The sequence below is a fragment of the Oncorhynchus masou genome, unplaced genomic scaffold (assembly GCF_036934945.1).
Source record: "Oncorhynchus masou masou isolate Uvic2021 unplaced genomic scaffold, UVic_Omas_1.1 unplaced_scaffold_1360, whole genome shotgun sequence".
Lineage (NCBI taxonomy): Eukaryota > Metazoa > Chordata > Actinopteri > Salmoniformes > Salmonidae > Oncorhynchus > Oncorhynchus masou.
Genome location: NW_027003499.1, coordinates 97,928 through 165,898, shown reverse-complemented (window position 1 = coordinate 165,898; position 67,971 = coordinate 97,928). Strand labels below are relative to the sequence as shown.

General features: G+C 41.8%; 1 protein-coding gene and 1 long non-coding RNA gene across 3 annotated transcripts; both read left to right on the top strand.

Annotated features, from left to right (window-relative positions):
- Window positions 1-7,503: 7,503 nt before the first annotated feature.
- Window positions 7,504-47,474, top strand: LOC135530518 (butyrophilin subfamily 2 member A1-like). 2 transcript variants are annotated; one of them, XM_064958826.1, is made up of 14 exons: window positions 7,504-7,645; window positions 7,790-7,858; window positions 9,688-10,038; window positions 10,183-10,464; window positions 20,779-20,892; window positions 21,479-21,499; window positions 22,072-22,092; window positions 32,999-33,019; window positions 33,710-33,730; window positions 36,760-36,780; window positions 37,626-37,652; window positions 43,540-43,566; window positions 45,376-45,949; window positions 46,120-47,474. In XM_064958826.1, the coding sequence occupies exons 2-13, from the start codon at window positions 7,792-7,794 to the stop codon at window positions 45,903-45,905; spliced, it is 1,503 nt and encodes a 500-aa protein (XP_064814898.1). In that variant the 5' UTR covers window positions 7,504-7,645; window positions 7,790-7,791; the 3' UTR covers window positions 45,906-45,949; window positions 46,120-47,474. The 2 variants fall into 2 exon arrangements, with proteins under 2 accessions (XP_064814898.1, XP_064814897.1); XM_064958825.1 differs by having other exon boundaries at window positions 7,505-7,645; window positions 45,376-47,474.
- Window positions 47,475-56,011: 8,537 nt separating this feature from the next.
- LOC135530514 (uncharacterized) lies at window positions 56,012-60,140 on the top strand. The gene is made up of 3 exons (XR_010453861.1): window positions 56,012-56,151; window positions 59,546-59,630; window positions 59,871-60,140. It is a non-coding gene; the product is annotated as an uncharacterized LOC135530514 (long non-coding RNA).
- The last annotated feature ends 7,831 nt before the right edge of the window (window positions 60,141-67,971 follow it).

Sequence of the window (67,971 nt, the reverse complement as noted above, 5' to 3'; positions counted from 1 at the left end):
TAACTACACTGCTAATTCCCCTGTCTGGTAACTACACTGATAATTTCCGGTTCGGTAACCACACCGGATACTCCCCTGGTCTGGTAACTACACTGATAATTCCCTCTGTCTGGTAACTACACTGATAATTCACTCTGTGTCTGGTAACTACACTGCTAATTCCCCTGTCTGGTAACTACATGCTAATTACCTCTGTGTCTGGTAACTACACTGATACCCTCCCTGTCTGGTAACTACACTGCTAATTCCCTCTGTGTCTGGTAACTACACTGATAATTCCCCTCTGTCTGGTAACTACACTGATAATTCACTCTGTGTCTGGTAACTACACTGCTAATTCCCTCTGTCTGGTAACTACACTGCTAATTACCTCTGTGTCTGGTAACTACACTGCTAATTCCCTGTCTGGTAACTACACCTAATTCCCTCTGTCTGGTAACTACACTGCTAATTCCCTCTGTCTGGTAACTACACTGCTAATTCCTCTGTCTGGTAACTACACTGCTAATTCCCTCTGTCTGGTAACTACACTGCTAATAATACACTGATAATTCACTCTGTGTCTGGTAACTACACTGCTCATTCCCTCTTTGTCTGGTAACTACACTGCTAATTCCCCCTGTCTGGTAACTACACTGCTAATTCCCTCTGTCTGGTAGCTACACTGCTAATTCCTTCTGTGTCTGGTAACTACACTGCTAGTTCTCTGTCTGGTAACTACACTGATAATTCCCCTCTGTGTCTGGTAACTACACTGCTAATTCCCTCTGTCTGGTAACTACACTGCTAATTACCTCTGTCTGGTAACTACACTGCTAATTCCCTCTGTCTGGTAACTACACTGATAATTCCCTCTGTCTGGTAACTACACTGCTAATTCCCTCTGTCTGGTAACTACACTGCTAATTCCCTCTGTGTCTGGTAACTACACTGCTAATTCCCTCTGTCTGGTAACTACACTGCTAATTCCCTCTGTCTGGTAACTACACTGCTAATTCCCTCTGTCTGGTAACTACACTGCTAATTCCCTCTGTCTGGTAACTACACTGCTAATTCCCCCTGTGTCTGGTAACTACACTGCTAATTCCCCCTGTGTCTGGTAACTACACTGCTAATTCCCTCTGTGTCTGGTAACTACACTGCTAATTCCCTCTGTCTGGTAACTACACTGCTAATTCCCTCTGTCTGGTAACTACACTGCTAATTCCCTCTGTCTGGTAACTACACTGCTAATTCCCCCTGTGTCTGGTAACTACACTGCTAATTCCCTCTGTCTGGTAACTACACTGCTAATTCCCTCTGTCTGGTAACTACACTGCTAATTCCCTCTGTCTGGTAACTACACTGCTAATTCCTTCTGTCTGGTAACTACACTGATAATTCCCTCTGTCTGGTAACTACACTGCTAATTCCCTCTGTCTGGTAACTACACTGCTAATTCCCTCTGTGTCTGGTAACTACACTGCTAATTCCCTCTGTGTCTGGTAACTACACTGCTAATTCCCCCTGTGTCTGGTAACTACACTGCTAATTCCCTCTGTGTCTGGTAACTACACTGCTAATTCCCTCTGTGTCATGACCTACAGTCTGTCTTTAGTGGTGGGTAATGACCTACAGTTGCATATTTTTAATACTGAATGTAATCAGGTCTTCAACCAAAACCTAATGTTAGATAAATGGATCCTGAGTTTACAAATGTATATGAAAAAAATATAGTCTACTTATTTTATTTATTTAGCAGTTATGCAACACACAATTCCCGTGTGAAAATGTAATTTCCCCCTTTCACTCAATAACTGGTTGTGGCACCATTAGCTGCGTTGACTGCAACCAAATGCTTCCTGTAGTTGTTAATCAGTCTCTCACATCGCTGTGGAGGAATTTTGGCCCACTCCTGCGTACAGAACTGGTTTAACTCATGACAAATGTGGGTTTTGAGGGATGAACTGCTTGTTTGAAATCCTGCCACAACAAGCAGAACAATACCGTACTATATACAGGGTCAGTTTAATACCATACTATATACAGGGTCAGTTCAGTACCATACTATATACAGGGTCAGTTCAATACCATATTATATACAGGGTCAGTTCCAGTACAATACTATATACAGGGTCAGTACAATACCATACTATATACAGGGTCAGTTCAATACCATACTATATACAGGGTCAGTTCAATACCATACTATATACAGGGTCAGTTCAATACCATACTATATACAGGATCAGTTCAATACCATACTATATACAGGGTCAGTTCAATACCATACTATATACAGGGTCAGTTCAATAATATTATATTCAATACCATACTATATACAGGGTCAGTTCAGTACCATACTATATACAGGGTTCATACCATACATATACAATAGTTCCATACTATATACAGGGTCAGTTACCAATACCATACTATATACAGGGTCAGTTCAATACCATACTATATACAGGTACTATATAGGTCAGTTCAAGTACCATACTATATACAGGGTCAGTTCAATACCATACTATATACAGGGTCAGTTCAATACCATAATATATACAGGGTCAGTTCAATACCATACTATATACAGGGTCAGTTCAGTACCATACTATATACAGGGTCAGTTCAATTCTATATAGGGTCAGTTCAGTACCATACTATATACAGGGTCAGTTCAATACCATACTATATACAGGGTCAGTCAATCATACTATATACAGGGTCAGTTCAATACCATACTATATACAGGGTCAGTTCAATACCATACTATATACAGGGTCAGTTCAATACCATACTATATACAGGGTCAGTTCAGTACCATAATATATACAGGGTCCAATACTATATACAGGGTCAGTTCAATACCGTACTATATACAGGGTCAGTTCAATACCATACTATATACAGGGTCAGTACAATACCATACTATATACAGGGTCAGTTCAATACTATACTATATACAGGGTCAGTTCAATACCCAGGGTCAGTTCAATACTATATACAGGGTCAGTTCAATACCATACTATATACAGGGTCAGTTCAATACCATACTATATACAGGGTCAGTTCAATACTATATACAGGGTCAGTTCAATACCATACTATATACAGGGTCAGTTCAATACCATACTATATACAGGTTCAATACCATACTATATACAGGTTCAATACCATACTATATACAGGGTCAGTTCAATACCATACTATATACAGGGTCAGTTCAATACCATACTATATACAGGGTCAGTTCAATATTATATACAGGGTCAGTTCAATACCATATTATATACAGGGTCAGTTCAATACCATATTATATACAGGGTCAGTTAAATACCATACTATATATACAGGGTCAGTTCAGTACCATACTATATACAGGGTCAGTTAAATACCATACTATATATACAGGGTCAGTTCAGTACCATACTATATACAGGGTCAGTTCAATACCATATTATATACAGGATCAGTTCAATACCATATTATATACAGGGTCAGTTCAATACCATACTATATACAGGGTCAGTTCAATACCATACTATATATACAGGGTCAGTTCAATACCATATTATATACAGGGTCAGTTCAATACCATACTATATACAGGGTCAGTTCAATACCATACTATATACAGGGTCAGTTCAATACCATACTATATACAGGGTCAGTTCAATACCATACTATATATACAGGGTCAGTTCAATACCATACTATATACAGGGTCAGTTCAATACCTATATACAGGGTCAGTTCAATACCTATATACAGGGTCAGTTCACCATACTATATACAGGGTCAGTTCAATACCATACTATATACAGGTTCAGTACCATACTATATACAGGGTCAGTTCAATACTATATACCATACTATATACAGGGTCAGTTCAATACCATACTATATACAGGGTCAGTTCAATACCATACTATATACAGGGTCAGTTCAATATTAATACCATACCATATTATATCAGGGTCAGTTCAATACCATACTATATACAGGGTCAGTTCAGGGTCAGTTCTGTACCATACTATATACAGGGTCAGTTCAATACCATACTATATACAGGGTCAGTTCAATACCATACTATATACAGGGTCAGTTCAATACCATACTATATACAGGGTCAGTTCAGCACCATACTATATACAGGGTCAGTTCAGCACCATACTATATACAGGGTCAGTTTAGTTCCATACTATATACAGGGTCAGTTCAATACCATACTATATACAGGGTCAGTTCAATACCATACTATATACAGGGTCAGTTCAGCACCATACTATATACAGGGTCAGTTCAGCACCATACTATATACAGGGTCAGTTTAGTTCCATACTATATACAGGGTCAGTTCAATACCATACTATATACAGGGTCAGTTCAATACCATACTATATACAGGGTCAGTTCAGCACCATACTATATAGGGTCAGTTTAGTTCCATACAGGGTCAGTTCAATACTATATACAGGGTCAGTTCAATACCATACTATATACAGGGTCAGTTCAATACCATACTATATACAGGGTCAGTTCAATACTATATACAGGGTCAGTTCAATACCATTCTATATACAGGGTCAGTTCAATACTATATACGGGGTCAGTTCAATACCATATTATATACAGGGTCAGTTCAATACCATACTATATACAGGGTCAGTTCAGCACCATACAATATACAGGGTCAGTTCAGTACCATACTATATACAGGGTCAGTTCAGTACCATACTATATACAGGGTCAGTTCAATACCATAATATATACAGGGTCCAACCAGCCAGTCAAAATGCTCTCAATGGTACAGCTGTATAACGTTTTGAGGATTTGAGGGCCCATACCAAACTTTTTCAATCCCCCGATGGGGGAAGAGGCACTGTCACGCGTTCTTCATGACTGCATGTGTGTGTTTGGACGATTTTAAGTCTATAGTGCTTTGGACACCAAGGAACTTGAAGCTCTCGACCTGCTCAACTGCGGCCCCGTCGATGTGGATAGCGACGTGCTCCGATCTAGTTGTCGTGTCCAGCACAGCACAGAGACAGCCTTAGTTAAAGAGGTAAATGATCTTAGAGCCAACACAGATGCCAAACAGCTCTCTGTCCTTGTACTCTTAGATTTAAGTGCTGCATTTGACACTGTTGACCGTCATACTGGACAGACTGGAGATGTCACATCCTGACCTTAGTTCCTTTTTTTTATGTCTCTGTTTTAGGTTGGTCAGGGCGTGAGTTGGGGTGGGCACTCTATGTTTTGTGTTCTACGTTTTCCATTTCTATGTGTTTGGCCTGATATGATTCCCAATCAGAGGCAGCTGGCAATCATTGTCTCTGATTGAGAACCATATTTAGGCAGCCTGTTTTTCCCACTTGAGTTGTGGGTTGTTTTCTGTGTCTGTGTTTATCATACAGAACTGTTTCCCCACTATGGGTTGTGGGTAGTTGTTTTCTGTGTCGGTGTTTACCAACTCTCTTTGTTGTGGTCGGTCATTTCGTGATCTGTTTATTTTATTAAACATCATGAACACTTACGACGCTGCACCTTGGTCCTCACCTTCTTCCACCAATGACAACCGTTACAGGAGAGGTGGATTGGTCTCTCCAGTCCAGACCTATTTAACCGGTCGAGAGTTTTTTGCCAACCTTGGTGAACATAACTCAGAGAGAATGCATATCACGTGGCGTTCCACAAGGTTATATTTTGGGTCCGGTGCTGTTCAGTTTATATATGTTACCCCTTGGCAGTGTTATCAGAGAGCACAGGATTGATTTTCAATGCTACGCAGACGATACACAACTGTACATTTCTGTGTCAACAGAGTATTTTAGCTCCAAGGATAAATGATTAGACTATATTAGTGATTTAAATGCTTGGACGTTCTCCAGCTAAATCCAGACTAGACAGAGGTACTTATTGTTGGTGTCAAGGCACAGAGAGAGAGTCTCGTCGCACATTTTAATTCACGGGCAATAAAGGTAAACAACCTAGGTGTTATTTTAGATTCTGAAATAAATGTTGAATCACACACTAGGAATGTGACCAGAATCTAGCTTTTTACCACCTGTTTTTAAATCAATCCACAATTGTGCACCCTAATACATGTCAGACATGCTTTTCAGTTATGTAGCCAGTAGGTTCCCTTAGGTCCTCTGGCACTGGTTTTTAACTATCCCAAAGCCAACATGGAGAGACAGCCTTTAGTTATTATGCCCCCAGCCTCTGGAATAGCCTGCCAGGGAACCTGAGGGGGGCCTAAACTGTGGACGATATTTAAAACACATTTTTAGCTTTGCTTTTCCTCAGTCTGCTTTTTAGTTGTTCAGTTCTTGTAAATGTTTTATTTTTTATCTGATGTTTGTTGTCTAGTAGATATTTCAGCTGTTAGAACCACAAGCAGGAAAACATCTTAAAGGGAAAATCTGCGTTTGGTACATTTTTGGACTTCTAAATTAATGATATATACCCATTCATTCTTGAAGTAAATGCCTCAGGAGCTTAGTTCAACGTACCCCATTAGAACCCCATTTGAACCCAAAATACAAGCTAGTTTTACTCCATTGTTTGTAAACAATGTATTTGTTAAGAAACTCTGTATAGCCTCAACATGGCTACAACTCTAATTTCATGGATGGTCAGTCCTTGCATCCAAAGCTCACTTTATGAATTTGTGTGGTTTCATTTCTTCAGCTCAATCCCTCAGCTGTTTACCAAAGAAAGTGATGGGAGAACGTTTAGTTATTTGATTCCCAGATTGCCCCTTTAAGGATAATGGGATAGTGATGCTCATAGGGAAAGAGGGATCAGTGTTTGCGGAAATGTTTTTTATTTGATTCCTTATTTCCGCTTTGTGTGTTTGATATTTGGGTTTGTGACAGTTTCTCACACCTGTTCCCGCTGCCTATCTACATCTTCAAGGAGGCCTTTGCTCATTCTAAAGATATGAAATGAATGTGACCTATAGTTCACTGGTGCTGAATAATAAGATCTGTGGAGGAAAACTATGGACTGTATAATGTAAGGGACTTCCTGTGGGAAAACACAAGACATTAAAGAGCCTCTAGAAAGGTTTGAAAGCCTTGCTCTCCTTGGCTGTTCCTTTTAATGTACATTCAAATGGAGTGTGTTTGTCTGTGGTGAGATTCAAACACGTTACCACTAGATCATTACACTAGATGTTTATGTTATACTTCCACCTCGACCAACCACCCTCCTTTCAGTTTTGCCTTAAATAACCATCTGTCTTATGTGACCATATCAAACGTAACATATACTAATTTAAATGTTCTGTATTTACGTTTACTAAGTTACATCTAGTCTAGTCATGTAACCTAACATAAACATATCATACTATATAAAAGGAGTGGCACAGATTTAAGTAAACTATAATGTGTTTTGCTTGGGTTATAGACCTCTCTATGTCATGTGGTCTGCACATCAGCCAGGCTTGGAGTCCACAACCAAAACTTACCCCCACAGTTCACACCCATGTTATCTGATCTGAGCTCACTATGCAACAGTTGTGTGCAGCGATGCAGTTGAACAGGTTCTTGTTCCAAGGAATAGAAAGCAGGTAGTTTGATCACATCACAATAGTTTGATCACAGAACACTAGTACATTTATCAGACTGCAGTGCCTCAATAGGACTGATTCAACCAGGTAAATGGATCAGCTACTTGTCTTTTGAAATGTGTTATACTATATTATCCGTTGTTATTGTAGAAGTGATGCTTCAGTATTGCTTTGCTGGTTTCAAGTTATGTTAGTCTTTGTCTTTATGATGAATCTAATTGTCTTTTTCAGGGATGAAGGTGACTCAGCTAGACTGTCTGTGTGTGATTCTTCTATATCTCCTACACACAGCAGGCTCTGGTACAGTAGAATACACATTTAATATCTCACTGCCTTCAATACCTCTGTGTATGTGATTTAATATGATCTCATTGTGTCTTTAGTCACTATTGTGGTCTTAAGGGTTCAACACAGTCTAATCAAACAGAGCCGAATGAGGTCCTTTTGCTTCTCTGTCTACATAGTTCTACTACTATTGTCCGTCAGCTCCATTGTGTAAACTGTGGAGATCCCTTTAGGGTGCACTGCCTAAGGAGATTTCCTCTCCTGGTCTCCTTTCCTTCATCTTTCTGGTGTGTGTGTGATTAATATTATCTCATTGTGTCTTTTGTTGCTTGTGTAGTGTTAAGGTGCATAACCTAAGGTGGATTCCTCTCCTAGTCTCCTTTCCTTCCTCTGCAATGATGTAAAACTAAACTAATGGCGAATCCAACTCTTCTGTAGGCCTCCACCCTATAGTACTACTATATATCCTACAGTGTTTAGTACTACTATATATCCTACAGTGTATAGTACTACTATATATACTACAGTGTATAGTACTACAGTGCATAGTACTACTATATATACTACAGTGTCTAGTACTACTATATATACTACAGTGTCTAGTACTACTATATATACTACAGTGTCTAGTACTACTATATATACTACAGTGTCTAGTACTACTATATATACTACAGTGTCTAGTACTACTATATATACTACAGTGTCTAGTAGTACTATAAATACTACAGTGTCTAGTACTACTATATATACTACAGTCTCTAGTACTACTATAAATACTACAGTGTCTAGTACTACTATATATACTACTACAGTGTCTAGTACTACTATAAATACTACTATATATACTACAGTGTCTAGTACTACTATATATACTACAGTGTCTAGTACTACAGTGTCTATATATACTACAGTGTCCAGTACTACTATAAATACTACAGTGTCTAGTACTACTATAAATACTACAGTGTCTAGTACTACTATATATACTACTATATATACCACAGTGTCTAGTACTACTATATATACTACAGTGTCTAGTACTACTATATATACCACAGTGTCTAGTACTACTATATATACTACAGTGTATAGTACTACTATATATACTACAGTGTATAGTACTACTATATATCCTACAGTGTATAGTACTACTATATATCCTACAGTGTATAGTACTGCTATATATCCTACAGTGTATAGTACTGATATATATCCTACAGTGTCTAGTACTACTATAAATACTACAGTGTCTAGTACTACTATATATACTACAATATATACTACAGTGTCTAGTACTACTATATATACTACAGTGTCTAGTACTACTCTATATACTACAGTGTCTAGTACTACTATATATCCTACAGTGTCTAGTACTACTATAAATACTACAGTGTCTAGTACAACTATATATACTACTATATATACTACAGTGTCTAGTACTACTATATATACTACAGTGTCTAGTACTACTCTATATACTACAGTGTCTAGTACTACTATATATACCACAGTGTCTAGTACTACTATATATACTACAGTGTCTAGTACAACTATATATACTACTCTATATACTACAGTGTCTAGTACTACTATATATACTACAGTGTCTAGTACTACTATATATACTACTATATATACTACAGTGTCTAGTACTACTATATATACCACAGTGTCTAGTACTACTATAAATACTACAGTGTCTAGTACTACTATATATACTACAATATATACTACAGTGTCTAGTACTACTATATATACTACAGTGTATTTCAGATCAGTGCAGATGAGAGAGGAAACCACTAAACTATTGAAACTGTTAATATGTCTTTTCTCTTCAGAGAAGTTTGAGGTTCTTGGTCCAACTGATCCCATTGTTGCTGTAGCTGGTGATGACATCATTCTGCCCTGTTACCTCAAACCCAACATCAGCGCTGAGGACATGACAGTGGACTGGCTGAACCTGGACTTCTTAGACGGTCGTGTCTTTCGTTACCAAAACCACAGAATCATACGAGATGATCAGATTCCCTACTATAGAGGAAGAACTTCACTGTTTGAAGAGGAACTGTGGAGGGGAAACACCTCTTTGAAACTGACCAGGGTACAAGGCACTGATGAGGGACATTACAAATGTTTTATTAAGGCAAAGAGCTGGTATGATGATTTCACTATTCAAGTCCTCGTTAAAGGTGAGGTTTATTTTCATGTTAATGTAATAATCTAACTACAGTACAATGACATCACCTCTTTCCTTCATATTACTGGATACAGTATGTGTCTATTTGTTCACAGCCTGTCACCAGGTAACATCCAGTCTCTCTGTGTGTCTGTAGCTGTAGGATCCAAGCCAGTGGTGTCCATTGTGGGACACAGAGAGGGAGGGATGGGTCTGCTGTGTGAATCAGAAGGCTGGCACCCTGAGCCTGAGCTGGTGTGGCTGGACAGTAAAGGAGTCCATCTCTCTGCTGGTCATCATGAGATACACAGAGACTTCAATGGATTCTACAGAGTCAAACAACATGTCATTGTCCAGGAGACTGACACCAACCGCTTTACCTGCAGAGTCCCACAGAGCCGGATCAATGAGAAGATGGAGACAGAGATTCACCTCCCTAGTGAGTAACAACATAATATTATATATATTAATGTGTTAATGTCCAGTATGTGTTTTAACCAAAGGCATTGAGACGACAATACAAAAGATTAGTGTTTATTATGACACAATCCACTGCTGTGTGGTAGTATTAGTACCCAACCCTGTTGTTGATGTGTGGTAGTATTAGTACCAAACCCTGTTGTTGATGTGTAATGATGTGTGTGGTAGTGTTAGTACCAAACCCTGTTGTTGATGTGTGGTAGTATTAGTACCAAACCCTGTTGTTGATGTGTGGTAGTATTTGTACCAAACCCTGTTGATGTGTAATGATGTGTGGTAGTATTAGTAGCAAACCATGTTGATGATGTGTAATGATGTGTGGTAGTATTAGTACCAAACCCTGTTGTTGATGTGTAATGATGTGTGGTAGTAGTAGTACCAAACCCTGTTGTTGATGTGTGTGGTAGTATTAGTACCAAACCCTGTTGTTGATGTGTGGTAGTATTGGTATCAGACCCTGTTGTTGATGTGTGGCAGTGTTAGTACAAAAACCTGTTGTTGATGTGTGATAGTACTAGTATCAAACCCTGTTGTAGATGTGTGGTAGTATTAGTACCAAACCCTGTTGTTGATGTGTGATAGTACTAGTATCAAACCCTGTTGTAGATGTGTGGTAGTATTAGTACCAAACCCTGTTGTTGATGTGTAATGATGTGTGGTAGTATTAGTACCCAACTCTGTTGTTGATGTGTAATAATGTGTGGTAGTATTAGTACTAAACCCTGTTGTTGATGTGTGATAGTACTAGTATCAAACCCTGTTGTTGATGTGTGGTAGTATTAGTAACAAACCCGGTTGTTGATGTGTAATGATGTGTGGTAGTATTAGTACCCAACTATGTTGTTGATGTGTAATAATGTGTGGTAGTATTAGTACTAAACCCTGTTGTTGATGTGTGATAGTATTAGTATCAAACCCTGATTGTTGATGTGTGGTAGTATTAGTACCAAACCCTGTTGTTGTTGTTGATGTGTAACGATGTGTGGTAGTATTAGTACCAAACCCTGTTGTTGATGTGTAATGATGTGTGGTAGTATTTGTACTAAAATGATGTGTGGTAGTATTAGTACCAAACCCTGTTGTTGATGTGTAATGATGTGTGGTAGTATTAGTACCAAACCCTGTTGTTGATGTTGATAGTGTAACAAACCCTGTTGATGATGTGGTAGTATTAGTACCAAACCCTGTTGTTGATGTGTATTAGTACCCAAATGTGTGGTAGTATTAGTACTAAACCCTGTTGTTGATGTGTGATAGTACTAGTATCAAACCCTGTTGTTGATGTGTGGTAGTATTAGTAACAAACCCGGTTGTTGATGTGTAATGATGTGTGGTAGTATTAGTACAAACCCTGTTGTTGATGTGTAATAATGTGTGGTAGTATTAGTACTAAACCCTGTTGTTGATGTGTGATAGTACTAGTATCAAACCCTGTTGTTGATGTGTGGTAGTATTAGTAACAAACCCTGTTGTTGATGTGTTGATGTGTGGTAGTATTAGTACCAAACCCTGTTGTTGATGTGTAATGATGTGTGGTAGTATTTGTACTAAACACTGTTGTTGATGTGTAATGATGTGTGGTAGTATTAGTACCAAACCCTGTTGTTGATGTGTAATGATGTGTGTGGTAGTGTTAGTACCAAACCCTGTTGTTGATGTGTGGTAGTATTTGTACCAAACCCTGTTGATGTGTAATGATGTGTGGTAGTAGTAGTACCAAACCCTGTTGTTGATGTGTGTGGTAGTATTAGTACCAAACCCTGTTGTTGATGTGTGGTAGTATTAGTATCAGACCCTGTTGTTGATGTGTGGCAGTGTTAGTACAAAACCCTGTTGTTGATGTGTGATAATACTAGTATCAAACCCTGTTGTTGATGTGTGGTAGTATTAGTAACAAACCCTGTTGTTGATGTGTAACGATGGGTGGTAGTATTAGTACCAAACCCTGGTGTTGATGAGTAGTGATGTGTGGTAGTATTAGTACCCAGGTCGTATTAGTACCCAACTCTGTTGTTGATGTGTAATAATGTGTGGTAGTATTAGTACTAAACCCTGTTGTTGATGTGTGGTAGTACTAGTACCAAACCCTGTTGTTGATGTGTTTGGTAGAAGTAGTACCAAACCCTGTTGTTGATGTGTAATGATGTGTGGTAGTATTTGTACCAAACCCTGTTGTTGTGTAATGATGTGTGGTAGTATTAGTAGCAAACCATGTTGATGATGTGTAATGATGTGTGGTAGTATTTGTACCAAACACTGTTGTTGATGTGTAATGATGTGTGGTAGTATTAGTACCAAACCCTGTTGTTGATGTGTGGTAGTATTAGTACCAAACCATGTTGTTGATGTGTGGCAGTATTAGTACCAAACCCTGTTGTTGATGTGTGGTAGTATTAGTACCAAACCCTGTTGTTGATGTGTGGCAGTATTAGTACCAAACCCTGTTGTTGATGTGTAATGATGCGTGGTAGTATTAGTACCAAACCCTGCTGTTGATGTGTGATAGTACTAGTACCAAACCCTGTTGTTGATGTGTGGTAGTATTAGTACCAAACCCTGTTGTTGATGTGTGGTAGTATTAGTATCAGACCCTGTTGTTGATGTGTGGCAGTATTAGTACAAAACCCTGTTGTTGGTGTGTGATAGTACTAGTATCAAACCCTGTTGTTGATGTGTGGTAGTATTAGTACCAAACCCTGTTGTTGATGTGTGGTAGTATTAGTATCAGACCCTGTTGTTGATGTGTGGTAGTATTAGTAACAAACCCTGTTGTTGATGTGTAACGATGTGTGGTAGTATTAGTACCAAACCCTGTTGTTGATGTGTAATGATGTGTGGTAGTATTAGTACTCAACTCTGTTGTTGATGTGTAATAATGTGTGGTAGTATTAGTACTAAACCCTGTTGTTGATGTGTGATAGTACTAGTATCAAACCCTGTTGTTGATGTGTGGTAGTTTTAGTAACAAACCCGGTTGTTGATGTGTAATGATGTGTGGTAGTATTAGTACCCAACTCTGTTGTTGATGTGTAATAATGTGTGGTAGTATTAGTACTAAACCCTGTTGTTGATGTGTGATAGTACTAGTATCAAACCCTGTTGTTGATGTGTGGTAGTATTAGTACCAAACCCTGTTGTTGATGTGTAATGATGTGTGGTAGTATTTGTACTAAACACTGTTGTTGATGTGTAATGATGTGTGGTAGTATTAGTACCAAACCCTGTTGTTGATGTGTAATGATGTGTGTGGTAGTGTTAGTACCAAACCCTGTTGTTGATGTGTGGTAGTATTTGTACCAAACACTGTTGATGTGTAATGATGTGTGGTAGTAGTAGTACCAAACCCTGTTGTTGATGTGTGTGGTAGTATTAGTACCAAACCCTGTTGTTGATGTGTGGTAGTATTAGTATCAGACCCTGTTGTTGATGTGTGGCAGTGTTAGTACAAAACCCTGTTGTTGATGTGTGATAGTACTAGTATCAAACCCTGTTGTTGATGTGTGGTAGTATTAGTAACAAACCCTGTTGTTGATGTGTAACGATGGGTGGTAGTATTAGTACCAAACCCTGTTGTTGATGTGTGGTAGTATTAGTACCAAACCATGTTGTTGATGTGTGGCAGTATTAGTACCAAACCCTGTTGTTGATGTGTGGTAGTATTAGTACCAAACCCTGTTGTTGATGTGTGGCAGTATTAGTACCAAACCCTGTTGTTGATGTGTAATGATGCGTGGTAGTATTAGTACCAAACCCTGCTGTTGATGTGTGATAGTACTAGTACCAAACCCTGTTGTTGATGTGTGGTAGTATTAGTACCAAACCCTGTTGTTGATGTGTGGTAGTATTAGTATCAGACCCTGTTGTTGATGTGTGGCAGTATTAGTACAATACCCTGTTGTTGGTGTGTGATAGTACTAGTATCAAACCCTGTTGTTGATGTGTGGTAGTATTAGTAACAAACCCTGTTGTTGATGTGTAATGATGTGTGGTAGTATTAGTACCAAACCCTGTTGTTGATGTGTAATGATGTGTGGTAGTATTAGTACCAAACCCTGGTGTTGATGTGTAATGATGTGTGGTAATATTAGTACCCAACTCTGTTGTTGATGTGTGGTAGTACTAGTACCAAACCCTGTTGTTGATGTGTTTGGTAGAAGTAGTACCAAACCCTGTTGTTGATGTGTAATTGTTACAGATACAGTTATCCTGTGTGTGTGTATCCTGTGTGTGTGTTTCTTTTCTCTCCTTCTCCCCTCACAGGTGAAAATCATCACTCCCCAATCAGTCAACAATCAGTCAACAATCAGAAGACACACCTCCTCATATTTCCTGACCTATCACAGTTCCTTTCCCATGTTTTAAAAACCCCATCATTTGTTTGTTCTGTGGCTCAGCTCAGCTCAATCTCAATCTCGCTGTAAATGCCATGTCTGTAGGTCTCTGTGTTTCACTCTCGCTTTGTGTCGTAACCTCTCTTTTGTTTAAGCACCTCATAGCACTTTGTCATCACCTGTGAGTATTGTTTTTGGTTATGGTGTTTGTTTGATTGCTGGTGGAAAAGGGGGAAACCAAGACAAGTCGCCCATGGGCATACACTACCCTGTAGGTGAACTTTGTTAAATACACTAGTTAGAACTGGGCGGACCACCCACTGTATTTTTGGTTAGTTAGTTAGCTGTTGTTAAAGTAGGCTAGTCTAGCTTAGGGGTGTTTTCGAATACTTATTGTTTCTTTCCTTGGGTCCAGCCCAGCCCCTTTTCCTGCTCCCCCCATTACCGTGTGTTTATAAATAAACCTAGAGTTTGACGGTAGATTTCAGTTGTCGTGCTTATTTCGTTCACACTTTTCCTTTGTCACAATAATAATTTGCATGAGTTATGTTACGAGTCTCATTACCATACCCCCTAGACTGTCGGGCCAAAAGGGATTCGTAACATAAGTGGGGGCACATCCGGGATCTGTCATAACTGACACCCATGCCGCTCATGTAGATTGTTGTAGTGGTATAGTTCAGTGTTGAGCGTCATAGCTGAAGTAGCATTAGTGTTTGCTATTTCCTTTGGCACTTGTGAAGTAGTGTAAAAATGACTACTTTTGATTTGAAATCTTTTTTGGATAACCCTTCGTGGGAGGTTTTTGACAAATGTCGTAGAGTTGATTTAATGACCTTGGCTGACCATTATTCAGTATCGATTCCGCAGAGTTTAGTTAAGGCGGAGGTGAAACGGCTAGTATTAAATGTATTGTTGGAAGAGCTGGTGCTTGTGTTACCGCTGCCTGAGCCTACTACCCCTGTAGCGGATGTTGCAGCTCCTGTAAGACCATTGGTGTCTGATAATGAGGGAGAGGCTAAAACACCAGCCACATTGTCCCGTTTTGATCCACTCTCCCCACTGTCAAATGGTGATGCCAGGAGGGATGTCCGTTTAGCACAGTTCCAACTGGAGGTGGAAGAGAGAGCCCAAATTAGGCGAGAGACTCTCCAGTTGGAGATGTGTAAAATAGAGGCAGAAAAAGAACGAGAACAACGGCATTTGGAGATGTGTAAAATTGAGGCAGACAGAGAACAAAGGCAGTTGGAGTTCAAAATGCGCCAGATGGAACTTGAGACAGCGAGGCTAGCCTCCGGTCCTACTGTGCCTGTTTGTGAGCCGTCCTCACCTGCTGTGTCCCCAAACACGTTTGACATTAGTAGGCAGATTGCCTTAGTACCTTTGTTCAGAGAGTCAGAGGTTGACTCCTATTTTTGTGTATTTGAGCGTATAGCCGTAGCATTGAAATGGCCTGAAGAGGTTTGGTGCCTATTACTTCAGTGTAAATTAACTGGTAAAGCCCAAGAGGTTTTGTCAGCGCTACCTCTGGAGGACAGTTTGAATTATGAAGTGGTCAAAGCTACTGTTCTTCGTGCCTATGAGCTTGTGCCTGAGGCATACCGACAGAGATTTAGGTCTCATAGAAAGTCTTCTAGTAAGACTTATGTGGAATTTGCTAGAGACAAGGGAAATCTGTTTGATAAATGGCATGCTGCTAGTAAGGTAACTGATTTCAACTCTCTCCGGGAGTTAATCTTGTTGGAAGAGTTTAAAAATTGCTTACCCGAACGCATTGTAGTTTACCTAAACGAACAGAAAGTATCCTCCCTGGCAGAAGCGTCTGTGTTGGCAGACGAGTTTGTGTTGACGCACAAGAGTGTGTTTTCGGCTCAAACTGAGAGTAGAGCCACTGAGTTTCCTACCTTTAGTCCTAGTCGGCCAGCAGTAGTATGTCAAGCACGCCAGAAGAATGAGCGTCCATGTTTCTATTGTCATAAAGTAGGACATATGATTAATGATTGCTTCCTGCTTAAACGCAAACAAGGGATGCCTCTTCGTGCCAAGCCACCAACAGGTGTTGCTCTAATTCGTACGGTTGTGAGGTCTGCAACAAAACAGGTGCCTCAGGGTAACTGTAGTTTGAAAGTCTCAGTCCCCGACCGCAGTTATGAACCATTCATTTTCGAGGGGTTTGTGTCCCTAACGAATGACGAAGCGTCTCAACGACCGGTTAAAATCCTTAGAGATACTGGTGCGGCGCAATCGTTTATATTGTCTGATGTGTTGCCCTTATCTGACGATACATACTGTGGTTCCAGTGTGTTAGTGCAGGGTATTGAAATGGGTTTTGTCCCAGTGCCATTGCACTTTGTGAAAGTACACTCTGAGTTAATCAGTGGAATATTCAGAGTGGGGGTACGCCCTATGTTGCCAGTGAAAGGTGTGACCTTCATAATGGGTAACGATATTGCCGGAGGAAAGGTAGTACCCGTATTGGATAAAAGTGACCACTCTCTCTCGAATGAGCTGGCACAGAGTTATCCACATGTGTTCCCCGCTTGTGCTGTCACTCGTGCTCAGGCACGACAAGAGGGTGAGGAGATAGATTTGTCGAACACTGTTCTGTTCAAAGAGGTTGATCAAGAGGATGGATTGTGTGATACCTCTGAGAAGCATGGACAGGTGCGCCCTGTTAATGCCAAGGTCTTGGCTATAACTGCATTCCCTGCACCTACCACCAGACGAGAGCTACGCCGCTTTTTAGGGATGGTTGGCTACTACCGTAGCTTCTGTAAAAATTTCTCTGCGGTAGTTGCTCCATTGACCGATTTGCTTAGTCCGGCTAGATCATTTGTGTGGTCCCCTGATTGTAAGAGAGCTTTTGAATCATCTGTAGCTCAGCTCAGCTCAGCTCAATCTCTCTGTAAATGCCATGTCTGTAGGTCTCTGTGTTTCACTCTCGCTTTGTGTCGTAACCTCTCTTTTGTTTAAGCACCTCATAGCACTTTGTCATCACCTGTGAGTATTGTTTTTGGTTATGGTGTTTGTTTGATTGCTGGTGGAAAAGGGGGAAACCAAGACAATGGGCATACACTACCCGTAGGTGAACTTTGTTAAATACACTAGTTAGAACTGGGCGGACCACCCACTGTATTTTTGGTTAGTTAGTTAGCTGTTGTTAAAGTAGGCTAGTCTAGCTTAGGGGTGTTTTCGAATACTTATTGTTTCTTTCCTTGGGTCCAGCCCAGCCCCTTTTCCTGCTCCCCCCATTACCGTGTGTTTATAAATAAACCTAGAGTTTGACGGTAGATTTCAGTTGTCGTGCTTATTTCGTTCACACTTTTCCTTTGTCACAATAATAATTTGCATGAGTTATGTTACGAGTCTCATTACCATCCCCCCCTAGACTGTCGGGCCAAAAGGGATTCGTAACAGTAATGATGTGTGGTAGTATTTGTACCAAACCCTGTTGTTGTGTAATGATGTGTGGTAGTATTAGTACCAAACCCTGTTGATGATGTGTAATGATGTGTGTAGTACTAGTACCAAACCCTGTTGTTGATGTGTTTGGTAGAAGTAGTACCAAACCCTGTTGTTGATGTGTAATGATGTGTGGTAGTATTTGTACCAAACCCTGTTGTTGTGTAATGATGTGTGGTAGTATTAGTACCAAACCCTGTTGTTGATGTGTGGTAGTATTAGTACCAAACCCTGTTGTTGATGTGTGGCAGTATTAGTACCAAACCCTGTTGTTGATGTGTGGTAGTATTAGTACCAAACCCTGTTGTTGATGTGTGGCAGTATTAGTTCCAAACCCTGTTGTATTGACCCTGTTGTTGATGTGTAATGATGTTGTTGATGGTACCCTGTTGTTGATTAGTACCAAACCCTGTTGTTGATGTGTGATAGTACTAGTACCAAAACCCTGATTGTACCAAACCCTGTTGTTGATGTGTGGTAGTATTAGTACCAAACCCTGTTGTTGATGTGTAATGATGTGTGGTAGTATTAGTATCAAACCCTGTTGTTGATGTGTGGTAGTGTTAGTACTTGTATCAAACCCTGTTGTTGATGTGTGTTAGTACCAAACCCTGTTGTTTGTATCAAACCCTGTTGTTGATGTAATGTTGTAGTATTAGTTCCAAACCCTGTGTGTAATGAGATGTGTGGTAGGTACCAAACCCTGTTGTTGATTGAGTAATGATTAGCACCAAACCCTGTTGTTGATTGTAATGATGTGGTGTATTTGTATCAAACCCTGTTGTTGATGTGTAATGATGTGTGGTAGTATTAGTACCAAACCCTGTTGTTAATGTGTCATGATGTGTGGTAGTATTTGTACCAAACCCTGTTGTTGATGTGTAATAATGTCTCATAGTATTTGTATCAAACCCTGTTTGTTGATGTGTAATGATGTGTGTGGTAGTGTTAGTACCAAACCCTGTTGTTGATGTGTAATGATGTGTGTTAGTATTAGTACCCAACTCTGTTGTTGATGTGTAATGATGTGTGGTAGTATTAGTACCAACCCCTGTTGTTGATGTGTAATGATGTGTGGTAGTATTAGTACCAAACCCTGTTGTTGATTTGTAATAATGTGTGGTAGTATTAGTACCAAACCCTGTTGTTAATGTGTCATGATGTGTGGTAGTATTTGTACCAAACCCTGTTGTTGATGTGTAATAATGTCTCGTAGTATTTGTATCAAACCCTGTTGTTGATGTGTAATGATGTGTGTGTGTGTGTGTGTGTGGTAGTGTTAGTACCAAACCCTGTTGTTGATGTGTAATGATGTGTGTGGTAGTACTTGTACCAAACCCTGTTGTTGATGTGTTTGGTAGAAGTAGTACCAAACCCTGTTGTTGATGTGTACCAAACCCTGTTGTTGATGATTTGTATCAAACCCTGTTGTAGTATGTGTGGTTTGTACCAAACCCTGTTGTTGATGTGTAATGATGTGTGGTAGTATGTGTGGTAGTATTAGTACCAAACCCTGTTGTTGCACCAAATGTGGTAGTATTAGTACCAAACCCTGTTGTTGATGTGTGTATGATTAGTACCAAACCCTGTTGTTGATTTGTAATAATGTGTGGTAGTATTAGTACCAAACCCTGTTGTTAATGTGTCATGATGTGTGGTAGTATTTGTACCAAACCCTGTTGTTGATGTGTAGTATTAGTACCAAACCCTGTTGTTGATGTGTAATGATGTGTGTAGTGTTAGTACCAAACCCTAGTATTTTAGTACCAAACCCTGTTGTTGATGTGTTGATGTGTGGTAGTATTAGTACCAAACCCTGTTGTTGATTTGTAATAATGTGTGGTAGTATTAGTACCAAACCCTGTTGTTGATGTGTCATGATGTGTGGTAGTATTTGTACCAAACCCTGTTGTTTGTGATGTGTAATATCAAATGTTCATAGTATTTGTACCAAACCCTGTTGTTGATGTGTATGATGTGTGTGGTAGTATTAGTACCAAACCCTGTTGTTGATGTGTTAGTATTGTCTTATGATGTTTGGTAGAAGTAGTACCAAACCCTGTTGTTGATGTGTAATGATGTGTGTAGTATTTGTACCAAACCCTGTTGTAATGATGTGTGGTAGTGATTAGTACCAAACCCTGTTGATGATGATGTGGTAATTATGATGTATTTGTACCAAACCCTGTTGTTGTGTAATGATGTGTGGTAGTATTAGTACCAAACCCTGTTGATGATGTGTAATGATGTGTGTAGTATTTGTACCAAACCCTGTTGTTGATGTGTGGTAGTATTAGTACCAAACCCTGTTGTTGATGTCTGGCAGTATTATTACCAAACCCTGTTGTTGATGTGTGGTAGTATTAGTACCAACCCCTGTTGTTGATGTGTGGCAGTATTAGTACCAACCCCTGTTGTTGATGTGTGGTAGTATTAGTACCAAACCCTGTTATTGATGTGTAATGATATGTGTGTTTTAGGTGAGTTATTTGATCCAACCCCATGGAAATTATCCTTGATTGTCTTATGCTGTCTGGGAGCCGTCACTGTGATTGGATTATCTCTGGCTGTCTACTGCATATGCAATAAGAATGGTAATGGAGAAATTATATGAACATTTAATTGTTGGAATGAAATGTCTGCAATGTTTTCTTCAACCTCACCACATCACTGTGGTTGTATTATACGGATACAGGATAATATACTAAACCTCCAGGTGATTAACATGTTGACACTGAAGACTGATTTAATCTGCAGGTGTGATAATTGTTCAATTTAAACTGCAGTGGGGAAAGTAGTAGTTTTATTGTCCTTATTGTCCTATTGTCAGTCCTTATTGTCTGATTCACCGTGATCACTGATGGACCAGTCACATTAATGTTGATGTTGTGTTGAGGCTGTAGAGAACCACTAGACTAGAGAGAGGTCATCTCTGATACACCTGGATCACTGGTGGACCAGTCACATTTAATGAATGAAATTACAAAGTGGTGGTAGGGTAGAATATCTTCATTGGAGAAGTTGTCACACAGAGGTACTCTGGAACTCAATTAGATGGTGGAACTCAATTAGAATTTGCGACGTTTAAGAAGTGATATGAGTTCCAGAAAGAGACTACATCTTCTAATGTTCATGTTAATGATGTTCTCACTGTCTTCCATCTACTCTACATATTTACAGATGACCTCACTGAGCAGCGAGGTAAGTGGTGTCTTCATATATTTGTATGGCAGGGTAGCCTAGTGGTTAGAGCGTTGGAGTAGTAATTGGAAGGTTGCAAGGTCAAATCCACGAGCTGACAAGGTACAAATCTGTCGTTCTTCCCCTGAACAGGCAGTTAACTCACTGTTCCTAGGCAGTCATTGAAAATAAGAATTTGTTCTTAACTGACTTGCCTAGTTAAAATAAAGGTTAAAAAAATACTTGGCAAGAATTATTTGAAGCATTTAAGTCTTTTTTTGGTTGCTGAGCACATTTATGTTCCTTCTGATGTTGGAACAGTGGTATGAGACAAGGGCTGGGATTCAATTCAAGGCGCATTATAACACAGCACACTATAACAGACTTTTAAAGGTATTTTAAGCTTGAGTCAACATGTTTACTAGGAATATGATCTCTGTGAATGCCGGTGTAAAATGCCTTTAAAAAGTGCCCTGCGATATACTGCACATTGGATTGAATCCTAACCAAGAAGTCCCAGAGGGAGACTACATCTTCTAGTGTTCATGTTAATGATGTTCTCTCTGTCTTCCATCTACTCTACATATTTACAGATTACCTCAAGAAGAATAATTGTAAGTAGTGTCTTCAGATCATCATTTTGAAAATATTATTAGAACCACAAAAGTTTTTTTTATTTTTTTATTTCCCGACTTCAAGTACGACAACATTTTAAGAAGGTTATTTTGAGCTCATTGAAGATGTTCCTTCTGATGTTGGAATAGTGATATGAGACAAAGAGTCCCAGAGAGAGACTACATCTTCTGGTGGTCATGTTAATCTGTCTAGGTATTTGGACAGCGGAACCCCTCGCCAACAGCCAATGAAATTGCAGGGCGCCAAATACAAATCAACAGAAATCTCATAAATCAAATTTCTCAAACATACAAGTATTAGGCACCATTTTAAAGATACAATTCTCGTTAATCCAGCCACAGTGTCTGATTTAAAAAATGCTTTACAGCGAAAGCTCCACAAACGATTATGTTAGGTCACCAACAAGTCACAGAAATACACAGCCATTTTTCCAGCCAAAGAGAGGAGTCACAAAAAGCACAAAAAGAGAGAAAATTAATCACTAACCTTTGATGATCTTCATCAGGTGACACGCATTTATTCTATTTTATTTTTTTTATTTCACCTTTATTTAACCAGGTAGGCTAGTTGAGAACAAGTTCTCATTTACAACTGCGACCTGGCCAAGATAAAGCATGGCAGTGTGAACAGACAACAACACAGAGTTACACATGGAGTAAACAATAAACAAGTCAATAACAGTAGAAAAAAAATAAAAAAATATTCTATATAGGTGAATAATTACAATTTTGCAGATTAACTCTGGAGTGATAAATGATCAGATGGTCATGTACAGGTAGAGATACTGGTGTGCAAAAGATCAGAAAAGTAAATAAATATTAACAGTATGGGGATGAGGTAGGTAAATCGGGTGGGCTATTTACCGATAGACTATGTACAGCTGCAGCGATCGGTTAGCTGCTCAGATAGCAGATGTTTGAAGTTGGTGAGGGAGATAAAAGTCTCCAACTTCAGCGATTTTTGCAATTCGTTCCAGTCACAGGCATCAGAGAACTGGAAAGAAAGGCGGCCAAGTGAGGTGTTGGCTTTAGGGATGATCAGTGAGATACACCTGCTGGAGAGCGTGCTATGGGTGGATGTTGCCATCGTGACCAGTGAACTGAGATAAGGCGGAGCTTTACCTAGCATGGACTTGTAGATGACCTGGAGCCAGTGGGTCTGGCGACGAATATGTAGTGAGGGCCAGCCGACTAGAGCATACAGGTCGCAGTAGTGGGTGGTATAAGTTGCTTTAGTAACAAAACGGATGGCACTGTGATAGACTGCATCCAGTTTGCTGAGTAGGGTATTGGAAGCTATTTTCTAGATGACATCGCCGAAGTCGAGGATCTGTAGGATAGTCAGTTTTACTAGGGTAAGTTTGGCGGCGTGAGTGAAGGAGGCTTTGTTGCGGAATAGAAAGCCGACTCTAGATTTGATTTTCGATTGGAGATGTTTGATATGAGTCTGGAAGGAGGGTTTACAGTCTAGCCAGACACATTGGTACTTATAGATGTCCACATATTCTAGGTCGGAACCATCCAGGGTGGTGATGCTAGTTGGGCGTGCGGGTGCAGGCGGCGAACGGTTGAAAAGCATGCATTTGGTTTTACTAGCGTTTAAGAGCAGTTGGAGGCCACGGAAGGAGTGTTTATGGCATTGAAGCTTGTTTGGAGGTTAGTTTACACAGTTTCCAAGGAAGGGCCAGAAGTATACAGAATGGTGTCGTCTGCGTAGAGGTGGATCAGGGAATCGCCCGCAGCAAGAGCAATATCATTGATATATACAGAGAAAAGAGTCGGCCCGAGAATTGAACCCTGTGGCACCCCCATAGAGACTGCCAGAGGACCGGACAACATGCCCTCCGATTTGAAACACGAAACTCTGTCTGCAAAGTAGTTGGTGAACCAGGCAAGGCAGTAATTAGAAAAACAGAGGCTGCTGAGTCTGCCGATAAGAATATGGTGATTGACAGAGTCGAAAGCCTTGGCCAGGTCGATGAAGATGGCTGCACAGTACTGTCTTTTATCGATGGCGGTTATGATATCGTTTAGTACCTTGAGCGTGGCTGAGGTGCACCCGTGACCGGCTCTGAAACCAGATTGCACAGCGGAGAAAGTACGGTGGGATTCGATATGGTCAGTGACCTGTTTGTTGACTTGGCTTTCGAAGACCTTAGATAGGCAGGGCAGGATAGGTATAGGTCTGTAACAGTTTGGGTCCAGGGTGTCTTCAAAGGGGGATGACTGCGGCAGCTTTCCAATCATTGGGGATTTCAGACGATATGAAAGAGGGGTTGAACAGGCTGGTAATAGGGGTTGCGACAATGGCAGTGGATAGTTTCAGAAATAGAGGGTTCAGATTGTCAAGCCCAGCTGATTTGTACAGGTCCAGGTTTTGCAGTTCTTTCAGAACATCTGCTATCTGGATTTGGGTAAAGGAGAAGCTGGAGAGGCTTGGGCGAGTAGCTGCGGGGGGGGGAGAGGGGGGGCGGAGCTGTTGGCCGAGGTTGGAGTAGCCAGGAGGAGGACATGGCCTGCCGTTGAGAAATGCCTGTTGAAGTTTTCGATAATCATGGATTTATCGGTGGTGACCGTGTTACCTAGCCTCAGTGCAGTGGGCAGCTAGGAGGAGGTACTCTTGTTCTCCATGGACTTTACAGTGTCCCAGAATATTTTGGAGTTAGCTACAGGATGCAAATTTCTGCCTGAAGAAGCTGGCCTTTGCTTTCCTGACTGACTGCGTGTATTGGTTCCTGACTTCCCTGAACAGTTGCATATCGCGGGGACTATTCTATGCTATTGCAGTCCGCCACAGGATGTTTTTGTGCTGGTCGAGGGCAGTCAGGTCTGGAGGGAATCAAGGGCTGTATCTGTTCTTAGTTCTGCATTTTTTTGAACAGAGCATGCTTATCTAAAATAGTGAGTAAAGAATGACCAGGCAACCTCAACTGACGGGATGAGGTCAATATCCTTCCAGGATACCCGGGCCTGGTCGATTAGAAAGGCCTGCTCGCAGAAGTGTTTTAGGGAGCGTTTGACAGTGATGAGGGGTGGTCGTTTGACTGCAGACCCGTAGCGGATACAGGCAATGAGGCAGTGATCGCTGAGATCCTGGTTGAAGACAGCGGAGGTGTATTTGGAGGGCTAGTTGGTCAGGATGACGTCTATGAGGGTGCCCTTGTTTACAGATTTAGGGTTGTACCTGGTGGGTTCCAGCATGTCCAGAGATACAACCTCTCTTATCATCACACAGTGCCTGGGCTTACCTCCGCTGTATCCACACCCCACCATACCCCTGTCTGCGTATTATGCCCTGAATATATTCTACCATGCCCAGAAATCTGCTCCTTTTATGCTTTGTCCCCAACACTCTACGCGACCAGTTTTGATTGCCTTTAGCCGCACCCTCATACTACTCCTCCTCTGTTCCGCGGGGGATGTGGAGGTAAACCCAGGCCCTGCATGTCCCCAGGCACCCTCATTTGTTGACTTCTGTGATCGAAAAAGCCTTGGTTTCATGCATGTCAACATCAGAAGCCTCCTCCCTAAGTTTGTTTTACTCACTGCTTTAGCACAATCTGCTAACCCTGATGTCCTTGCCGTGTCTGAATCCTGGCTTAGGAAGGCCACCAAAAATTCTGAGATTTCCATACCCAACTATAACATTTTCCATCAAGATAGAACTGCGAAAGGTGGAGGAGTTGCAGTCTATTGCAGAGACAGCCTTCAAAGTAATGTCATACTTTCCAGGTCCGTACCCAAACAGTTCGAACTACTAATTTTAAAAATGACTCTCTCCAGAAATAAGTCTCTCACTGTTGCCGCCTGCTACCGACCCCCCTCAGCTCCCAGCTGTGCCCTGGACACCATTTGTGAATTGATCGCCCCCCATCTAGCTTCAGAGTTTGTTCTGTTAGGTGACCTAAACTGGGATATGCTTAAAACCCCGGCAGTCCTACAATCTACTAGGGTAAGTTTGGCGGCGTGAGTGAAGGAGGCTTTGTTGCGGAATAGAAAGCCGACTCTTGATTTGATTTTCAATTGGAGATGTTTGATATGAGTCTGGAAGGAGAGTTTACAGTCTAGCCAGACACCTTGGTACTTATAGATGTCCACATATTCAAGGTCGGAACCATCCAGGGTGGTAATGCTAGTCGGGCATGCGGGTGCAGGCAGCGATTGTTTGAAAAGCATGCATTTGGTTTTACTAGCGTTTAAGAGCAGTTGGAGGCCACGGAAGGAGTGTTGTATGGCATTGAAGCTTGTTTGGAGGTTAGATAGCACAGTGTCCAAGGACGGGCCGGAAGTATATAGAATGGTGTCGTCTGTGTAGAGCTGGATCAGGGAATCGCCCGCAGCAAGAGCAACATCATTGATATATACAGAGAAAAGAGTCGACCCGAGAATTGAACCCTGTGGCACCCCCATAGAGACTGCCAGAGGACCGGACAGCATGCCCTCCGATCCTAATCTATCTTAATCCTTACAATAATCCTAAATCATCACAGGTGTCCTATATTCCTGTTAGATTTAATACTATTTAAAAAACCTCCTAATAGTTAAACAGACCCAAAACATATGCTAACCATATCAAAATCCTTCGTACACTTACAAGCTATTTCCTTCAGGGATCCTCAGTATTCTATCTGACAATAACATTAATTTAATATGTGTTGCATAGTGTGGAATACCTTATCTACAGTAATTTATCACCCCTATTTATTCTCAATGATAAATATTATTATTTTCTGTTGTAATATCAAATCAATAATAGCCAATCCAAAAACTTCACAGCTAATATTGTAAATCAGAATCCTGAAACACTTTCTCTTCGGTGATTCAAACAATAATTCTAAACCCCAAACTAAAACTCCATTATAATAAATTTACTTTAAAATTAGTAACCCAACTGACCACAAATTCATTATACAAATGGCTCTCCCCCGGGGCTGATCAGACCCCAAAAGATAGCCTTGATAAGGTCATTAGGTCATACCACCCTTTTATAGTCATGTTCCATACTTCATTAGACATATTAAAGAACCCTTTATCCTTAAAATACCCCCCAAAATTAACTTGTGTAATTAAAACTCATAAAATAAAAACTCATAAAGTTCCATATGTGAGCGTGCCTCTATAAAATACCTTTGCACTAAAACAAATAGTCCTAACAAATGTTGTATGTGTATATATTTGCAAACCTTAATGGATAATCAAAACTTCCAGGCCTTTTTCAATTTGGTCGTTTATGGCCGCTATCTCACCCTCTCTCCCCAAGATTATAATCCCAGGAAACATCTAAAAGTGAGACACCTAAACCTCAATTTTCCCAGAAGAACACAACCCGCCAAACGAGCATTCACTATGCTACTCCGATTCAGAAACTCAAAAGTGAACTATAAACTAAACCTAATTATAATTCCCCTTTGACTCAAATCATTAATCATAAGTTTTAAACAACGTCTATGTATATATTTACTTAAATAAACATGCTACCCTTAGATACAATTAACCTGATTGCATTATTATCCAATGTATTACTTTTTCCCTCTGCCGCAAATGTCGTACATTTCTCAGTGTAAGAGATCCATAATTTAATCACAGATATTTAATAAAAATGTAAACGCATTCTCCCATGGCTCCTTCAATTTACATATTTTAGATAACTTCCATACGTCCCGGAATAAAGAATCCTACTTAAACACACCAGAATACAATGTTTAACGAAGTTAAATCAAACCCTAAAATTGACCATAACCAGTAACCAAATAAACAAACCACTTTTATCAGCAAAACACAAACTATACAAAAGCTCACTACTATAATGCTTCAGATGACAAAATTACTCAGACTCACGTTTACATCTGCTAGTTCCTCAAGAAAAAAACAACAACTTGCCCCTGTTACAGATGTCTACGTATCAGGGGAAAAGCTCAAATAACCAAATCCAACCTAGCTAATTTCCCGAAACATATGCAATTATGTTTTTCTATAGAGGTTGCTTTTCAACATTAATACCCTAACATTGTTCCACATAATGGATACAGTGCTCAAATTCACTGGTGCTACATAAACAGTCAAACCAGGAATCAATAACCATCAGAATCCATTATCACAATGTTTTACGATTCAGACATCCAGTCTCCCTTTCTCATAGCCTAATACAGTCCAAATAAACGCCACAAAACTATGATGTCCACCCAGCGAATCAGCTGCTAGTTTTTAGCATCTTTCCTGACTATCCTGACGACTCACAAACTACTTTTAAAATTGTATTTTGAAATTTTGACCAACTTCTGAAAAGTGACTCAAAACAATAATGCACGCATTTTCCTTCTAAAAGACAAACAATTTTCTCCGTTACCCCTAGTCACAACATAATTTCCGTGGCGACAAAAGTGCCTTGCGAGTGATGTCATCAACAAGCGCTCAACCTCGACCCAATCCGTAAGACTTTCAATGAATTGTAAATAATTGTTGGTTGTCTGCAGCAACAGTAGTACGTACGGGTTCGATAAACCAAACCTAATTTATCACATCTGTTCAAATCTTGAATTATAATTTACAACACCAACCAATATCTCTAAATTCGCTAATTTTATAAAAACATTTCAATGGGCATAAATCGTAATTGTCTCTTCGTTATTATTTAGAATTCATTTTGATTTAAGTAACTGTCTCGTCTTTGACTTAGCATTTTAATTACGACTCTATTCCCAATACTTTATTCACTTGTCTAATTAAAACTCCTAATAATCCATATGTGAGTGTACCCCTTTAAGATATCTTGTCTCTGGGAACAGGGAAATCCCCTTCACCCAAACTTTTACTACAACAACGAAACCTAATAATTATAATAATCCCTTCACATCATTCATTTAAATCCCTCGATGTTTCATGTAACTCATTCTTCAAATTGTCGTCCCAAAATATTTTATACACTGCCATACACTCAAACCACTGTGATAAACTGTCCCTTTAAGATAAGACATTTACTTGTTCCCCGTAATAACCGATAATGTTTTTAGAATACGTTAACTTCTTGTTCGAATTCCCTGGCGTTATCTAACCAAAAATCAATACTCGGGAAAACAATCACAACTTTTTACGATTTCAACTATTCTTACCTATTTTATAGTCCAAAGTGTTGCACTATATAGCCCCAATGGATGTTTTTTGAATTAATGGCTATCCTGCTGTATCAGGAATACCCACCCACGATAAGACAGCTCAGACAAACAGCTTCCATGTGAAGCCCCACCCTCTCCCCGAGAACACATCACTAGCAAGAGCCAGACACACCTTCACTTCTATGAACAAAGTGTTGCACTATATAGCCCAAATGAATGTTTTTTGAATTAATGGCTATCCTATTTGTACGGAACAAGCGTCCTAATTCCCCAATGCATACTATATCTCTCCGTAAAGTGGCTGTTCCACTGGATGTCAGAAGGTGAATTCACCAATTTGTAAGTCGCTCTGGATAAGAGCGTCTGCTAAATGACTTAAATGTAAATGTTAATAACCTTCCGGCTTGCAAAACCAGGATTTATTAAGCTCTAGTTTATTTATGGGAGAGCACCTTACCACAGGTCAATTTCAGACCTGTTTCCTTCCTATCGATTTTGGTTAAAACACAAGGAAGAAACCTGTTGTATTTGTTCAGAATATTCAAGCACCTATCATTGATTAAATCCAAACTCCTTTATAACATTTAATCAAAAAATATCATAAATAATCCCTCCCAAATTCAAGAATAACGGCTACTGACCTGCTGCCGACTGGGAAAAGCACTGTTCGTTTGATCTAGTCACCGTCCCTGTCTTCTGGGGTGTATACCGGCCTGTTTTTAAAACTCAATTCAGAGGCCAGGTCTTAACTAACGGGACCAGACCTGCTCGTGCACGATTTTTCCGGCGTACGACCTCCAGATGGCAGAGACGGATATTTAGATCCCGGTTCGAAGGACCAATTATTAAAGGAATTAAATTGCTCTATGTTTTAATATCCAATTAAAATTAAACACTCTTGTCAATTCATAAGGATTTGTAAGACCCTTATTCTATAATAATGGACAGAGCCCAGTCTTAAAGTCAATCAGCAGAGTTTATTCACCAGTACTGAACACGATACAGGTTAAGACAGGTTATAAACTGAAAATGATGTCATTAGTTCCAGTACCAACCCGTCTCTTCTCCCACCCTGGTACAAAGGCAGTATCTCAAGCCTTCCCACATCAGTCTCCCTACCAATTTAATATAATTTATGAGCCAAGGTCTTCTCGTGTAGATAAGCATTCTAGTCAGTCTGAAGATATTGTTCATTCATTTCTACCAAGGAACAGACAGTCATTGTTCTAACTCTTGACCACATATACACACATTATATTCAGCACTGGGATCAAGAAAGAAAACTCATACATATACAGCAATATAATAGTATTCTGATTAGTACATATACAGTAACATAATAGTATTCTGATTAGTCAGTCCTGATTGAAATGTATGCATAATTAGTCATCATTGATAAAATTCCCTTAACAGAAATGCTTGTGCTTCTAGTTCCGACAATGTAGTAATAACCAGCGAGTAATCTAACTAACAATTCCAAAACTACTACCTTATACACACAAGTGTAAAGGGATAAAGAATATGTACATAAATATATAATATTGACTGATGGTACAGAGCAGCATAGGCAAGATGCAGTAGATGGTATCGAGTACAGTATATACATATGAGATGAGTAATGTAGGGTATGTAAACAAAGTGGCATAGTTTAAAGTGGCTAGTGATACATGTATTATATAAAGATGCAGTAGATGATATAGAGTACAGTATATACGTATACATATGATATGAATAATGTAGGGTATGTAAACATTATATTAAGTAGCATTGTTTAAAGTGGCTAGTGATATATTTTACATCAATTCCCATCAATTCCCATTATTAAAGTGGCTGGAGTTGAGTCAGTGTGTTGGCAGCAGCCACTCAATGTTAGTGGTGGCTGTTTAACAGTCTGATGGCCTTGAGATATAAGCAGTTTTTCAGTCTCTTCGTCCCAGCTTTGATGCACCTGTACTGACCTCGCCTTCTGGATGATAGCGGGGTGAACAGGCAGTGGCTCGGGTGGTTGTTGTCCTTGATGATCTTTATGGCCTTCCTGTGACATCGGGTGGTGTAGGTGTCCTGGAGGGCAGGTAGTTTACCCCCGGTGATGCGTTGTGCAGACATCACTACCCTCTGGAGAGCCTTACGGTTGTGGGCCGAGCAGTTGCCGTACCAGGCGGTGATACAGCCCGACAGGATGCTCTCGATTGTGCATCTGTTTGTGAGTGCTTTTGGTGACAAGCAGAATTTCTTCAGCCTCCTGAGGTTGAAGAGGCGCTGCTGCGCCTTCTTCACGATGCTGTCCGTGTGGGTGGACCAATTCAGTTTGTCTGTGATGTGTATGCCGAGGAACTTAAAACTTACTACCTTCTCCACTACTGTCCCATCGATATGGATAAGGGGGTGTTCCCTCTGCTGTTTCCTGAAGTCCACAATCATCTCCTTAGTTTTGTTGACGTTGAGTGTGAGGTTATTCTCCTGACACCACACTCCAAGGGCCCTCACCTCCTCCCTGTAGGCCGTCTCGTCTTTGTTGGTAATCAAGTCTACCACTGTAATGTCGTCCGCAAACTTGATGATTGTGTTGGAGGCGTGCGTGGCCACGCAGTCGTGGGCGAACAGGGAGTACAGGAGAGGGCTCAGAACGCACCAGTGTTGAGGATCAGCGGGGTGGAGATGTTGTTACCTACCCTCACCACCTGGGGGTGGCCCGTCAGGAAGTCCAGGTCCCAGTTGCACAGGGCGGGGTCGAGACCCAGGGTCTCGAGCTTGATGACGAGTTTGGAGGGTACTATGGTGTTAAATGCTGAGCTGTAGTCGATGAACAGCATTCTCATAGGTGTTCCAAACATTGTATAGAATCAATCTTTAGGATGTTTTTATCATAATTGTTCAATAATGTTCCAACCAGAGAATTCCATTGTCTGTAGAAAAGCCATGGAATAAGAGCTAACTCTCTCGTGACCGAGCGTCATGAGCCTGTGGCACTCTGCCAGACCCATGAATCAAAGAGCTCCCATTCCCCCCACCTTTATAGTAGAAGCCTAAAACAAGTTTCCAAAGACGGTTGGCATCTAGTGGAAGCCTTAGGAAGTGCAAATCGACCCATAGACACTGTTTTCAATAGGCCAAGCGTTGGAAAACTACAAACCTCAGATTTCCCACTTCCTGGTTGGATTTTTCTCAGGTTTTCGCCTGCCATATGAGTTCTGTTATACTCACTGTAGAAAAGGCCCATGGAGTTGGTGGAATGCTCCTTTAATTCATTGCCACTTACTCAGCTGGACCAGGGGCACTTTAATTAGGTCAGGTGGAAATGTCCGACATATCCATAAAACTCCATAAAAGGAGGAAATTGCCATCGCCTGATCTCGCTGCTTTCTCTTCCTTAACTCTGTCTGATCCAGAAGTTCTGTGCGTCCATGAATCCACACAACTCAGTAAATATACCACTTTATGGTTAAAGGAATTCCTGCCTCAGTCTCATCCATTCCTCTGTCACCTGACACGTGACCACCTGTTCACCTTCACTGTCAGTCATCCTACCTGTCCAGCTACCCACACAGATTCCACTAATCTTTCACTCACAGACATCATTCAAAAAGTTTTAGAAACTTTAAAGTGTTTTCTATCCAAATCTACTAATAATATGCATATATTCGATTCTGGGACTGTGTAGGAGGCTGTTTACTCTGGGCATGCTATTCATCCAAAGTGAAAATGCTGCACCCTATCCCAAAGAAGTTTTAATGATTTTCTCACTGTCTTCCATCTACTCTACATGTTTACAGATAACATCACTCGGAGGCTAGGTAAGTAGTATCTTCAGATCATCACTTTACCTAATTATGTCAACCATTTGACATTTGACATTTTTAAACTGCAATCCAGGTCATTTGGTTCTGCTATTAGATGAAGCACATTGATATTCACATGAATCTGTTTTATAAATAAACAAAATATCTGACATTGTATTCCCATTTGAACTTTTCTGTGTTTTAAATTAGTTGAAAGTGCAGTGATGGACATGATGGTGACAACAAAACCAAATATCAAACACTGTTTTCCACTGTAATTTGGTTGTGCTGGATGGTTGAAAACTTTGTTATAACACAATGGAAATTCAATTAACTTTTGGCAGTCTTTATGAGTGGGTGAATATACTGTAGGTTGTTATCTCGTTGATCAACATCTCAACCAAATATTACCCAAATATCCACGTTGAGATTACGTAGTTTGCCCAGTGGGTAGTTTCTGATGGACCAGGATCTCTGATTGACCAGTCACATTTATTTAATGACATTAAGAAGTGGTGGCAGGGTAGAATATCTTCATTGGAGAAGTTGTCTCACATTGGAGTTATTTAGGTGCGTGGAACTCAATTGGGATTTGTGACGTTAGAGAAGTGATTTGAGACAAGGAGTCCCGGAGAGAGACTATGTCTTCTAGTGTCCATGTTAATGATGTTCTCACTGTCTTCCACCTACTCTGCATGTTTACAGATGACCACAATGGGAAGCTAGGTAAGTAGTGTCTTCAGATCATGACTTTGAAAGAATTATGTGAACCATTTTATAAAGGCTATTCGTAATCCAATTCAAAACTTACGTTGAATCAAATCAAATGTATTTATTTAGCCCTTCGTACATCAGCTGATATCTCAAAGTGCTGTACAGAAACCCAGCCTAAAACCCCAAACAGTAAGCAATGCAGGTGTAGAAACACGGTGGCTAGGAAAACTCCCTACAAAGGCCAAAACCCAGGAAGAAACCTAGAGAGGAACCAGGCTTTGTGGGGTGGCCAGTCCTCTTCTGGCTGTGCCGGGTGGAGATTATAACAGAACATGGCCAAGATGTTCAAATGTTCATAAGTGACTAGCATGGTCAAATAATAATAAGGCAGAATAGTTGAAACTGGAGCAGCAGCACGGCCAGGTAGACTGGGGACAGCAAGGAGTCATCATGTCAGGTAGTCCTGAGGCATGGTCCTAGGGCTCAGGTCCTCTGAGAGAGAGAAAGAAAGAGAGAAAGAGAGAATTAGAGAGAGGACACTTAAATTCGCACAGGACTCCAATACGGTGTTAGGCCTGATCACCAAAGACAATGAGACAGCCTTGGGGAGGAGGTCAGAGACCCGGCAGTGTGGTGACAGGACAACAACCTCTACCTCGACTTCAGTAAGACAAAGGAGTTGAGCTAAAATTTGAGTTGCCCCATGGTAAATTTCTCCAAAAGGTACAACCTATCTTTGCTGTTCTCGGTCCGGTCTTCGATAGCATGTTCAAAGCCATGTACAAAGAACCTGTCGTCTAGTGGGTCACCCTTAAACACTGTTACAAAGAACCTGTAGTGTAGTGGGTCACCCAGTCGTACACTAAGAGGTGGTAATGAAGACAACCTTTGCTGCCTTACCAGACTTTCAGTGATAGCATTTTGGTGTAGCAGAATGTTGACAATACTGTCCATTTTGTCAGCTCCACCCTGATCTGGGTTGAAAGGCCTTCCTCCCCTAGTTGGAAGTTGCAGCTGCCTACCTTTTGGTCTTACAACAGTGTGTTGTGTGTGTTTGATGAGACATTGAAGATCCTTGGCTGGACCTCTTCATCCGTTTTGATGAGACATTGGAGATACTGTCCCTTGTCTGGACATCCTCATCAGTTTTTTCTTGCTGCTGTGCTTTACTGTGCTTCTAATGTCCATGTGTCCATATTGGATGGCCAAACAATTCCGTGTTGCTGCGTTTGGGCCATACCGTTCAACCTGATACTTTGTTGCCTTCTCAGCAGAATACAAAGCCTTTATGGACTCATTGAGATCATGCAACAACTTAACCAACTTTGAGTAATCTTTGTGTCATCAAAGATGTCAACATTTCCATCATCTCCCATAAATTGTGTGATCTCATTTCTCTTTTAGTAAGTGAACCCAACTTAGCACTTCTCAATCATTTGAACTTTTGCAATGTTTCAATTGGATCCATTGTAAGGGCAGGTAAGAGCACTGAACATCAAATCCCATTCAATTCCATCGATTTGCAACCGTCAGCACGGTGTGAACACATTTTAGCACTGCATAGGTTAAAATGAGCCAAAAATGAAGTCATCACAACTCAGACACAGCAGCCAATCTGCAAAGCGTCCTCTTTTTGCCGCTCCACAATGAGTTCTTGTCTCAGCGCGCAAATCCAACAACAAAAGACACACACGATTCCAAGCTTCACGAGTGATCGATTCCAAGCTTACAAGTTCCACAAATTCATCCAACACATAGAGCAGAACCAAAACGGAAGAACAACCACAATTCTCTCCCCTTTATTCACAGTGAAAAGCGCAAATCAAACAGTCACAGAGCTTCAATAGCATCAGTCACTTCCAACACAGTCACAGGGAACATCCATTTACAGTTGAGGAGCGACACTAGTTTTACCTCCGGTCAGATGAAATGTTCACCTCTTTACCTCCGGTCTGATGAGTGATCACGTTCATAAACCTTTCGTCAGCGTTCCATTCAGTGACGTCTTTTGTCAAATTTAAAGGCAATTCGTAATCCAGTCATGTGATGTCGCCATTCCAAAGTAGCCACAAAACAAGGAATCCAACGCTCCTATAGCGTAACAACAGAAATGTATTTGCCAGACAAAGGCTCCACGTTTCCAAAACACAGGTAATTTCATAGTCTAGAAAACAGAGTATATAGTAGAAGGTTTCTTAGTTCATGTAATAGTGATAAAAAAACTGTATTGTAAACACATTACCCGAGTCCTAGCTGACCCATAATGCCAACATTCTCAATTTGAATTATACTCATGAGTTGGAATTGAGTCACTTACTGGTTCCAAAAAGAAACCCCTCTTTTGAAAAGGTTCTTCAAAGCTCCCCTTAAGTCTACAAAGGTAAAAAAAAATGAACTGATGGGCCTCCCGAGTGGCACAAGGCAGTGCTAGCTGTGCCACTAAAGATTCTGGGTTTGAGTCCAGGCTCTGTCGCAGAAGGCCGCGACCGGGAGACCAATGGGGAGGCGCACAATTGGCCCAGCATAGTCCGGGTTAGGGGAGGGTTTGGCCAGCAGGGATGTCCTTGTCCCATCGTGTACCAGCGACTCCTGTGGCGGGCCGGGCGCATTGCACGCTGACACCGTCGCTCGCTGTACGGTGGTTCCTCCGACACATTGGTTCGGCTGGCTTCCGGGTTAAGTGGTCATTGTGTCAAGAAGCAGTGCGGCTTGGTTGGGTTGTGGTTCAGAAGAAACGGAAGAAACAACCTCAACCTTTGCCTCTCCCGAGTCCGTACGGGAGTTGCAGCGATGAGACAAGACTGTAACTACAAATTGGGGAGAAAAAGGGGTAAAAAACACAATAAAATATGACCTGATGGCAGAGTATAGGTCTTAAATTAACCTTAAGGTAATTTTCTTTAACCTTATATTATCCTAAAAGATCATACAGGAACCTTTTACTTTTAGAGTGTAGACTAGAGAGGTAGCCAACACATGTTGATTCCCCCTTGGAAACCATTGATGTGTCTAATTGACTATGTGTGTCTGTTTATCTGTAGAAATACTGACTTCTCAGCTGGGTAAGTATTAAGGCTTTGTTACCTACTGTATATGATGGCTTATACTGTATATGTTAGCTTAGTCAATGGAGTTGAGTTGTGATGAGTGTGTGTGGACTGTACCTCCGACTATCAGTCCCTATCAGTTGATACTTGTAAAAATGTAAATTCTTAAACTCTTACCATGAACCTCTTTGTCCTGTGGACATGCGTGACTTTCTTTGTTTGCTGAAATCCTTAGTTTTTTATTAAAATAGCATTTTAGGTGACCTCTGCCAAAGGAGTCGTTGTGTGAAGGAGCAGCCCATCATTGCACGGCTGATTTTTGCAGTGAACGCCTAGAACAAAATGTTTAATGAAAAACTATGGATTTCCAGTCCAACTGACAACGCTATAACAATCAGGACAAGGATAAGCACAGCTACACAGTATGTAATACATACAGTTAAATAATGGATATTTATAAAAGCATTGAGTTGTCGTGCCTGATTGAAGTCAATGTTTTACTCCATTGTGATTGTAACCGATTATATCCAAAACTACGTATTTCAGCAAACAAAAAAGGCACACAGTTACAGAGGACACACATAGGTACAAGAAAATAATTAAAGAATGAGCATTTACAAGTACGGACAAGTATGAACTCGTGAGTGACTGGATGTAGTGATGGTACACTCTTCTGGGTGCATCGCTCTAGAACTCATAATGGAAGAGGTCCTTATTACAGGGTTCTAAACTATAGCTTCAGTATATGCTGGCTTCCAGTACATCAATAATACATTGACAATGTCTAAATGTTGATGTACAGTGAAGAAAAACCTGTATATCTCAATGATTAATATGGGTTAAATATAATTCATCCACAGATTTTGTGAACACAAACTGGAGTCCAGGTAAAGGAAGAACTGATTTCTAATATTTTGAATGTACTTTTTCTTGGAATCTTGTTTGCAGTTATAGTATGTTAGATAATTAATGTAGTAAATGTTTTATTACATTGTGTCTGTGTTTGGCACTAAATTTGACTGAAGTTACCATCAATCTCACCACTGGCATAACACAGTTTCTCTGGACCCCCGCAAGGTCGGAGTTCAATGTAACTGTTCAATGTAACTGCTGCTTCTGCAGAGAGATTATTTTCTAAACTAAAACTCAAAAAGAACTATCTTAGAAGCATTAGTCTCTCGGTCTGATACGAGTTTTTGAACACCTCAGTAAGCTCCACTCATTGCACTGGAGCTGTCATAGCCTTGACAACAGCACTGACTATCCCCTCATACTATCAATCAGTTTCTTTTTCACTTTTTCAGTCACATTCCTGAAGCCCAAGGAAACAAACATTTAGGTTCCTATCACATATGGAAAAGAAAAAGGTTTATGAATGAATTTATGGAGGGTTACTGTCAAAATTATTTATTATATATACGTACATAAAAAATGGGCTCTTGGTCTCCCCACCTTCCTGGGACTGCTGGGGTGTCAGCTATTTCTCCCCATATGTTCACTCAGTTTAAAGTTATTATTGTATCATTGCTATTCTAACTTCCGCAATGCATATAAGACCCTGCCCTGCCCTCCTTTCGGAAAAGCTGGCCACGACTCCATTTTGTTAATCCCTGCCTGTCAAACAACAACATTTGGACTCGACCGGGTTCCACTACAAATCCCAGGAATTGTACTCGGGATGAATGGAATTCACATTTTTCCGGCTTAACGTACAGATGGCTGTCTAGGAGGCGTTTGAGTACTTGTCTGACATGCTTTGGGTGTTCTTGAAGGGAGCTCGAAAAGATGAGGATGTCATCCAAGTAAACGAAAACAAATATGTTAAGCATATCCCTAAGCACATCGTTTATGAGCGCTTGGAACACCGCTGGGGCGTTGGTCAGGCCGAAGGGCATCACCAAGTATTCATAGTGACCAGTAGGCGTGTTGAAAGCGGTCTTCCACTCGTCACCAGGTCTGATCCGCACAAGATGGTATGCGTTCCGCAGGTCAAGCTTAGTGAAAACAACTGCTTCCTGGAGCAGCTCGAAGGCTGTGGCCATAAGGGGTAGCGGGTAACGGTTATGGACGGTTATGGCATTGAGTCCCCGGTAGTCGATGCAAGGACGTAATCCACCGTCTTTCTTGGCCACAAAGAAAAACCCTGCTCCCGCCGGGGAGGTGGATGGACGCATGAGGCCTGCTTCCAGAGCGTCCTTGATGTAGGTATCCATAGCAGCTCGTTCGGGTGGAGATAGGGAAAGGATCCAACCCCTGGGGGGGCAAGTGCCCGGAAGCAGGTCGATGGGGCAATCATAAGGTCTATGGGGTGGTAGCATGGTGGCCCTCTGTTTGCTAAACACCAGTTTGAGGTCATGGTAACACTCGGGTCAGGTCGATGGATTCTAAAGACTCGGGAGTAGAACTCGGGGAATTCGGGAAAATACAAGTAGCTTGGCACGTAGGACCCCACTGCTTGATAGTGCCCACAGACCAGTCGATGTGAGGGTTATGGCTGTGAAGCCAGGGGTATCCAAGGACGAGAGGGAACTCGGAACAGGAGATCAAATGAAAGTTCATCAATTCCTGGTGTTGTGAAACTGAAAGTCGCAAGGAGGTAGTGACATGAGTGACAAGTCCAGATCCCAAAGGGCTTCCATCCAATGAAGTAACCCTCATGGGCTCACTTAGAGGTTCAGAGGGAACGCCATTCTCCTTCGCCCAGACACCATCCATGAAGTTACCTGCGGCTCCAGAGTCTACCAAGGCTTGAAGGTGAAGCTTGTGGTTGTCCCAGCAAAGGGTGACTGGAATGAGCAGACGGGAGTTGGACGGATGGGAGGAGGTTGTTTCCCGTTACAGTTCCCCCCGGTCTGTACGGGACAGAGCGTTTCCCTGGAGCCCGGGACACGTGGAACGGAAATGGCCCGGTTTGCCGCAATATAGACAGCGTCGCTCCCTCATCCGGCGGTCTCTCTCAGCCTGGGAGATGCGTCCAATCTGCATGGGTTCCGGTGGAGCCAGCGAGGATAAAGGTGGGGACTCGGAGCTGGGACTGATAGGGGCTAGAGGTCTACGGTTGAGTTCTCTCTCTCTCAGACGCTGGTCAATGCGTGAGGCCAACTTGATCAGGGACTCGAGTGGTTCCCGAGTGGCCAGTTCATCTTGGATAGTGTCGGAAAGGCCTTTCAGAAAGCACACCGTGAGCGCCTCGTTGTTCCAGTCACTCGCTGCTGCCACCGTGCGGAACTGGATGGCATAGTCCGTCACGCTGCGCCAACCTTGGTGGAGAGTCAGGAGCTGTTTGGCTGAGTCAGGACAACTGCTTGGGCCTTGAAACACTCGTTTGAATTCCTCAGCAAAGGCAGAGTAGCTGGCACAGCAGGAACTATGGGCATCCCACACAGCAGTAGCCCAGGCCAGGGCTTTTTCCGACAGCAGGGTGATGATATATGCGATCTTAGACCGGTCGGTGGGAAACAACGAGGGTTGCAACTCGAAGGAGAGAGAACATTGGGTGAGAAACCCTTTACAAGCACTTGGATCACCTGAGAACCGTTGGAGGTGGAAGACGAGGTTCAGCCAGGGGGTTAACTGCCATGGGTACGTGATTCTGAGGTACTGGGACGGGAACTGTTGCCGGGGTAAGTTGATCAGATATCTGCTTTATGGAAGTCAGCATCTCCGACAGAAGATGAGAATGTCTAGCCATTAAGGCCTCTTGCTGAACCAGGGCGGCTTCGTGGCGTTGGACAGTCTCCTGGTGGTGGGACAGCATGGCAACAAGGTCCTGGGAAATGTCTGCCTCTGGGTTCATTTTTGGCTCTGTGTTTCTGTCAGGACCCGGTTACGAACCCGGGTCTCCGGAGTGAGAAACAGTCACTTAACCAACTGAGCCACGAATAGTCAGCAGAACCCAGAAGATGAGGCAGACACAGCAGTACTTGAGATGGTGTATTTAATAAAGTAAAAAGTGAAGTCCTTCAGGAAAACATGGAATTCCACAAGAACAAGGTAATCCACAAGGTAATCCTCCAAGACAAAAAGGTAAATCCACAAGGTGGTAGGTATAGCATAAAAAGCCTCAAAAGATACTCAAAAATAAATAAACAAGAACAAAAAAACAGAATTCCACAAGAGCTTCCACCGGGATCAACAAGAGTACACAGAATACTAGGGCTGGGTGCTAACATACAAACACAGAGCAAAGAACTGAGGGAAACTAAGGGTTTAAATACAGTCAGGGAAAAACGAGGCACAGGTGCAAATAATAATGGGGATCAAGGGAAAGCAAAAGGTCAAAAAGCACAATGGGGGCATCTAGTGACCAAAAACCGGAACAACCCTGGCCAAACTCCTGACAGCGAGTTCATTAGAACGTGCGTTGAAGATGTCGTTCCCATAGCAACGATTAAAACATTCCCAAACCAGAAACCCTGGATTGATGGCAGCATTCGCGTGAAACTGAAAGCCCGAACCACTGCTTTTAATCAGGGCAAGGTGACCGGAAACATGACCGAATACAAACAGTGTAGCTATTCCCTCCGCAAGGCAATCAAACAAGCTAAGCGTCAGTATAGAGACAAAGTAGAATTGCAATTCAACGGCTCAGACACAAGAGGTATGTGGCAGGGTCAACAGTCAATCGCGGATTACAAAAAGAAAACCAGCCCAGTCACGGACCAGGATGCCTTGCTCCCAGGCAGACTAAATAACTTTCTTGCCCGCTTTGAGGACAATACAGTGCCACTGACACGGCCCCCAACCAAAACATGCGGACTCTCCTTCACTGCAGCCGACGTGAGGAAAACATTTAAACGTGTTAACCCTCGCAAGGCTGCAGGCCCAGACGGCATCCCCAGCCGCGCCCTCAGAGCATGCGCAGACCAGCTGGCTGGTGTGTTTACGGACATATTCAATCAATCCCTATCCCAGTCTGTTGTTCCCACATGCTTCAAGAGGGCCACCATTGTTCCTGTTCCCAAGAAAGCTAAGGTAACTGAGCTAAACGACTACCGCCCCGTAGCACTCACTTCCGTCATCATGAAGTGCTTTGAGAGACAAGTCAAGGTCCATATCACCTCCACCCTACCTGACACCCAAGACCCACTCCAATTTGCTTACCACCCAAATAGGTCCACAGACGATGCAATCTCAACCACGCTGCACACTGCCCTAACCCATCTGGACAAGAGGAATACCTATGTGAGAATGCTGTTCATCGACTACAGCTCAGCATTTAACACCATAGTACCCTCCAAACTCGTCATCAAGCTCGAGACCCTGGATCTAGACCCCGCCCTGTGCAACTGGGTCCTGGACTTCCTGACGGGCCGCCCCCAGGTGGTGAGGGTAGGTAACAACATCTCAACCCCGCTGATCCTCAACACTGGGGCCCCACAAGGGTGCGTTCTGAGCCCTCTCCTGTACTCCCTGTTCACCCACGACTGCGTGGCCACGCACGCCTCCAACTCAATCATCAAGTTTGCGGACGACACAACAGTGGTAGGCTTGATTACCAACAACGACGAGACGGCCTGCAGGGAGGAGGTGAGGGCCCTCGGAGTGTGGTGTCAGGAAAATAACCTCACACTCAACATCAACAAAACTAAGGAGATGATTGTGGACTTCAGGAAACAGCAGAGGGAACACCCTCCTATCCACATCGATGGAACAGTAGTGGAGAGGGTAGTTACGTTCCTCAGCGTACACATCACAGACAAACTGAATTGGTCCACCCACACAGACAGCATCGTGAAGAAGAAGCAGCATCACCTCTTCAACCTCAGGAGGCTGAAGAAATTCGGCTTGGCACCAAAAGCACTCACAAACTTCTACAGATGCACAATCGAGAGCATCCTGTCGGGCTGTATCACCGCCTGGTACGGCAACTGCTCCGCCCACAACCGTAAGGCTCTCCAGAGGGTAGTGAGGTCTGCACAACGCATCACCGGGGGCAAACTACCTGCCCTCCAGGACACCTACACCACCCGATGTCACAGGAAGGCCATAAAGATCCTCAAGGACAACAACCACCCGAGCCACTGCCTGTTCACCCCACTATCGTCCAGAAGGCAAGGTCAGTACAGGTGCATCAAAGCTGGGACCGAGAGACTGAAAAACAGCTTCTATCTCAAGGCCATCAGACTGTTAAACAGCCACCACTAACATTGAGTGGCTGCTGCCAACACACTGACTCAACTCCAGCCACTTTAATAATGGGAATTGATGGGAATTGATGTAAAATATATCACTAGCCACTTTAAACAATGCTACTTAATATACTGTTTACATACCCCATTATTTATCTCATATGTATACGTATATACTGTACTCTTTATCATCTACTGCATCTTTATGTAATACATGTATCACTAGCCACTTTAAACTATGCCACTTTGTTTACATACTCATCTCATATGTATATACAGTACTCGATACCATCTACTGCATCTTGCCTATGCCGCTCTGTACCATCACTCATTCATATATCTTTATGTACATATTCTTTATCCCTTTACACTTATGTGTATAAGGTAGTAGTTTTGGAATTGTTAGCTAGATTACTCGTTGGTTATTACTGCATTGTCGGAACTAGAAGCACAAGCTTTTCGCTACACTCGCATTAACATCTGCTAACCATGTGTATGTGACAAATAAAATTTGATTTGATTTGAGGTCTGCATTGTTTGAGGTCTGGGTTGAACAACACAAATGTACTTTAACAGTAGTTTGTGATATCCATCAGTATGTTGCTCATTTTCATAACCAATAGTCTCTTACTTTATATTTCAGATTTTGAAATCATCAGAAGACATGCAGGTGTGTTTTGTACTCTGTGACATCCACAAATGAATACATACCATACGAAATGTAACTGTCACGCCCTGGTCTAAGTATTTTGTGTTTTCTTCATTTCTTTGGTCAGGCCAGGGTGTGGCATGGTTTTTTTTATGTGGTGTGTTTTTGTATTGGGGTTTTTTCACATGTATTGGGATGATGCTTAGTGGGGTGTTCTAGGTGTATCTATGGCTGTCTGAAGTGGTTCTCAATCAGAGGCAGGTGTTTATCGTTGTCTCTGATTGGGAACCATATTTAGGCAGCCATATTCGTTGAGTGTTTCGTGGGTGATTGTCCTTATGTCCTTTTGTCCCTGTTCTGTGTTAATTTACACCAGTATAGGCTGTTTCGGTTTTCGTTACATTTGTTGTTTTTGAAATTGATTTGTGTTTACTTTGTTTACTAAACATGGATCGCAATCTACACGCCGCATTTTGGTCCGACTCTCCTTTGCACATATAAAACCGTAACATATACCACTGATGTTGATGTCATTATGTTTACCATAGTGTATTATACCACTGATGTTGAAGTCGTTGTGTTTACCATAGTGTCTGATGTTGGTATAATACATATTATACCAAATAGAGTGTCTCGGATTGTGTTTACCATAGTGTATTATACCACTGATGATGTCATTGTGTTTACCATAGTGTATTCTACCACTGTATTATAACACTGATGTTGATGTCATTGTGTTTACCATAGTGTATTATACCACTGATGATGATGTCATTGTGTTTACCATAGTGTATTATACCACTGATGATGATGTCATTGTGTTTACCATAGTGTATTATACCACTGATGATGATGTCATTGTGTTTACCATAGTGTATTAAACCAGTGATGTCATGATGTCATTGTGTTTACCATAGTGTATTATACCACTGATGTTGATGTCATTGTGTTTACCATAGTGTATTATACCACTGATGTTGATGTCATTGTGTTTACCATAGTGTTTTAAACCAGTGATGTCATGATGTCATTGTGTTTTGTGTATTATACCACTGATGATGATGTCATTGTGTTTACCATAGTGTTTTAAACCTGATGTTGATGTCATTGTGTTTACCATAGTGTATTTACCACTGATGATGATGTCATTGTGTTTACCATAGTGTATTATACCACTGATGTTGATGTCATTGTGTTTACCATAGTGTATTATACCACTGATGTTGATGTCATTGTGTTTACCATAGTGTATTATACCACTGATGTTGATGTCATTGTGTTTACCATAGTGTATTATACCACTGATGTTGATGTCATTGTGTTTACCATAGTGTTTTAAACCAGTGATGTCATGATGTCATTGTGTTTCCCATAGTGTATTATACCACTGATGATGATGTCATTGTGTTTACCATAGTGTATTATACCACTGATGATGATGTCATTGTGTTTACCATAGTGTATTATACCACTGATGATGATATCATGATGTCATTGTGTTTACCATAGTGTATTATACCACTGATGTTGATGTCATTGTGTTTACTATAGTGTATTATACCACTGATGGTGATGTCATTGTGTTTACCATAGTGTATTACACCACTGATGATGATGTCATTGTGTTTACCATAGTGTATTATACCACTGATGATGATATCATGATGTCATTGTGTTTACCATAGTGTATTATACCATTGATGATGATGTCATTGTGTTTGCTATAGTGTATTATACCACTGATGGTGATGTCATTGTGTTTACCATAGTGCATTATACCACTGATGGTGATGTCATTGTGTTTACCATAGTATATGTTTCTCTCCACAGTGAATGTGACTCTAGACCCTGATTCTGCACATCGTAACCTCATCCTGTCTGATGACGGGAAACAAGTGAGACATGGAGAACTAAATCCTGTTCTCTCTGACAACAGGAAGAGGTTTACAAATTGGTCCGTTGTCCTCGGAAATGTGGGCTTCTCAAGGAAGTTCTACTATGAGGTGAAAGTGGAGGGGAAGACTGAGTGGACTTTGGGAGTGGTCAGAAGGTCCATCAATAGGAATGAGAGGTCTAGACCGATCCCTTATAAAGGATACTGGACTGTGGAGCTAAAGAATGGAAAGTACACAGCTCACGCTGATTCCCCTGTCACCCTCTTACTGAGAGAGAAGCCCCTGAAAGTGGGGGTGTTTGTGGATTATGAGAAGGGACAGGTATCCTTCTACAATGTGGAGGCCATGTCTCATATCTACTCTTTCACACGCTCCAAATTTTCTAGGAAACTCTATCCATTCTTCAACCCTGGTGGATCAGATAGTATTTCACTGGTCGTCTGTCCTGTAGATGCCACTGACTGACTGTTTTAAATCAAACAGGGCAGATACAGTATAAACAGCAGTAACTCCTATTGAGAGACTTAATGTACATGAGATCTTAGTTAAAGATTTCCTGTCAATCTTTGTTGTTGTTGTAGAGTGGGCCAGTTTATTGTTTATTGGATTGGACAGAGAGGTAAAGGTAGGAATGTTGACAGAGCAATGGGTTGGATTTGAACCCATTCTGGTACTGGACCATCCCAGACCACTGATTTCTTGTTAATGTTTGACTAATCTTTGACGTTTCGTTCACCAATCCCTTGGACTGTTCTGTCTTCATGAGAGTGTGTTATATATTTATATTTTTATTCTCTGTGTTTTCTAAAAGTATAGTGCTTTCTGTGGTGGTGGGGCAAGCCAGCAACAAATACGGAGCGTTGTGCCGTGATTGGCTCAGTGTTCTGTCTCTCATGGGGACACTACGTCACCTCAAAGTCGATGGGTAGACCTCCAAAATTCTTGCCCTTTGGGTGCTGCCATAGAGTTACATTAGAAGTGCCCATCCAAGAAGGCTCAAGGTCATTGATAAAATGACGTCAAATCAAGTTACATGTACAGCAGCTTTGATTGGACAGATCATGTCAACATCATTCTTTCAAAATCTTAGCTGGCAGTCAATATCATGAATCAAGTCGACAATCTACTGGCAAATCCTTTTTAATCCTTGTCATATGAAGAGAAATAATGGAGTGAAATTATAGATAAACCGTATCGGTGCTTATCGGCCATTGGACATAAACATTACACAACAAGTTAGAACTTGCAAATTCAACAATGAGTGGTTTGGAAGGAAGTGCTCACAGCACAACAAGGTGACTCCAAAAATTTCTTGTATGCTGCTGCATAAATGATGTAATATACCAGGGAGATATGTAGATTGTCGATAAGAAAGTAATACTAAGTGTATGTTGTGTAGTAAGCTGTTAGTAGTCCATGTTCCTCACGCTAATCATCTGGTCCCTTTTCTCGTTTTTGTAGATTTCAAAAGTGCCTGACAAATAGTTATATTGACAACATCTGTCCTAGCTCGCTCATTAATGGCTTAATCAAAATTACGGATTGTCTCTTATCCGCTCGTCGTCCTCATGAGAGCCAGTTTCATCATAGCGTTTGATGGTTTTTGCGACTGCACTTGAAGAAACTTTCACAAAGTCCTTGAAATTTTCCAAATTGTATATTTGAGCTGTTCTTGCCATAATATGGACTTTTACCAACTAAGGCTATCTTCTGTATACCACCCCTACCTTGTCACAGCACAACTGATTGGCTCAAACGCATTAAAAAGGAAATAAATTCCACAAATGAACTTTTATCAAGGCACACCTGGTAATTGAAATGCATTCTAGGTGACTACTTCATGAAGCTGGTTGAGAGAAGGCCAAGAGTGTGCAAAGCTGTCATCAAGGCAAAGGGTGGCTTCTTTGAAGAATCTCAAATATAAAATATATTTTGATATATTTTTTGGTAACTACATGATTCCATATGTGTTATTTCATAGTTCTGATGTCTTCACTAGGAAAGAGTAAAAATAAAGATAAACCCTTGAATGAGTAGATGTGTCCAAACTTTTGACTGGTACTGAATATAATTAAAATGTCCAGAAAAACAAAACAAACCTAAACAGTTTAACAAGAATAATACAATATACATTACAGGAATTTACTCAGTTAATAGATAATGCATGTCTTTAGTAAAGAGTGCCGCTGTTTCGCTCACTCAGATGTTTTGTCCAGTGAAGGCCTCAGACTGGACTCTGCCTGGGGCCTCCAAATCACTAAGTCCACCCCTGGTTAAGGTACAGTATTGTTCCCTGGGGTGAAAAAAATATCAAAATACACATCATGTACCTTCAGATGTACACATGATCTAACATGGTACTGTTTGGTACCTTTAATGGTACATGTGTGGATGATGAGTACATGTGTGGATAATGAGTACATGTGTGGATAATGAGTACATGTGTGGATAATGAGTACATGTGTGGATAATGAGTACATGTGTGGATAATGAGTACATGTGTGGATAATGAGTACATGTGTGGATAATGAGTACATGGGTGGATAATGACTACATGTGTGGATAATGACTACATGTGTGGATAATGACTACATGTGTGGATAATGTATTATAATGGTTTAAAAAACAGATAAAGCAGCACCTCAAAGCACAACGCCTCTCCCCTATTTGACCTAGATAGTTTGTGTGTATGTATTGATATGTAGGCTACGTGTGCCTTTTTTAAATGAGTTCTGTCCTTGAACTGTTCTTGTCTATTAATATTCGCTATTATACCATGTTTTGTGTGTACCTCCAGGAAGAGTTGCTGTTTTTGGCAACCTGTGAGTGGAAGGCTTGTACCAGTTTAAGTTGTCTCTGGTTATGTTAATTCAAGCTTGTGCATTTCCACTGCCATTTATGAAGTCTTTATAAAGGCTTACTTAAAAGAGTAATTAATATTGTAGTAATTAACAGGTTTTTATTTTACCTTTATTTAACTAGGCAAGTCAGTTAAGAACAAATTCTTATTTTCAATGACGACCTAGGAACAGTGGGTTAACTGTCTGTTCAGTGGCAGAACGACAGATTTGTACCTTGTCAGCTCAGGGGTAGTCCAACGCTCTAACCACTAGGCTACTTTGCCGCCCCAGGTTAAAGGAAGCATGGACCCAACAATGAGAGACCTAGTCAAGAGGTACGAAGGAAACTTTAAAAAATCCATAAATGTCCATAAATGTATTATGCTTGTGTAACGTGGTTAGTTATGTTCCCCATGCCAAAGCAGAAATGTGTATTTAATGTTTATTTATTCTAATTGGTTGGTTTACTTCAGATATCAATAAGGGGTAATGTCATTGGCTATGGTTGCAGATAGGATGAGATCGCAGACATATATTTTTCCCAGTCTGATATTGACATGCAAGCGGAAGGTCATGTTCTGAAGTGCTGTGTTCTATTTTAATATTTACGATGTGTATGAGTTCACCATGTATATTAGCTATATTTACAGTATCCTGTTAGAGTGTGATGTAATTCTAGACAAACATTTTGATATTATTGGTGTATGAACAACTAGCTAGCATGCTCTATTGAAGTGATGGTGGTGGCATTTAGCATGTGACTCATACATGGCTGTTTCTCCTTGCTGCAGATCCATGCAACAGCAGCCATCTTGGTACATGTCAGATCCATGCAACAGCAGACATCTTGGTGCATGTCAGATCCATGCAACAGCAGACATCTTGGTGCATGTCAGATCCATGCAACAGCAGCCATCTAGGTGCATGTCAGATCCATGCTACAGCAGCCATCTTGGTGCATGTCAGTGTTACTGTAATTTAATTATGCCAATGTGTTTTCATTCATTGTAAACCTTAATCTATTTTATGAGAATTTGTAAGATTCTTGTTTGCATAAAATAGACGGAGACCAGTCATTTCAATAATAGGTAACAGAATTTATTCTCGGAGCGCGCTGCCACGTTCCCACGAGCAACAGTTTATATACAAATAACATGACGTCATTTCATTGCTTAACAGAATCCCCTCCTCTCGACCGGGACAAAGTGAGGTGAAAAGTTCATTCTAACTTACTAACACACTCCCAGGTAACTTTTGACCCCTCAACATTATCGATCACCACTTAGCTGAATGTTCTAATTTACAGAAAACCTAGGAATGCATGTCTTATCTAAAACACCCCAGAGCTCAGTTTCGTCGGTTAAACCATAGGTCAACGACCTTATCTGTTTACACAGTCCACTTCTTTCTTCCTAGTTGGAATGGTGTTTATTAACTGTAATTACTCCTTGTCTGTGTCACACAATCCCATCTTATGAACTCATATTGTTTATCAGATATAATAAAACACAGTATAAGTTTACTTAGTTACAGTTCCATTTGAAATGATTTGTTCAGTCATTTAATCATAATTTTACTAACAGTCAGTTCCATGCTACAGCAGCCATCTTGGTTCAATTCGCTAGCTAGCCAATATCAGCATGGTTTCATACCATAGACATCAGAAATCTAACACAAGGACAAGTAACATTAAACATCAGTTAGCTAGTTATGACCAGTAGCGGTGTGTGGGTAAAATCACTGAGGAAGTCAAGCCAGTAAATTAAGCCATATTACAACCTATGTTGTGATAATTGCATTGTTTGCTCTATAACCCATTCGTTCATACACCACCATGATATACAATAAGGCCATGACAATAAAAAGACAACAGTCACAGAAGTCTGCAGCAAGGTCAAGCCAGTTAATGTTTGACAGTTTACTAACAACCACTGACTTAGAAACACAGACTTACCTCAAATCAACAAAAAACAACATGAGCACTGAGTCCGCTATTCCAGCACCATTTACACTTAAAAATGTAAACACTCAAATCAAGAAGGCTATGTATGCTTAGTTTAATACACTGAAAACAAACGTAAATATACCAAAAGCAATTTAGTCCAATCAATGTTGCTAAATATCATGTGGCTGTCCATGGAACTGATTTGTGTGTGTGTGTGTTTGTAAAACAGTTTTTTGACTAACCCTACTATCCTAGACTGCTACCATAGACTACGGACTCTCCTTCTCTGTGGCCACCGTGAGTAAAACATTTAAACATGTTAACACCTGCAAGGCTGCCGGCCCAGGCGGCATCCCCAGCCGCGTCATCAGAGCATGCGCAGACCAGCTGGCTGGTGTGTTTACAGACATATTCAATCAATCCCTATCCCAGTCTGCTTTTCCCACATGCTTCAAGATGGCCAACTTTGTTCCTGTTCCCAAGACAGCTAAGGTAACTGAAATAAATGACTATCACCCAGTAGCCCTCACTTCTGTCATCATGAAGTGCTTTGAGAGACTAGTCAAGGATCAGATCACCTCCACCCTACCTGACACCCTAGACCCACTCCAATTTGCTTACCGCCCCAATAGGTCCACAGACGGTGCAATCGCCATCACACTGCACACTACCCTATCCCATCTGGACAAGAGGAATACCTATGTAAGAATGCTGTTCATTGACTACAGCTCAGCATTCAACAACACAGCACCCTCCAAACTCATCACTAAGCTTGAGACTGCCTTTTGTTGTCATCACTAAGCTTGAGGTGGAAAGTTCCTCGTGTACATATCACCGACAAACTGAAATGGTCAACGCACACAGACAGTGTGGTGAAGAAGGCGCAAGAAATTGTACAGGTGCACAATTGAGAGCTTCCTATCGGGCTGTATCGCCCCCTGGTACGGCAACTGCACCGCCCACAACCACAGGGCTCTTCAGAGGTTGGTGCGGTTTGCACAAAAAATCACCAGGGGCAAACTACCTGCCTCCCAGAACACCAACAACACCTAATGTCACAGGAAGGCAAAACAGATTGTGAGCCTGCTAGGCAAGGACAATAACCACCCGAGCCACTACCTGATTCCATTTAGAAGGTGAGGTCAGTACAGATGCATCACACCTGGGAGAGAGATTGCAAAACAACTTCTATCTCAAGGCTGTCAGATTGTTAAACAGCCACCACTAGCACAGAGAGGCGGCTGTCTACCTACAGACATGATATCATTGGCCACATTAATAAATGGAACCCTAGTCACTTTAATAATGCCACTTTAAGAATGTTTACTTATCTCACATTACTCATCTCATAGGTATATACTGTATCCTTCACTATCTATTCTTTACTATCTATTGCATCTTGGCCACTCTGTCACTGCTCTTCCATATATTTTATACTTATATACAGTATTCTCATCCCATTCCTTTACTAGATTGTGTGTTTTAGGTTTTGTTGTGGAATTGTTAGATATTACCTGTTAGATACTGCTGCACTGTCGGATCTAGAAGGATAAGCATTTTGCTACACTCGCAATAACACCTGCTGACCATGTGTATGTGATCAATAATATTTGATTTGATTTATAGTCTAGTTGAACACCAATGCCATCCTCCTCTCTTTCATGTTGGCAAAGCGGTCTATTGTGTGTGAACATGTTACCAGCTGTTAAACTCTCCTCCGTCTTTGTTTCCTCAATTCCGCACCCCTTTCTCAAAGCTCATTGGAGGAGGAGGTTTGAGAGGAGGGACTTAGATACTCTCTTCAAAATTAACTTTGAGAGAGAGGTAAGAATAGTTATGTTCTTTGAATTGAAGACAGAAGAGGCAAGGTTGTGACAGTTGGTAACGTTTCCAGACAGCCTGTGGCTAGGATGTGACAGTTGGTAATGTCGTTTCCAGACAGTGGCTGTGGCTAGGATGTGACAGTTGGTAGGATGTGACAGTTGGTAATTTCCAGACAGCCTGTGGCTAGGATGTGACAGTTGGTAATGTTTCCAGACAGCCTGTGGCTAGGATGTGACAGTTGGTAATGTTTCCAGACAGTCTGTGGCTAGGATGTGACAGTTGGTAATGTTTCCAGACAGTCTGTGGCTAGGATGTGACAGTTGGTGTTTCCAGACAGCCTGTGGCTAGGATGTGACAGTTGGTAATGTTTCCAGACAGCCTGTGGCTAGGATGTGACAGTTGGTAATGTTTCCAGACAGTCTGTCTAGGATGTGACAGTTGGTAATGTTCCAGACAGTCCTGTGATGTGACAGTCTGTGGCTAGGATGTGACAGTTGGTAATGTTTCCAGACAGTCTGTGGCTAGGATGTGACAGTTGGTAATGTTTCCAGACAGCCTGTGGCTAGGATGTGACAGTTGGTAATGTCCAGACAGCCTGTGGCTAGGATGTGACAGTTGGTAATGTCTCCAGACAGCTAGGATGTGACTGTGGCTAGGATGTGACAGTTGGTAATGTCTCCAGACAGCCTGTGGCTAGGATGTGACAGTTGGTAATGTCTCCAGACAGCCTGTGGCTAGGATGTGACAGTTGGTAATGTCCTCTGTGGCTAGGATGTGACAGTTGGTAATGTCTCCAGACAGCCTGTGGCTAGGATGTGACAGTTGGTAATGTTTCCAGACAGTCTGTGGCTAGGATGTGACAGTTGGTAATGTTTCCAGACAGTCTGTGGCTAGGATGTGACAGTTGGTAATGTTTCCAGACAGCCTGTGGCTAGGATGTGACAGTTGGTAATGTTTCCAGACAGTCTGTGGCTAGGATGTGACAGTTGGTAATGTTTCCAGACAGTCTGTGGCTAGGATGTGACAGTTGGTAATGTTTCCAGACAGTGACAGTTGGTAATGTCTCCAGGCTGTAGGATGTGACAGTTGGTAATGTGTTTCCAGACAGCCTGTGGCTAGGATGTGACAGTTGGTAATGTTTCCAGACAGTCTGTGGCTAGGATGTGACAGTTGGTAATGTTTCCAGAAAGTCTGTGGCTAGGATGTGACAGTTGGTAATGTTTCCAGACAGTCTGTGGCTAGGATGTAGGATGTGACAGATGTGACAGGTAATGTTTCCAGACAGCCTGTGGCTAGGATGTGACAGTTGGTAATGTTTCCAGACAGCCTGTGGCTAGGATGTGACAGTTGGTAATGTCTCCAGACAGCCTGTGGCTAGGATGTGACAGTTGGTAATGTCTCCAGACAGCCTGTGGCTAGGATGTGACAGTTGGTAATGTCTCCAGACAGCCTGTGGCTAGGATGTGACAGTTGGTAATGTTTCCAGACAGCCTGTGGCTAGGATGTGACAGTTGGTAATGTTTCCAGACAGCTAGGATGTGACTTGGTAATGTCCAGACAGTCTGTGGCTAGGATGTGACAGTTGGTAATGTTCCAGACAGCCTGTGGCTAGGATGTGACAGTTGGTAATGTTCCAGACAGCCTGTGGCTAGGATGTGACAGTTGGTAATGTTCCAGACAGCCTGTGGCTAGGATGTGACAGTTGGTAATGTTTCCAGACAGTCTGTGGCTAGGATGTGACAGTTGGTAATGTCTCCAGACAGCCTGTGGCTAGGATGTGACAGTTGGTAATGATGTGACAGTCCAGACAGCCTGTGGCTAGGATGTGACAGTTGGTAATGTCTCCAGACAGCCTGTGGCTAGGATGTGACAGTTGGTAATGTTTCCAGACAGTCTGTGGCTAGGATGTGACAGTTGGTAATGTTTCCAGACAGTCTGTGGCTAGGATGTGACAGTCTGTTGGTAGTTGGTGTCTCCAGACAGCCTGTGGCTAGGATGTGACAGTTGTTGGTAGGATGTTTCCAGACAGCCTGTGGCTAGGATGTGACAGTTGGTAATGTCTCCAGACAGCCCTAGGATGTGACAGTTGGATGTCCAGACACAGGATGTGACAGTTGGTAATGTTTCCAGACAGCCTGTGGCTAGGATGTGACAGTTGGTAATGTTTCCAGACAGCCTGTGGCTAGGATGTGACAGTTGGTAATGTCTCCAGACAGTCTGTGGCTTGGATGTGACAGTTGTTGGTAGTTCCAGACAGTCTGTGGCTAGGATGATGTTTCCAGACAGTGGCTTGGTATGTTTCCAGACATGTTTCCAGACAGTCTGTGGCTAGGATGTGACAGTTGGTAATGTCTCCAGACAGCCTGTGGCTTGGATGTGACAGTTGTTGGTAGTGTTTCCAGACAGCCTGTGGCTAGGATGTGACAGTTGGTAATGTCTCCAGACAGCCTGACTAGGATGTGACAGTTGGTAATGTTTCCAGACAGCCTGTGGCTAGGATGTGACAGTTGGTAATGTTTCCAGACAGTCTGTGGCTAGGATGTGACAGTTGGTAATGTCTCCAGACAGCCTGACTAGGATGTGACAGTTGGTAATGTTTCCAGACAGTCTGTGGCTAGGATGTGACAGTTGTTGGTAGTGTCTCCAGACAGCCTGTGGCTAGGATGTGACAGTTGGTAATGTCTCCAGACAGCCTGTGGCTAGGATGTGACAGTTGGTAACGTTTCCAGACAGTCTGTGGCTAGGATGTGACAGTTGGTAATGTTTCCAGACAGTCTGTGGCTAGGATGTGACAGTTGGTAATGTTTCCAGACAGTTGGTAATGTTTCCAGACAGCCTGTGGCTAGGATGTGACAGTTGGTAATGTCTCCAGACAGCCTGTGGCTAGGATGTGACAGTTGGTAATGTCTCCAGACAGCCTGTGGCTAGGATGTGACAGTTGGTAATGTTTCTAGACAGTCTGTGGCTAGGATGTGACAGTTGGTAATGTTTCCAGACAGTCTGTGGCTAGGATGTGACAGTTGTTGGTAGTGTCTCCAGACAGCCTGTGGCTAGGATGTGACAGTTGGTAATGTTGGTAGGATGTTTCCAGACAGTCTGTGCAGTTAGGATCCAGACAGCCTGACAGTTGACAGTTGGTAATGTTTCCAGACAGCCTGTGGCTTGGATGTGACAGTTGTTGGTAGTGTTTCCAGACTAGGAGTGACTGTGGCTGGCTAGGATGTGACAGTTGGTAATGTTTCCAGACAGCCTGTGGCTTGGATGTGACAGACAGTCTGTTAGGATGTGACAGTTGGTAATGTTTCCAGACAGCCTGTGGCTAGGGATGTGACAGTTGACAGTTGGTAATGTTTCCAGACAGTCTGTGGCTAGGATGTGACAGTTGGTAATGTCTCCAGACAGCCTGATGTGCTTGGATGTGACAGTTGTTGGTAGTGTTTCCAGACAGTCTGTGGCTAGGATGTGACAGTTGGTAATGTCTCCAGACAGCCTGTGGCTTGGATGTGACAGTTGGTAATGTCTCCAGACAGCCTGTGGCTAGGATGTGACAGTTGGTAATGTTTCCAGACAGCCTGTGACTCTGTGGCTAGGATGTGACAGTAGTATACCCAACACAAACAGGGCAACATTGGGCACTATATTTTACACTTCCTTGATAATGAAGTTAAGCCCTAAACTCTGACCTATGATCAGATATCCAGACAGTCTGTGGCAGATCCTCCAGAATCTTAGAATTAGGAGGATAATGACAATATCTGACCCAAGACTAATGTTTCCAGACCCTGATCTAGGATCAGTCTAGTCTAGGATGTTTAACTCATAATCAATGTTTAAGATAACAATACCCAAACAAACAGGGGGACCTTGATAATGTTAACCCTAAATTCTATGATCAGATATCAGCACTATCTTTGTCTGATGTGCTTTTGTGAGTATCAGCACTCCTTTGTCTGATGTGCTTTTGTGAGTATGGGCCTGTGTTGAATAGAGGGCACACTGCTGTTCCTCACTACAGTTTGTTCCTTCCGCCAGCAGGGGGCCCCCCAGCCTTGGTCCCAGTTTGACTGGAGCAGCAGTGGCCTTGGCGTCACCCGTCTGGATGGTACGTCCTCCCACTGAGCCCCCGACCTACAGGGCCAGAGATGAGGCTGCTGTACACACTCTCCCCTCCGACTCTGCTGCTACCTGACTCCTGTTATTCTCTTTGGTTCCAATGTCCACACCAGCATACTAGACTACCACCTATAATGAAGCAATGTGTTGGACATACTAGACTACCACCTATAATGAAGCTATAATGAATCAATGTGTTGGACAGACTACCACCTATAATGAATCAATGTAGACATACTAGACTACCACCTATAATGAATCAATGTATGGACATAATGAATCAATGTGTTGGACATACTAGACTACCACCTATAATGAATCAATGTGTTGGACATACTAGACTACCACCTATAATGAATCAATGTGTTGGACATACTAGACTACCACCTATAAAGAATCAATGTGTTATAATGACTACCACCTATAATGTGTTGGACATGCATTCTAAGTAAGTGGTATGCAAGTGTGGACTTTGGAACATAGTCCCTATCACTCCCCCCTCTCCATCTCTCCTCTGCTCTTCTCTTCACATTGATGTCTCCCTCTAGATGGTACTACTCATTTCCATGACTGTCTGTCCCTTTAATTGTATCTTGTACTGTGGAATCCCAAGGCTCTCTCTCTATATGTCTAACTTAACCGGCTACCTCGTCTGCCCTGTATTGAGTGATGCTGATGAGGTTTCTCACATGTTGTTACCCTTCATCATTGATCCAAACACTGTTTCTTATTGCACTGGGCGAGAGATCTTTCAGTATTAGTGGAGGGAATGGGGCAAAGACAAGTCAAGCCATATAGATGAATGTGTGGCCATAGCCTAAAGGGAATCCCCCCAGTAGCTGCATTTTGGTTGTAGTAGAAATAAGCTCATGTGAAAAAGCCTGAAATCCAGACCTGTTCTGTACTAACATTCCACTCCTTGTACTTTGTCATATGCCAAAAATTATGTTTGGCATGACATGAAGTAGAATATTAGCACAAACAGACTGGTATCCAGACTAGAGAAAGCCAGGATCGTCTTACTAGTACCCAGGATAAAGAAAGCCAGGATAGAGAAAGCCAGGATCCTCTTATTAGTACCCAGGATAGAGAAAGCCAGGATCCTCTTACTGTACCCAGGATAGAGAAAGCCAGGATCCTCTTACTGTACCCAGGATAGAGAAAGCCAGGATCCTCTTACTAGTACCCAGGATAGAGAAAGCCAGGATAGAGAAAGCCAGGATCCTCTTACTGTACCCAGGATAGAGAAAGCCAGGATAGAGAAAGCCAGGATCCTCTTACTGGTACCCAGGATAGAGAAAGCCAGGATAGAGAAACCCAGGATAGAGAAAGCCAGGATCCTCTTACTGGTACCCAGGATAGAGAAAGCCAGGATCCTCTTACTAGTACCCAGGATAGAGAAAGCCAGGATCCTCTTACTAGTACCCAGGATAGAGAAAGCCAGGATCATCTTACTAGTACCCAGGATAGAGAAAGCCAGGATCCTCTTACTGGTACCCAGGATAGAGAAAGCCAGGATAGAGAAAGCCAGGATCATCTTACTAGTACCCAGACTAGAGAAAGCCAGGATCTTCTTACTGGTACCCAGGATAGAGAAAGCCAGGATAGAGAAAGCCAGGATCATCTTACTAGTACCCAGGATAGAGAAAGCCAGGATAGAGAAAGCCAGGATCCTCTTACTGGTACCCAGGATAGAGAAAGCCAGGATAGAGAAAGCCAGGATAGAGAAAGCCAGGATCCTCTTACTGGTACCCAGGATAGAGAAAGCCAGGATCCTCTTACTGTACCCAGGATAGAGAAAGCCAGGATCCTCTTACTAGTACCCAGGATAGAGAAAGCCAGGATAGAGAAAGCCAGGATCCTCTTACTGTACCCAGGATAGAGAAAGCCAGGATAGAGAAAGCCAGGATCCTCTTACTGGTACCCAGATAGAGAAAGCCAGGATCCTCTTATGGTACCCAGGATAGAGAAATCCAGGATAGGATCCTCTTAGGATAGTACCCAGGATAGAGAAAGCCAGGATCCTCTTACTGGTACCCAGGATAGAGAAAGCCAGGATAGAGAAAGCCAGGATAGAGAAAGCCAGGATCCTCTTATTAGTACCCAGGATAGAGAAAGCCAGGATAGAGAAAGCCAGGATAGAGAAAGCCAGGATAGAGAAAGCCAGGATCCTCTTACTGGTACCCAGGATAGAGAAAGCCAGGATCCTCTTACTAGTACCCAGGATAGAGAAAGCCAGGAATAGAACCCAGGATAGAGAAAGCCAGGATCCTCTTACTAGTACCCAGGATAGAGAAAGCCAGGATAGAGAAAGCCAGGATAGAGAAAGCCAGGATAGAGAAAGCCAGGATCCTCTTACTAGAAACCCAGACTAGAGAAAGCCAGGATCCTCTTACTGTTTTCTGTGTAAGCTGCTATTCTGTGTTTTCTTATATTCTTCTGTATCTTTACTTTTCATTTTCTTTGTAAAATAAAGAGGACGTGTATATATTCAGTAAACTGAAATTAATCTTTACAATCACTGTGATTATATAAACACAATTTCTGCAAAAAGAAAATACAATTTGATTTAGCTTGAATATGTTTTTATATTTCTTTTTAGATTCCCCCCAACCAATGAGATGTTTTAAGGTTCTTTCAGTGTGGTTGCAATAAACACTGATGTGAATACGTGAATAAACCTCTTTCTAATATATTCCACCTATCTGAGCTGTCCTGCCTCTTGGTTTTCTCTGGCTGTTCTATCACTGCACTGACGACTTTCCTCCATAGACATGGATAGATGTAACATCCTGGTTTAACACCGGCAGTGACATTGAGGCCGTTCACCATAAGGAAGCAGTCAACTGGGTGGAAATTTTTCTATAGGATAAGTAAGGATCACAGAATTCCATCCAGGTGAGCAGGAAGGATCTGCCAATGAATTATACACCTGAGCAAACGTCCCATACCTGGATGTGGCTGTAAATCACCCACCTTGGCCTTAATGCCTGTTCAGACAATACACTCCAGGAGGCAGTATGCAAACCCTTTCAGTTTGTTAACCGACTGTCAATGAACTCATTTACGTAAAATGGAGAGAGCCATCAATATTGCTGCCCATGCTGTCACGGAAGCCAGTATGGCAAAGATGTAAGGAAGAGCCCTCTATCCAACTCTATGCTGCTTTCCTCTGTTCTGGAGATTCTTATTCCAGCTCCATACTGCCACCCACTGTGTTGAAAGACCACATTCTTGATGGTTTCTTCACCACTTGCTAGTAGTTTGTACACCTTTTATTGGGACCAAGGACAGAAGTGCCATGGTGGTCTTTTTGTTTTGAACTCTAAACACAGGTACAATGTGTGTGTACATATGTATTGTGTGTGATGTGGTGGATCCAGAACTAGACAGTGACACCAGCAGCCGTCCAGCTGACACCCTGAACCACCTCATGTCTACTATGGAGAACACCACCACCTCCACCAGGTCAGACTGACACACACACGCACGCACGCACACACACACACACACACACACACACACACACACACACACACACACACATATATGCAGTGATCAATAATTGCTAATCAAGCATAATCGATTGGTTTAATATCGTGCTTTGCCAGGTCTGAAAGGGCTTTGCATGGAAAGAGGGGAAACTCACCTGCAATCAAATGTCACCTCTGTGTTTTTCCATCTCAATGTGCTGTGTGTTTGTGTCAGGAAACCTCATAGGGATGAGGAGGACCAGCTGAGTGAGGAGGCAGCCAGGGTGATCTGTGGGCTGGCTGACCTGTCCTTCATGAAGGCTAAGGTCCTAATGTTCCCCATCACCCTCACACCAGCCGCTGGCTCTGGTACACTGCTAGAGTGATGCACACATACACATGGATGGATGCACACACACATAAACACAGAAGACTTGTCCGCTTCAAAGCTAGATTGAACATTAATGCAAAGTCAATATGTTGATTATCAGTAATATGGTGAAATAGTTAGTCTTTTGTTCTGAATGTATTGATGTACAGTTTATGTTGTGACAGTTTTCGGCCCCCTTGAACTTTGCGACCTTTTGCCACATTTCAGGCTTCAAACATAAAGATATAAAACTGTATTTTTTTGTGAAGAATCAACAACAAGTGGGACACAATCATGAAGTAGAACAACATTTATTGGATATTTCAAATGGTTTTTAACAAATGTATTTATTCTGAAAAATGTGTGTAAAATTATTCATTTAAATTCAGTCATAAACTCCTCCAGAAGTTCAGTGAGGATCTTGAATGATCCAATGTTGACCTAAATGACTAATGATGATAAATACAATCCATTTATATGTAATCAAGTTCCGTATAAATGCACCTGCACTGTGATAGTCTCAGAGGTCCGTTAAAAGCGCATAGAGCATCATGAAGAACAAGGAACACACCATAGGTCCGAGATATTATTGTCCAGAAGTTTAAAGCCGGATTTGATACAAAAAGATTTCCCAAGCTTTAAACATCCCAAGGAGCACTGTGCAAGCGATAATATTGAAATGGAAAGTATCAGACCACTGCAAATCTACCAAGACCTGGCCGTCCCTCTAAACTTTCAGCTCATTAAAGGAGAAGACTGATCAGAGATGCAGCTTAAGAGGCCCATGATCACTCTGGATGAACTGCAGAGATCTACAGCTGTGGTTGGGAGACTCTGTCCATAGGACAACAATCAGTATATTGCACAAATCCTTTTTTTTATGGAAGATGGAAGAATAAAGCCATTTTGTTAAAGATATCCATAAAAAGTGTTGTTTAAAGTTTCCAAGCCACCTGGGAGACACACCAAACATGTGGAAGAAGGTGCTCTGGTCAGATGAAACCAAAATTGAACTTTTTGGCAACAATGCAAAACGTTATGTTTGCGTAAAAGCAACACAGCTCATCACCCTGAACACACCATACCCACTGTCAAACATGGTGGTGGCAGCATCATGGTTTGGGCCTGCTTTTCTTCAGCAGGGACAGGGAAGATGGTTAAAATGGATGGGAAGATGGATGGAGCCAAATACAGGACCATTCTGGAAGAAAACCTGATGGAGTCTGCAAAAGACCTGAGACTGGGACGGAGATTTGTCTTCCAACAAGACAATGATCCAAAACATAAAGCAAAATCTACAATGGAATGGTTCAAAAATAAACATATCCAGGTGTTAGAATGGCCAAGTCAAAGTCCAGACCTGAATTGATATCGAGAATCTGTGGAAAGTTTCTGAAAACTGCTGTTCACAAATGCTCTCCATCCAACCTCACTGAGCTCGAGCTGTTTTAAGGAGGAATGGGAAATGAATGTCAGTCTCTCGATGTGCAAAACTGATGGAGACAAACCAAGTGACTTACAGCTGTAACTTCGCAGGAAAAGGTGGCGCTACAAAGTATTAACTTAAGGGGGCTGAATCATTTTGCACGCCCAATTTTTCAGTTTTTGATTTGTTAAAAAAGTTTGAAATATCCAATAAATGTCGTTCCACTTCATGATTGTGTCCCACTTGTTGTTGATTCTTCACATTAAAAAAATCCAGTTTTATATCTTTATGTTTGAAGCCTGAAATGTGGCAAAAAGTCGCAAAGTTCAATCCGAATACTTTCGCAAGGCACTGTATTTATGTTGTGACACGCTGGTTGAGGTCTAAGACTGATCCACACTTACCTCCCGTCATCTGCCTCGTTCCTCCAGTGGTCTTAGATCAATTTCCTGTTTCCCTTTTCAAGATGGTGATTTTATCTTAATGTATTTATTCTTAATGTGTGTATAGTTATTCATGTAAATTCATCATAAATCCATAGGAAATATATTGTATTTAATATTTACATAACAGTTTGGAAATAACAATATTTATATGATATATGTTTGTGTTGTTGATCCAGAGTGTGATTTCCTCTTAAATGGCACCCTATTCCCTATATAGTGCACTATTATTGTCCAGAGCCATATGGGCCGTTGTGAAAAGTAGTGCACTACATAGGGGATAGAGTGCCATTTGGGACAAACACCTATCATCATGGGGTTAACTACTGTTAAAGAATATAATAGCACAAGTCTTAATGAATAGAACTACTATTTCTGATTAGTGTCTCTGGGGAAACACAGTCCTGTGTGTTCAGATGATCTGCCATTAAAGGGACAATCCAGTATTGGTACATCCATTTTTTTTACCTTTAAATGAATGATATGTAGTCATTGATTGTTAGAGAATTTAACATGAGTTTAGTTCGAATGTCTTCCCCAATCAGAACCCAAATGATCAGCTTGTTTAACTACATTGCTTGTAAATAATGTAATTGGTAACTACACTGTAATTCAGAATGTGGTTAAACTATCATTTTGATCTCATGGATGGTAAGTCCTGGCATCCATTCTTGCTTCATCTTTGAATTTGAGTGGTTTAATTTCTCCAGCTCCATCCCTCAGCTGTTTACTAAAAGAAAGTAGCCCCATATAGTTGTTTGAATCCCAGATTTCCCCTTTAAGGATCATATGGTGGTGCTCACAGGAGCAATATTAATTTATTTGATTCCTTATTTCCGCTCTGTGTGTTTGATATTTGGGTTTGTGACAGTTTCTCACACCTGTTCCCACTGCCTGTCTACATCTTCAAGGAGGCCTTTGCTCATTCTAAAGATATGAAATGAATGTAACCTATAGTTCACTGGTGCTGAATAATAAGATCTGTCTGGAAACTATGGACTGTAAAATGTAAGGGACTTCCTATGGAAAAATATGAAAGAGCCTATGGAAAGGTTTCAATACATGTCTTGGGGTCCTTTTAAACTTGTATTTATTTTATTGTACATACAAATAAAAATGTATTTAAGAAGGCTTACATGAATGTGTGTGGTTTTGTACTCTGTGAATGTCAGGTGTTACGGGCGCTTACAACCAGTGATCATCCCAACCACCCAGGATGACCTCTGCTCTCTGCCCTCTGCTCTCTCTTGTTAAATCGTCAAAATGTTCAAACAACATTTGTACTATTTTTAATGAATTAATTTTCACTCTCCACACCATTGTATTTTCTGATGTGCTGTAAAGAGAGTCTGAATATGTATCAATGACATTAAGTGGGTTATATTAAACCTTTTATTTTCCATTACTCTTAAAAAATGAACACGGAGATTGAGAAAGCAGTGTTCTCTATAATAGCATAGTAAGGCTGATAATGAATAAGATGCTGGTGTACTGGTTGATATCTGGTTCTGATCTTTATAATTGATGTTTATTTGTTAGACATGTTGTCTCTTTCAGGAGTAATAGAGACTGGACCAGGCAGTCTGCTTGTGACTCCTGTTTCTCCTCCACAGTTCACACTCTGTCTAGTAACTACACTGCTAATTCCCTCTGTCTGGTAACTACACTGCTAATTCCCTCTGTCTGGTAACTACACTGATAATTCACTCTGTGTCTGGTAACTACACTGCTAATTCCCTCTGTCTGGTAACTACACTGCTAATTCCCCCTGTCTGGTAACTACACTGCTAATTCCCTCTGTCTGGTAACTACACTGCTAATTCCCTCTGTGTCTGGTAACTACACTGATAATTCCCTGTGTGTCTGGTAACTACACTGCTAATTCCCTCTGTCTGGTAACTACACTGCTAATTCCCCTCTGTCTGGTAACTACACTGATAATTCCTCTGTGTCTGGTAACTACACTGCTAATTCCCTCTGTCTGGTAACTACACTGCTAATTCCCCCTGTCTGGTAACTACACTGCTAATTCCCTCTGTCTGGTAACTACACTGCTAATTCCCTCTGTCTGGTAACTACACTGCTAATTCCCTCTGTCTGGTAACTACACTGATAATTCCCTCTGTCTGGTAACTACACTGCTAATTCCCCCTGTCTGGTAACTACACTGCTAATTCCCTCTGTCTGGTAACTACACTGCTAATTCCCTCTGTCTGGTAACTACACTGCTAATTCCCTCTGTGTCTGGTAACTACACTGCTAATTCCCTCTGTCTGGTAACTACACTGCTAATTCCCTCTGTCTGGTAACTACACTGCTAATTCCCCCTGTCTGGTAACTACACTGATAATTCCCTCTGTGTCTGGTAACTACACTGATAATTCCCTCTGTCTGGTAACTACACTGATAATTCCCTCTGTGTCTGGTAACTACACTGCTAATTCCCCCTGTCTGGTAACTACACTGATAATTCCCTCTGTCTGGTAACTACACTGATAATTCCCTCTGTCTGGTAACTACACTGCTAATTCCCTCTGTCTGGTAACTACACTGATAATTCCCTCTGTCTGGTAACTACACTGATAATTCCCTCTGTCTGGTAACTACACTGATAATTCCCCCTGTCTGGTAACTACACTGCTAATTCCCTCTGTGTCTGGTAACTACACTGATAATTCCCTCTGTCTGGTAACTACACTGATAATTCCCTCTGTCTGGTAACTACACTGCTAATTCCCTCTGTCTGGTAACTACACTGCTAATTCCCTCTGTCTGGTAACTACACTGCTAATTCCCTCTGTCTGGTAACTACACTGATAATTCCTCTGTCTGGTAACTACACTGCTAATTCCCTCTGTCTGGTAACTACACTGCTAATTCCCTCTGTCTGGTAACTACACTGCTAATTCCTTCTGTGTCTGGTAACTACACTGCTAATTCCCTCGGTGTCTGGTAACTACACTGCTAATTCCCTCTGTCTGGTAACTACACTGCTAATTCCCTCTGTCTGGTAACTACACTGATAATTCCTCTGTCTGGTAACTACACTGCTAATTCCCTCTGTCTTGTAACTACACTGCTAATTCCCTCTGTCTGGTAACTACACTGCTAACTCCCTCTGTGTCTGGTAACTACACTGCTAATTCCCCCTCTGTCTGGTAACTACACTGCTAATTCCCTCTGTGTCTGTGTAACTGTGTCTGTAACACTGCTAATTTGTTCAGTGTTTTGTAATACACTAATTCTACACTGCTAATTCCCTCTGTGTCATGACCTACAGTCTGTCTTTAGTGGTGCTGTGTGTCTTTAGTGGTGGGTAATGGACCCTACAGTCTGTGTGTCTTTAGTGGTGGGTAATGGACCTACAGTCTGTGTCTTTAGTGGTGGGTAATGGACCTACAGTCTGTGTGTCTTTAGTGGTGGGTAATGGACCTACAGTCTGTGTGTCTTTAGTGGTTGGTAATGTACCTACAGTCTGTGTGTCTTTAGTGGTGGGTAATGACCTGCAGTCTGTGTGTCTTTAGTGGTGGGTAATGGACCCACAGTCTGTGTGTCTTTAGTGGTGGGTAATGGACCTACAGTCTGTGTGTCTTTAGTGGTGGGTAATGGACCTACAGTCTGTGTGTGTCTTTAGTGGTGGGTAATGACCTACAGTCTGTGTCTTTAGTGGTGGGTAATGGACCTACAGTCTGTGTGTCTTTAGTGGTGGGTAATGACCTACAGTCTGTGTGTCTTTAGTGGTGGGTAATGGACCTACAGTCTGTGTGTCTTTAGTGGTGGGTAATGGACCTACAGTCTGTGTGTCTTTAGTGGTGGGTAATGGACCTACAGTCTGTGTGTCTTTAGTGGTGGGTAATGGACCTACAGTCTGTGTGTCTTTAGTAGTGGGTAATGGACCTACAGTCTGTGTCTTTAGTGGTGGGTAATGGACCTGCAGTCTGTGTGTCTTTAGTGGTGGGTAATGACCACAGTCTGTGTGTCTTTAGTGGTGGGTAATGGACCTACAGTCTGTGTGTCTTTAGTGGTGGGTAATGGACCTACAGTCTGTGTGTCTTTAGTGGTGGGTAATGGACCTACAGTCTGTGTGTCTTTAGTGGTTGGTAATGTACCTACAGTCTGTGTGTCTTTAGTGGTGGGTAATGACCTACAGTCTGGTGTGTCTTTAGTGGTGGGTAATGGACCTACAGTCTGTGTGTCTTTAGTGGTGGGTAATGGACCTACAGTCTGTGTCTTTAGTGGTGGGTAATGGACCTACAGTCTGTGTGTCTTTAGTGGTGGGTAATGACCTACAGTCTGTGTGTCTTTAGTGGTGGGTAATGGACCTACAGTCTGTGTGTCTTTAGTGGTGGGTAATGACCTACAGTCTGTGTGTCTTTAGTGGTGGGTAATGGACCTACAGTCTGTGTGTCTTTAGTGGTGGGTAATGACCTACAGTCTGTCTGTCTTTAGTGGTGGGTAATGACCTACAGTCTGTCTGTCTTTAGTGGTGGGTAATGACCTACAGTCTGTGTGTCTTTAGTGGTGGGTAATGGACCTACAGTCTGTGTGTCTTTAGTGGTGGGTAATGACCTACAGTCTGTGTGTCTTTAGTGGTGGGTAATGGACCTACAGTCTGTGTGTCTTTAGTGGTGGGTAATGGACCTACAGTCTGTGTGTCTTTAGTGGTGGGTAATGACCTACAGTCTGTGTGTCTTTAGTGGTGGGTAATGGACCTACAGTCTGTGTGTCTTTAGTGGTGGGTAATGGACCTACAGTCTGTGTGTCTTTAGTGGTGGGTAATGGACCTACAGTCTGTGTCTTTAGTGGTGGGTAATGACCTACAGTCTGTGTGTCTTTAGTGGTGGGTAATGGACCTACAGTCTGTGTGTCTTTAGTGGTGGGTAATGGACCTACAGTCTGTGTGTCTTTAGTGGTGGGTAATGGACCTACAGTCTGTCTGTCTTTAGTGGTGGGTAATGACCTACAGTCTGTGTGTCTTTAGTGGTGGGTAATGGACCTACAGTCTGTGTGTCTTTAGTGGTGGGTAATGACCTACAGTCTGTGTGTCTTTAGTGGTGGGTAATGGACCTACAGTCTGTGTGTCTTTAGTGGTGGGTAATGGACCTACAGTCTGTGTGTCTTTAGTGGTGGGTAATGGACCTACAGTCTGTGTGTCTTTAGTGGTGGGTAATGACCCACAGTCTGTGTGTCTTTAGTGGTGGGTAATGGACCTACAGTCTGTGTGTCTTTAGTGGTGGGTAATGGACCTACAGTCTGTGTGTCTTTAGGGGTGGGTAATGGACCTACAGTCTGTGTCTTTAGTGGTGGGTAATGGACCTACAGTCTGTGTCTTTAGTGGTGGGTAATGACCTACAGTCTGTGTGTCTTTAGTGGTGGGTAATGGACCTACAGTCTGTGTGTCTTTAGTGGTAGGTAATGGACCTACAGTCTGTGTGTCTTTAGTGGTGGGTAATGGACCTACAGTCTGTGTGTCTTTAGTGGTGGGTAATGGACCTACAGTCTGTGTGTCTTTAGTGGTGGGTAATGGACCTACAGTCTGTGTGTCTTTAGTGGTGGGTAATGGACCTACAGTCTGTGTGTCTTTAGGGTGGTGGGTAATGTACCTGCAGTCTGTGTGTCTTTAGTGGTGGGTAATGGACCTACAGTCTGTGTGTCTTTAGTGGTGGGTAATGGACCTACAGTCTGTGTCTTTAGTGGTGGGTAATGGACCTACAGTCTGTGTACCGACAGTTGCATATTTTTAATACTGAATGTAATCAGATCTTCAACCAAAACCTTATATTAGATAAATGGATCCTCAGTTTACAAATATATATGAAAAAAATATAGTCTACTTATTTTATTTATTTAGCAGTTATGCAACCCACAATTCCCGTGTGAAAATGTAATTTCTCTCTTTCACTCAATAACTGGTTGTGGCACCATTAGCTGCGTTGACTGCAACCAAATGCTTCCTGTAGTTGTTAATCAGTCTCTCACATCGCTGTGGAGGAATTTTGGCCCACTCCTGCGTACAGAACTGGTTTAACTCATGACAAATGTGGGTTTTGAGGGATGAACTGCTTCTTTGAAATCCTGCCACAACATGCAGAACAAT

Bases quoted from the DNA above. Each gene is read 5' to 3' on its own strand.
- LOC135530518 (XM_064958826.1), top strand. From the start codon at position 7,792: ATGAAGGTGACTCAGCTAGACTGTCTGTGTGTGATTCTTCTATATCTC. The intron at 7,859-9,687 runs GTACAGTAGAAT...TTTTCTCTTCAG, and splicing joins CCTACACACAGCAGGCTCTG to AGAAGTTTGAGGTTCTTGGT. The intron at 21,500-22,071 runs GTAAGTGGTGTC...ACATATTTACAG, and splicing joins TGACCTCACTGAGCAGCGAG to ATTACCTCAAGAAGAATAAT.